Here is a 72,089-nt window from a genome sequence, read left to right on the forward strand (position 1 = left end):
TCTTGTTGAATTCAGGCAGAGCTGAGTAAATATTTTAGTATAGAATTCTCATCCAACACTGCCATAGTAATGACATCATTCCCCCTGATTCCACCATTTATTGCACTTCCTCACTTGAAACACTTGGATTTTGAATCTGATTAAACTTGCAATACATCACTATCAAATTGGACTCACCAAAAGGGAAGGAATAGGAATGAGGTTGAGGAGGCCAAAAGAAAGCAGGAGATGAGCTCTTCAGCCTAGACAGACAGAACGTGAAGCTGTAGGAATGATTTTAGACAACTAATCCATTGAGCCCAGCATTATACCAGCCTGGCATTTACTAGGAGATTGTGGGGGATGACACTCGTGGTGGAAAGGCAGGTGCACTGGGAGAGTCCTCCCTGCACAGTGCTGTGTTACACAGCACACAGCTTCTCTGCAGAGCCCAGCCACATCCTTATCTCTGGGATATAGACAGAAGGAGTCCCTGTGCTCTTTAACTCAGACACTCTTTGGCTTTTATATTGTCTATCAGCTGCTTGGGAAGAGGGGAATTTGTCCTTCAACATTCCTGTCAAATTCCTTAAACCCCAAATTCCTGGAATTGCTTTTAGATAATCAAGGGATTATCCAACATCAATAGAAAGCTGAGAGGAACCCTAAATAAATACTCACTCACAAAGCCTTTTATCTCACAGAGAGTTAGTAGCAATACTCCATGGACGTTCCCTTATGGTTGTCTCTCATACAGTCCAAATTATTAGTTAGAGAAAAAGATTTTTTTTAAAGGATCTCTTGGTTAATTTCCCCAAAATATCAACCCAGATTAAATGAGTCAATATGACTATTATGGTGATCCCAAGAGGTAGAATTGCTCAAAGATACTATATCTCCATTTCTTTATATATACTAACCTTTCTGGAGGCATTTTTATTGCATATTCAGTATTTTTTAATAATTTTTTGGTATAATTTTTGCCTTATATTCTGATGGTATATTTTAGGAGAAGCTGACACTTGTGTTGTCTCATCCTCACTTTTTTTGTGATTAATCACTCTGATTTCCATGCCAGCACACATAGTACTTTTAAGCGTGTTTCCTATTTGATTTTTTCATCAACAAAATATTCTAAGGGTTATATCTTTAAGTTTCTCATGAAGACACAGAGAGTTTTGTCCATCTGAGAATCACAATTACTGTTTGAGAATATCTAAATCACATTTTCTTCTGTATAGTTATTTAACAATTTTTAAAATTTAGTGATTGCTAGGTTTCTTTACTGTCTGTTATATACTCCTTTCCTCCTTACCTTGCAGTAAAAGCTTTAATAGATTAACAATAGATATTCTCAACATAATGAAATATAATTTGTCATTGATTTCCCAATCACTGTATTTTTAGAAAGCTAATACACTATAAACTTAATTGCCAGATTTTACAGCCTGGAGGAGAAACTGTCTTTGGCAGGACCCAAAAGCAGATCCCAGTGTCTATGAGAAATATACATCAAGAAAGTGGAGACATACAATGGTGTGAGACAGGAAGGTGCAACACAGCATAACCTGAAACAGGAAAGCTTGTGCCTGGATATAAATGTAAGGATATGGGGAATTTAAGGGCGTTTGATTTGGGACTAGAGACTGGGGAGGTAATACATTAAACATCCAGACACATCTTCTAGGAACAGAAAATTACAACAAAAACAGAAAGGTCCAGAGCTCTCAAACTACTGATGAAACTATTGAAAGGCTTGAGGAGGTTCAAATGACTCTTTATAACTGGTAAAATGAGACAAGACGACCATGGCTCTCTTGTAAATTTACAAGTGTCTCATGGAACATTTGAGAGAACTTGTGTAATTGTGAAAATTACACAAGCCTGTAATGGGGATGTCTGGTGTATGCTTGTGCTGGTCTTACAGCTGGCCATATGTACACTTTGTGTGATTTTCTGTGGTTTTGTGCAGCAGGTTACCCAGAGAGGCTGACTGATCTCTTTTTTCAGAAGTTTTCAAGACCTGACTGGACAAGGCCTTGGCAACTTGCTCTATCCTTAAAGCTGACCCTGCTCTGAGTCACAGTTGGACTTAAGGTCTGCTGAAGTCTTTTCAGACCTGAATCATCCTATGATTTAGGATTAATGATCCTACAATTATTTTTCTGAGAGGAAAGCCTGTAGGAACTAAAATTGTGTCAGGTTAGCTTGACAGGTAGAGTTCCCCAAGTTCCTGAAGTATTTTCTGCACAAAAGGATATGTGTAGGCTGAAGGATATGCTGACGGGTTTAGACAATGACTCTTGATTAGTTACCAGTCATTTTATATCGTTTTATATACTATTAAAATATTTTTGGCAAACTTCCTTTCTTCTAACCTCAGCAATCCCCAGATCAAAAAAGTGGAAGAGAAAAAGGTAAAGGCTCTACACTTTCACAGTTTAGCTTTAAAATGTCCATTTATTTTTATTGTTACTTTAATTAAATGAATTTTTTTTCATGGTTATATTTTCTGAGCTGATGGGAGTATGCTCACTTTTACAAGATGCATCTCAGCCTGACTGCTGCCAGCAATATCTATGTTAACAGGATGAACAAAGACACATTAGTGGAAATTGGGTGTGAACAGGAACTTAGTTTTTCTTATAAAGAAGTTGAGAGGAATAAAAGGCTAAAAGTCAAGACACCTGCAATAAACTGGTGAAGAGGAAAACAGAGTGTTAGAGATTGCAGATTGAAAAGAAGAAAAAGTAATAGTACATCCTGCTTTAAAAAGTTAGGGAGTTGGATTTTCTTAGTATTGTGTTTTCCACCTAGAGCCGAATATTTATACTCCAATTCTGCAATAAGCAGAAGAAAGCCTAACTTCCAGTTAAAGTACAGGAAGCATATTCATACATTTTATGGAATAAAATTTTGTCTGAGACAAATTTCACAGAAGTAGCTCACTCCAGCTCAGCTTGCAGCAACGTTTTTGCAACCCCACGACTCATTCTTCTGCCTAAATACAGGTGGCCAAGACTGCTAGGAGTATTCAGATATATACTATATATAATCATGAAGGTTTTTACAAATAAATGTGTGACTTTTATTTACTTATTTTATGTTATAAAAATGTGTTGGGGTTTTTTTTTCTTCTTTGTTTATAAGATTCCAGCAGTAAAATCACTGTCCCTGACACAGAGATTGAAAAAAAAATTGTTTGCCTGTTCATTCTGTGCTTCAAAGTGTGCATGGCAAGCAAACATGAATATAACTTGACCTAGATAATTGGGACTAAATGATTACCATTTCAATTTTCAAATATGCAGCTTTTTCCTCCAGTGCTAAATTTGTATTCCTACTCCAACAATAGAAAACTCCATTTGTCTTGAGTAAATTCAGATATGAATTGCAGTGATTCAAGAATGTTGGATATGGACAAAGTTTTTGGCACCTGTCCTATGAAAGTACTGAGTTAAATCAATAGAGCCTTCTTATTTCTTAATAATAAACTATGCACCACTAGTCATTCTAGAACAATTGCTACATGTTAAATTATCAGACAAATTACAGAATACCTTTCCTAGTTATTCTTTGTAAGTCTTTGTAACAATGTCTGTAGCTCTTAATCTAAAAAACAAAGGGGTTATGAAATCTTCCTCAGTGCTGAGCCTACATATTTGTAATGACAATGATTTCCTTTCACTAAGAGGGTCCCAACACCCAGCTGGAGTAATTTGGCACGGCTCTGGTAAAGTCACTGGAGCAATACAATATTGTATGAGCTGAGGTTATGGTTCCTGAGAACAATGGGGAAAGCCCAGCTGTGTTATCGACAGAGTTTTGAATACAGTTAAGAAGAAAATCCTTTACACATGCACAAAAAATAACCACCCACTGTAAAAACACATTTTCAAGACTGAATTGATTTGTGAATACCATGTGTTACCAATCATAACAATTACGTATGTTAGGTAAACTTAATGAGAAAACTCATTTTTTTTATTCATTGACAAAACACTCCTTTCACAAAGCACTTTCTTGTTGTTATTCGCAATTATAGTCTTTATAGTTTTCGTTAATTTGCAGTGTTTCCTGTTGATTTTCTTCCAGGTGTTTACTATAAAACAGCAGAGAAAGTAAGAGGCAAATAAAATATTAAATAAATATCATAAAACCTTACTTTTTAAATACTACTCACAATTCATTTTGGAGGATTAAAAAAAAAATTGACTCTAGATCAAGATGCGGATCAAGACTTGAAGATCTTTTCTAAATTATTTATTTCATTATAATGATATGCTTTGAGGTAACCAGACTGGAAAATTTGTTTAAGGGCAAAATATTATTTTTCTTCCTGTACATGAAAAGGTTTGTTCATACCTGTTACATTGCATATAATGGCAGTATAAAAGATTGATTTTTTTTCTACTCAAACATTATATTACAGCCATGACCTGAGGCTTAACACAATATTTTTAGTCATCATAATCATCTCAACAAATTCTAATTTATAGGTGTCCAGACCTCAGAGTCTCTTGACATCTTAGCAGAATTAAGAAAATATGAAGTTTCCATCAAAAAAAAAAACCCAAGTGGTTTTAAACAACACCCCTAATCCCACCTAGTCACAAACCATATCTATAAAATATTAAAATCCCAAATAAATTTAAATTCACAGAAAAGAGTATTGGGAATTGGACCTAAAGAGTACACAGTAATGGCTCAATATGTAATCTATTTTCATCCAAAAATCTCCTTTCATCATGGTTTTGACTTTTTTGTTTTCTTTTCATTTTTCTTATTCACTTTAATAATTGATTTTTATATGGCATGTGAGTCTGAGCAAGGAACTCCATAGCTAGTATTTAAGAAGATTTGTATCTTGAGTTCTGCCTGAAACCAAAAGTTTATATCATTTTCTAATATAATTTCAAATAACCAATGGCTGAAAAATTACTAAGTATGAACCATGATACTCAGAGAAGTCCTCCATGTTCCTCTGTATGACATGTAAAATTAATAGACTTTTTCTGTTTGTGTCACATTTGATGGACACATCATAAGGACAGGTGAGCACACCATAAAGCAACACAGACGTCACACATGATTTTATTAGCAACATAGGGATTGTAGTGAAAGGGCTGGAGCTCAAGCTAGACTTTGAAAAGCATGACTGTCTCTAAAAACTAGTCAGTGTTAGGCTGCACTTGCTCACTGTTAAAGCTTAAGCCCAGACTCGGTTTGTGCATGACTGTGTCAATATTTGTGAAGGGAAAAATTTGAATTAATTTAAAGTCCAACCCCCAACATATAATGCATTCTAATGTCTCTCTATTTTTTACTCTACAATATTGTGTAGCTATTTTGGGTAGTTGTCACAAAGTTTGCAGAAGGTGACATAAAATTAGGATGTGGGAGGGAATGGTGTAAGCTGGTGAAGGCTGAGAATCACATTGTGTAGGTTAGACCAGAGAGAAAAATACTGCCATAATAATGTCATGATAAAGATTGAAGTCAAGAAATTAAGATTTTAGATATGATCAAAAAATAGCAACTTGTAGTAGAAGTACATAGAATCAATTTCCATATGTTTAATCTCACCATGCTTCTAAATCACTGTTTGCCTGTACCCATGTACAATAATTGAGTGTGAGTTTTATTCATTTTGTAGTGAAACAAAAATAATTTTGGAAAAATGTGTTGAATTGAGAAACCTTTTATAAGCAACACATTTATTTTGAAATTAACTGTCTGCTCTACAGTTTGCAAAATATACCATTTTACCTATTCCAAGATAAAAAAGAAATAATACAAAATACCAAAGCTGATGGAAAGAATCATTCTTGCTCTTCTGAAGAATCAGTTCAGATTTGATTCTATTTTGTTCATCTAAGTAGAAAGGGCAAGGGCTACAAGGAAGAAAAGGAAAAAGTTTATGCAAAGTTTAGGTGTCCACTGGCAGGTGAACAATAGGAAAAACATTATGGTAAATCTTGGAATATCAATTAATTTGCTTTTGGCATTCTTAAAGTAGTACATTTATACAACTGGAGATAGATTTGTTCAAGACAGGATAAAATCAGTTAACAAACCCACACTGGAAGGGATGGGTTCAATTCTCTTTTCTATTGTGTCCCTATTAAAAAAAAAAATAAATCTCTCCACTATGCAAATCTTCTCTTACGAAACAATTCTGCATCAGACAAATGAAACCTTGCATTAAAATGAAAGAACCTGTGTACCAAAATAAAACTGAATCTACAGCACTAGAGGTTTTGCAGACTCCTAACCAGTTCTACGAACTGTTTAACATCTCAGACTGTGCCATTTGAAGGTATTTAGTCATTAAACTGTATGGTGACAACACAGAGATTATTTCTAGAAAAAGGACTGATAATTGCCTCTGTGGTAATATTAGCTGAATCGATTCTACCACGTAGCTTCCCACTGAAATTTGGGACGGATAATGTAAAATGAAAGGAGATTGCCTGCTGTGCTCAGCACTGATGAGGCCACCACTCATATGCTGCGTTCAGTTTTGGGCCCCTCACCAAAAGGACATTGAGATGCTGAGGTGTGACCAGAGAAGGGCAATGGAGAAGAGGAAGGGTCTGGAGCACAAATCTTATGAGGAGCAGCTAAAGGAGCTGGGGATGTTTAGTCTGGAGAAAAGGAGGCCCAGATGGTGTTTGTTTGCTCTCTACAACTGCCTGATAGGAGGGTGTAGCCAGATGAGGATTGGCCTCTTCTTTCAGGCAACCAGTGACAGGGCAGGAGGAAATGGCCCCAAGCTGTACCAGGGAAGGTTCCGTTTTTGCCATTAGGAAGAAGTTCTTCACAGGGAAAGAAGTCTTCACAGAAAGGGTGAATAGATATTGCAGCAGGCTGCCCAAGGAGGTGGAGGTGTACCATCCCTGGGGGTGAGAATTGGCCTCTTGAGTAACAAGTGATGGGACAAGAGAAATTATCTCAAGTGGCACAAGGCAAGGTTTAAATCCGATATTAGGAAAAGTTGCTTCAAAAAAGGGGGATCATCCACTGGAACAGGCATCTCAGGGAAGTGGAGTCACCATCCCTGGAGGTATTGAACAGACATGTAGATGTGGCACTTGGGGACATAGTTTAGGGACTTGGAGCATCTGGGTGAACAGCAGGATGAGAGGATGTTAAAGGCCTTCTTCAAGATGAACGGGTCTATGGTTCACTGAGATTATTTTTCCCTGGAGACGTTTTCTGCAATAAGTTTCTAGTAGGTAATGCTTTATTGCATTATCAGAATTATTGAATTATGAAAGGTGTTCTATTTTACATCTCTTAGCAATCATAACTTCCAAATAATGAGTGTGTGGATTTATTAAATCAGTGATCCCTGACACTACTGACAGTTCAGTGTCCTTTGAGCTGCAAATCTCACTTTGAAGAGCAACACTGTCTTTGAGAACTGATGGAGAAAATAGATTGATATTATGTTTAAATAACAGTTAATAACAATAAGATATCTTTTAGCTCATTACAGTCTTACACAACACTCTTTGACCTCCTTCAGCCTACTGACTATCAGTCTTTCTTGTGTCTGCAGAAGTCTCCTGTGATCACTCATTTGTCAATGAAAAGGATTTCTGAAAATGCCATCAGGCAATTAGGGAAAGCAAATGCAGAACTGACCAGAGCCTGCCAGGATTGTGAGGGTGGTAGTAGGAAATTAAGCAACAGGTATTCCTGCCAGACAGAACATGCTGTGAACATGTGGCTGCTTTGGATTGCTAACAATGGGGATAAACAAATGTGAAAGTGTGAGCTTTTAGAGAAATTCATACATTATATATTTCTTTTACTGGAAAATGAAACCTTATAAAAGAGGAGAAAAAAGAAAGCAGTAGAAACAGCTGGCACAGAACTACAGGAGCATTAGAGGAAAAGGAAAATAAATAAGAGGCTAAGGTCTTTCATTTACAAATGAAAGGAGGAAAAATACTGAAATTTGCCAACTGAACCTGCTGTTAATAATTAGACTGAGGTTGCTGAGAAAATGAAACACTATTTTTTTACTTCAAATTTTAATTCATAAAACAGGCACTAATCTTGTTCATTAGACCTGCCGGCTGGAGCCACGTGCCTGGCTGTTGGTTAGCAGTGCTGTGCTGTCTACATTGTGTCTGGGGACTTTTAAAAGTGTCTTCTGGTTTGTGTTCTTAACAGACATGGAACTTGGTCTCAAATCACAGGCCAAGGCATGTAACTTTAAAAAACTGGGTATGGTTCCTGCTCCAAGTATTGTAATTAAGTCCACTCCTACGGATAGACATTTATGTTTATTTGTTTGCTTGGCTTTTAGCTGGTTTTGTTTGTTTGTTTGTTTGTTTATTTGTTTTAATGGTGTGATGATTAAAGAATGAATATTACAAGAACAGCAGAGAATCCCACAGAGTTGGGCTTATCAGAGCAGTGGTGCAATTCATCCATGAGTTCATTTATGGATTTTATTTGTATCTCTGAGTACAAAACAGGGGAGTTCAGGAGTTCAGACTACTAATCTGGTGGATTTAAAACCACTGAGATACATCCTAGTCCCTGTTTCAGATAGAGTGCTGTTTCTAGCTGCCAAAGTTGCTGCCATGTATTACTGGCAAGGCAGTGAAGAGTAGGAATAACTAGTTAGATTCCCTTTGTATTATGAATGCTGTGGTAGTTTACAGCCACAATAATAGAATCAAGATTCTAGCTCGGAGAAGCCAGTAATTTACATTTTAACAAAATAAAGAGCCAGATGATCAGTTAACCCCAAAGTAATAGAGTTTCATATTGGGACATTTCTTTCTGTATAGAAATATACTGCCAACAAAACCAATAAAATTCCGATCAATCATTGCTGTCTGAAGTGCTGATTTGACATTTAAGTCAAGACTATGTATTTGAATCTTAATTTTGCTCAATATATTTTCTGGAGTCACTACAAAGAAGACATTTGGACGTATTAAAATACTTTAGATTTGGAACATCCAGAAAACAACAGCGTGCCCTAAAATATTTGTTTAATTTGAAAAGCATTCAAACAGAAGAAAATAGAGGTCAAAGTAACCTTCTATTACACCTTTAAGTATGACTGGAATGGTGCACACTCTTGGTGCACACTCCTGAATCTTGCAATATATGCAATTTGCAAAGTATGCAATATGGGAGTGGAGAGAGAGAGCCCAGAAAGGTGGCAAATGCTCCATCCTCAGAACCATTTAAGGAGAATTTGGATAAAGCTCTGAGCAACATTTCAACTAAACTATAATTCTATAATTCTGTAATAATTCTATAATTCTGTAAAAATTCAATAATTCAATAATTCAGTAATAATTCTATAATTCTATGATTCTATATATGCAAAATCAACTTCTACTGTAAGCTCTTGTCTTGTGTTCCATTTTAAGGTGCAAAATCTTTACTCTTGACTTGACTGATATTTACTGAGGAGTTATGAACAGTCAGTAGGAGTGAGAGTAATCGTTCCTAAATTTAGCCATCTAAAGGTGTAAGCTATTTACCAAGACTCCGTTTATAGTCACTGAATAAATTTAGACACATCCAGATTCTTTCTTCTCTTTCTTAAGGTCCTGACTAATTAGTCACTTTCTTCAGGAGCCTGTCTTTCTTTTCCAGTATAGAGACCCATTTCAGGCAGCTTATAACTGAAGCTTAAAGCTTAGTGGTTACAGGTAAGTAACAAGATTTGCATCTTACAGTCCAAAGTTTTTTTTTTGGATATCTATATTAGGTCTCTTACATATTAGAGATCTGTAACTGCAAAGGCTATACTAAATCCAAATCAATGCCATGATAGCTTAATAAAGATATAGATAGTTAACAGTACACAGGAAGTGTGGAAAATGTCTGTAATTTGGTAGTATCACAGGCTGGTTTCAAAACAAGGATTAAAATCACGTGGGTGAATTGCAGTTTAGATCTTCCACATCAACCTGTCCATAATAAGAATTTGACATTTTGTATTTCAAAAGTCTGGCAGGGGCTAAGATGGCTGAGTCTAGAGACATTTTCTACTATCACTTACTGAAGGGTAAGAAATCCAGAACATTTAGTGACCTTGCTTCTCACATCATAAGTTGGAAAATACTTAGATGCTCATTGTCCTGGGATTTTTGCCTCCATAGAACAAAGAACAGTTCTTTGAGGACTTGTTTTTTAATAAAATCAATAAAATCCATCATCATTAATCACCTTGTGCTTTTGGCTTTCTGCTTTCCAGAGAGCACATTTGGCTCTCTGGAAAGAGGTGACAGTTTCAGTTATTGTTTGAATATACAACACATATGCATGTGTGTGTATGTGCCTGCATCTCTCTATATATGAATTTCACAATATGTTGACTGGGGGATGGATTAATAATATTCTTAAAGGTATAGACCATAATATCAGCTGCTAAATGATTTTCTCAATGTTAAGATTATGCAAATATTTGATGATATTGCACTTAAAAGCACTAAGGCCAGAGACTGGAGTTTACATAAATTCATTGTTAAAAACATCTCTTTTTTTCAAAGGACAGAAAAATTTCACTTCCAGGGATGAGTAATCTGTTCTGTTTCTATAATATCAGGGAGGAGAGGAATCGTCTTCTCCAAGTACCTGTCTCTGTCCACTGACTGTAGAGGGAAATAAAACAGCTTCCTGCAGTTATTTTAGCTGATGTTGTACTTGATTCTTAATTAGCAACTAGCAACACTATGTCTTTGTTGTGATTTTCTTTTTGAGCTCCCTTCTGACACCTTAGTCTACTTACTCAGAATGGAAACATGGTCATGGACTTTAATAGAATGGGATCCAACTTCTGTGAGCACTGCTGGCATTTCAGGAAAATAACAGTGGCAAATCTGGACCAAAAGTCCTTGACCTTACAGTCAACAGTTGGTCACAAAGTAATTCTGCTGCAGGCTGGTTTTGAAATTTTGGGGCAATGGTTCACTGTTGACTCAAAGGGAGTAGTGAGACCTGCAGGATGACTAACACCTGGTGTTTTGTTTGGGAACCTGCCATTTAAGTACTTGAGCATAGACCAAACCTTATTCTGATTAGCTCCTCTGAGGTGGCACTACAGTAACGCCATACGCAAAACCAATACTGTTGTCAGATATAACGAACTCATGTACTCCTAGGTAAAGTCTTCCAATGCTGATAACAAAGAGCTCTATTGCTTTACCCAATGTAGACTCTTTGTGGTAGTGGGTCTGTCAGACTAGTCAGTTATTAGAAAACAATCTAGTTTTATGCAGACAGAATAATCATTCTGGATAGGGTTTCAAACAGGTCTCAGGAAGTGAGTCACTCACCCCCTTGAAAAGTGAATGGTAGCTGGAGACCTGTTTCCTGAGACACCTTCGAATCTTAGCTTATGTTACAGTATGGCTGTTATCCAACCTTAACTTGGGACATTGAAAGGGTTTTCTTTCTCTTTTCTTTCCTTTTTTTTATGCCAAATTAAAAGTAAGAGGGCCTAAAGTGCATTTACACCAAAGCAACTTTCCACTGACTTAGCCATATAAAGAAGCCTTGTAGTAGGTATAAATATGATTTATACTCAATTTAAGACTCATTTCCACCACCTGAGTGGTGTGAAGCAACCTTTGTTGAAATCAGATTCAGGTCTACACATTCCAGAACGCAGCCAGGTTGTGTTGCCCAGACCTGCTGCAGAAGCAGAAAGTTTTCTGCTCCAGTTGGCAGCAGGGCAACAGGGTTGCCTCGCTATCCAAACAAATTGTTCAGACTCTCTGTGTCTTTCCAGTGTTCATTCTACTTGAGAAAATTACATCACTATCCAGGAAGACCTTTTCAGTCTTTGATAGACTTCTTTTGATTTTGCGGAATAGAAAGACAGAGAGAGGAAAGAGAGAGCAGATTAGATACTTGGGTACTCTTTCTTAAGAAGTCATATAAACGATAGGGAAGTGTAACTCAGCTAACAGTTTCTTAATTTTCTAATAGAGGATTTACAGTTGGGAGTAGATCTCTTTAGAAAAATATCCTTAATTCCCACATAGTATTTTTTTTAAGAATGCAGAGTGTCTTAGGAAGCAAAAAATATCCAAATTGAATCCAAGTTACCTATTCTGGAGGAATACCATCTGGGTTAAGGGACCAAAGTAAGGTTTTAGCTTTGTTTTGAAAGGGAAATTACTTTATGTTATGACTCATCAGAACAAGTTAATTTTCCTATTAGCATGTTTTACCTTAAAGCTATAATTTTATTTTAAAATCCATGACAATACATCTGGATTGCATTTTGGAAATTAAGTTGATCTGTAAATATGACCTGAAGCTTTAAAAAAAAAACAAATTAAAAAAATCCTTTTCCTTCATATTTGAAAGGAATGAACATCAATGAAGTGCTTTGGCGTGCATTATTATTACTGAGTGCCTATAAGCGATTTCAATAACATTATCTAATTAATCTTCCCGAATTTCTGAGATGTAGATGGAGTTATTTATTTAACTTCTTTTGCAATTGAATGACAATTAGAAACAGCTTGAATGACTTTCCCAAAATATTGCCAAACATCATTTGCAGAGGCAGATTTAAAAAAAAAATCTTAGGTTCTAACATAATCATAAATTCCTCTTGTCACTTTTATAATTATGAAGGAATACGTCCTTTCAACTGACCTTCTTTTACACATAAAAATAAACTCTGCTATGTTCTCATGTCTCTGTATTGTGCAGCTCTTGAAAGTTCTTTGACGATTGTTGTATCTCCTCAAAATTTTTAAAAGATATCTGTCATGAGAGTGCTTGACCTTTGCCAGTAACCCAGGTACTCAATGCATCACCTCACTGCCTTCCCGACACGCATATAAAACAGTGTGACTTTATATTTCCTTTTCCAGTTACTCACAATCTAATTTAAGCTGTGTTTTGCAAGCACTTTTTTATTTTCCCAAATGACAAGTGTATTAGCTAAGACTGTCAGCCTAGCTGCCAGCTCCCCCAAGCAAGCCCAGCAGGCTGTGACCTCATGCATGCAGCACGCAGGACTGACTAGGGGCTCCTAGGAAATAGATGTGAAGCCTGAGCCCTGTCTTAGCTGCCTTGGTAAGCATGTTTTATGATAAACTTTATCTCATTATGGGAGGGAAGGGGGAAATTTTGGTCAAAGTCCAACTCTAGAGCTTATGTTGAGGCTGAACTTTTCTGCTCTCCAAGTCTGCCATATCAAATTAGGGAGAATAAAACCGGCTGCTTGCCCGATTATTTATAACATCACAGGAAACTTGGAATGACTTATTAAGGATGGAAATAGTTCTCTTTCCTCAGAAACGGATCTTACTTTGCCAAGATACACAGTGACTGACTGTGTGTAAGAGTGGTACACAAATACCTTCCACGTTGAAGGTTATTAAAATATACCTGGCCTCGTTTATCAGCACTTACATGATATGCATTTATCCACCCAAAATACTTTAGAAAAGGCTCCAGGGAGCCCTGCTCAATGTCTTTAGGGATATAGCAGTAAAAAGAATCCAACAAATCCAACCCACAAATCAGTAAGCTTTTTGTATCTTTAGCATGGACCTTGACAAATATTTTTGTACAATACCTACTGACCACATTGGCTGTTCATTAAAAATGAAGTTGTTAAGTCTGTCCCTTGAATATTACAAAAATAGATCTTGGAAATGCAGGGCACCCTTAGGAGCAGGAAAGTTTAGTCTGAGGGTCATAAAAGGAAATTTTGTGTTGGATTTAACTTCTAACTCACTCAGTGACTATATGAGTAATTGTCCCACCTCATTATTCCAGCACCCTTAACACAGGGCACCAAGACTGACATATAGGTGCTGTGAACCACCCTTTATCAAGAGCTTTGATTCATAAAATGTGAATATCTTATTTATGAAGAGGACTTAAAATGGGAAAATAGCACATAGTATTTTGAAAGGGAGTTGCGTAGGATGAGTGGTGTAAATTAGAACTCATGTCTTCATAGCCCAGTAATTCTGGCTTGATACTTATTGATAGATAATTCACAGGGAAATCTGAGAGAGAAAGTTGGGAGAATCTAAATTTCATGGATGAAATTAAATTTCTCTAACCCATTCAAAAAATGTCTCAATACTGCAACTGCCTGCATTTCCAAAACAGTTTTCAAAGAGCACAGATTTGGGCATCTACATGACTGTGATAGTAGTCCAAGTTAGACTACAAAAAAAATTGCAATATAAGTGCAAGCCTGTAGGGTTATAAGGAAGTGAAAGAAAGCAGACATGGAGTTAGATGTAAAGAAAATTGTATTAATTACAGATTTTATTTTTTCTTGTTATATGTAACTGTTACTTCCTGAACTATCTGTACAAATTAAATGACTTTTGGTTTGTCTTATCACTTCATCCTATACTTCATTTGCTGGTAGCTTTGCAAAACAGAAATCTTTATCAGAGATGTCGAGCTCATGGTCATCTTTGTGAATGAAATGAACAAAACAGACTATTTGTGCTTTGACTTTTCTGTTCCTGATGAAGCTGATAGAGGAAGAGAGCTCTCACAGAGTTTAGAGTAGAAGAGGTCTGATTCTTTATTTCTACATTTGCACTACTAAATAGAGCTCTTTCTAGGACTACTGATGTCCTTTAATTTCTGACCAGGAGTTCTTTGAAAAGGCTCTGAAAAAGCAGTTTCTTTCTACATTTTTCAAATTATTTGGTGACCATTTCACAACAGTAAGATCTAACTTCCTTTTTTTAGGTATTCAGAACAGAAAGGCACTGTGCACACCCTGATCCATAGAGCAATACACTTTATCTTGAACTTTCAAATATGTGGTTAAGGGTTCAAATCTTAAGAAAAGTACTGGAGGACTACTCAATGCTCAGTGCCTCAAAATTAGATGCAAGCCTGAGGAGTGAAATTCATAGTGCAACATTGGACATCTAAACTTTCCAGTACAATCCTCAAACATAATTCATATCAGCCAATACATTTGATGGTGGATATCTAATCTACACATTTGAAAATGTCAGGGAGGGAAGCCTCTAAAATTTTGTTTCTTCTGAATTTAGGCCTTTATCCATAGTCCAAATTAGGTTCTGTAGAACTAGGATTTGCAAATGCTTTGCCTGTGGTTCTAGATGTAAGTCATATGAGGTGTCAGCAGACAGCTCTCTCCCGCTTCTCTTTCAGAAGATAGCCAGTGAGAAGAAGGAGGAGGAGGAGGAGGAGGAGGTGATATTACTAAAGAGGTTTTGCATAACTGTCTTGCTATGCCAGTACTTTCCGCCTTCTCCTGACCTATTTTTGAATGGAAGTGGCTGTGGGAGCTCTGCAATGTTCTGCCACTGCTGCTGTCACCATGCGTGAAGTGAGCTCGGAGCACACCTACGGAGCTGGGCCACTTGGCAAATTGAGCACGACACATTGCTTTGCATCCCAGATAGACTAGGTGTGGAGGATGTGCACTTCATTCAGCTGAGAAGGTAACATATTTAATGTGTGCAGAGACACACCAAGTTAGAAAACTTAGATGCCTTAGACATGTGAGTACATAGAGTTTTTTAGATCACCCTATGTTTAAATTACAGTTTGACTGTATGGTAGGTGCATAAGTGCTGTTTTGGATATTGTCTCTGCAGAAGAGTTTTGGTAATTTTACTTTTTGAGCATCTAACTAGCATTGTGTGACCATGTGGTGTAGAAGAGAAACAATAAAAAGTCTGATTTGAGAAAATTATTTTTTCTCTGTCTTCCGGAACATGATCAAAGTTTTAAGTCAGTTTAGATTTTACCCAAAATAGCAAGATATACAGAAAATTTAAGGAAAAAAACCCCATAATTTTTTAATCCCTGAGCTGCAAAAGTTCTGCCTATTCAATTTTGAGATATTTCTGTACAACTTATTTGTGATTTTCTTGTTTGCTTCTTTGTTTTGTTTGTGGCTTGGTTTTTTGTTGTCTGCTTTTCTTTCAGATGTTGTAGATCATTCTCTTAATGTTTGTCACTGTCTAAATGGGTAAATGGTATAATTTTATTTTTCTGAGCTATCTCACAAATATATATTGCCAAGAAGAAAGACTTGAGACAAAAGAGTGTCTGGAAAAAGTATAGAGATATGTCTGTCTTTCCCCATGGCTTAAGAATGGTTTTAAAGAGGTTCTTATGAATATTATAACTTTTTAAAAGGCTGTAAGTACAAAGGGTAGATCCTTAAAGGCTAAATAGATGGATACTGATGTAGTAAAAAAACATGCAGATGTACTTGTAAACCTTCTTACCAGCAAAGGAAACAACTTAATCTCTCTACTGCCTCAGTCTAATTGCTTCCCAAAAAACTGAACCTCCTCATTCAACACATAAAATCTCAGGCATTTTTTCTTTTTACTTTTTCCCTTTTCCTATTTTATTTTTTCTTTACAAACTTCTTAAGACTAAGCTGAAGACATGCAATTTCATTACGTGCAATTAGAGTGCCTTGAGTGGTTTGTCATGCAGAACTCTCAAGTGTGCAGATCTCAAAGACCTCAATTGTCTCAGGTCCCTCAGTTCATAGTCATGGTGTCCAGCAGACAGAATACAACAGATGTTGAGACAAAAAGGGCAAGAATATGTGATTGCAAGCAATTGAGCTATCCCTGTTAAATGAGTTCCCACAAGCAGTAGTTGTGACTTTCTACCTCCATCATAATGATGTTTAATACTAACTACGCAGATACATGAAGAAAATAGAAGTCTGATCACTATCGGATCTGTTCTCCCTGTTCCTTGTTTTAGACACATAATAAACACAAGGATCAACTCTGACCCCATTTTTGGTGAGGTTCTTTTTCATGCCTCTATTGATGTCTGGTCAAATTTGTAGCATGTGGACAATAATCTATTAATCTGCAGAGACAGTGGTGTAGATGGACTCCTTTTGATGAAACAAGAATGTGTTTAAACTACCTCAGTCTTGAAGTGAAGCCAGTCCCAAATTTTCCTGGAGTTTTAAAGACAGTTTTTAACTGTTAAAAAATTATATATAGAGAGAAATTTATATGCATGTGAATAAATACATATTCATACTCACTTTTATTTTTGCATTTTTGAGTTCCAACTGGCCTTTTTCTTCATATATCTTATCCAAACAGTAGAAGGAAGTTTCAAAAAGTTTTCAGAAAAGCCAGCTGCCGCTGCATTTCCTGAGCATCTCCACTGTGATCTTTTGGGTCTCTGGAATACTGCTCGGGTCACAGGGGGACATTCCATACAGGACCCTGCACTTCCTGCACAGACTATCAGCAATCTTTATATTGAGTCTTATTTAGAGATATTTTTAGATATCCATAAGATTAGAAGATGGGAGTGAACCATATTTTCTTTTCTCTTATACTACATATATGCATTTCTGTAGCTTGAATATAGGAAACTGTAGCTAAGCTGAGGAAAACTGAATTAAGCAGTCCAAATTTTGATGTAAAGGAATATAGTGACTCTTCTAAGAGGATTTTAGTTTTGGTCTTGTTCCCATATTTCTAAAAAAAAATTAGTATGCATATGATTTTTTTGTCCAGAAATATTTATTGCAAAGAAAAATATACCTTTAAATACTATAGTTAATGACTCCCACCCTATTTCTTTTCAGATTTTTCCACCTTCTGTTGCAGTCATCGCTCTTAGGTTATGTGTAGAGAGAGAAAAAGATACACAAGAGGAGTTGGAGATCTGCTGATGCTGTATGATGACACATTCACACTTATACAAGTGTCACAGACCTTCTTTCTTACTGTGACATTTTTCTTAATAAAGGCAGCGGTTTTGTTGGAAACTGTGTTCATGCTTACACCAGGGCTAAATTTGTTTCTAATTATCTGGCACAATTGCCATAGCAGAGCATGCTGTGTATACCAGCACTACATAGATAGGGAGTTTGTGAGAAGAAACATGCTCTGGATTTAGAATGTGAAAACCAGATGAGGAGTTCACCACAAGGCAGGGGTGTGAAAACTTTACTTAGAAGTTGTTTTTTTCCCCACTGTGTCTTCCCTGCAGCTGATGGAGTAATAGAGTTGTAATGGTTTGCTTACAGGCAGTCAATTAGGCACCTACAGTTACTCCACAGGGTGTAGATTTTACGAGCGGCTTATTCATAAATAAAAAGAATTACTGCACATTTTGCACTAATGTTCTCCATTTCTAAACATCAATGCATTATTTATTCCAAATCTTGTCACACTCTTATGCAAGGTCTTTGTTTCCTTTTCTGCCCTCTTTACTATCAGGGTAGATTGACATCGACTGATTTGTGATATCCCACTCTAACACACAGCATTAATTGTACTAGGATTCACAGGTAAAGGGTCAGTTTGAATTGAGCAACTTATAGGAAGACTATGAATCTGAAAGAATTAGTAATGTTGAATTTGTATCATGAATCCTGAAGCTGATATTGCACTGTGTGGTTTTGAAAGGACAGCACTGCTGGAGATGGTTTTAAAAAGAGATCAGTCTAACCTTCTGGCAGTTCTTGAAATCTGAAAGTCAAATATTATGTCTTTTCCATGTGAACAAGGAGAGAAATGTATAGTGCATATGTACAAATTATTGAAAACAAGGAATGATGGTTACTATCCTTACTTTCTCCAAGCATTTGAACACAATTCATACAGTTGCAAGTACATTTATACATGGCCCATTCTGGAAACAATTTAATCTCTTTTCTGCTCTATGTAAATGTATACACATATATGTATGTATATACAAAAAGATCGCAACATAGAGATAAAGAATACATAATATTTTATAATATTTTTATTATTAAAGTATAAAATAGCATAGGCAATCATAGATAAAATCAGTATTGTCCCATACATCAAGTCTTAACTCAGTTTCTCCTGTCCCCCACATCCAATTTATACATTCCAGTCATTGTAATCTCTTATCAACAATTTTCCCTCTTATCCCCACCCCCATTATCCTTCCTCTTCTTTCTCTTGTCCTTCTCCCACTGTGGTCTTTAGAGTGGAATGTGGGTGGGATTAAGTTTAGGCAGCCGGCAGGCGGCCGGCAGGAAAAGGCTGTATATACAAATGTGTCCCAGGTGTCCTAGCATGTCCTTGCCACACAAATGGTCACACTTGCTGCTGACAGGATGACAAACTTCAGCCCAGAATCAGTGCCTGTAATAAGACAATGATGTCACTGGCTCTACAGACTATTGTGGAAGAGGGAGTGGAGCTATGATGTGAATACAAACAGCTGTAAGTATTTTATTTCATAGGAAGATAATTTCACGTGAGAGATATTTTCTCTGTCTCTTCTGTCCCATTTTCAATATTTAATATATCTTCTTTTTGCTATTAATTAATTTACAAATAATGTCATTCATATCTATAACTCAAAGTAAATAAACATGTATAAATACAATACATCTGTTCACAGTCTCTGAGGAGTCTTTTTAAAGAGTAATAACTATCTCCAGCTTACAAAAGATTTATTGTCTGGCCAAAAAACTTTGCATGTTGACTTATGGATGTTGGCACATCTATTGTTATTACACCTACATTTGCCAGGTTCCATAAAACACTGCCATTCTCTACAAACTTGCCATGCATTCAATTCTCTCTTCAGGGAGAGGTGGGATTTTATAGCATCTATTATGCAGCAAGGAACACATATGAGAACTTTGACAGACAGATATATAAAAATATATATGTTTATACACATACAGACAAAAATATATTTACTTTGGTCATTTATTCATTAAAAATAAGACTTCATAAGGGAGTAATATAGAAAACATGCTTTCTAGACTAATTGTCCTTTTGGAGTTCATTATTTAACACGTTTGTTTGTTTCAGAATGGAGTGTATCTACAGAAATATAGTTGTTATTTAACTTGAATATTGCCCCATACAGTAATTTTTTTTATAAAGATACCCACTCATTAACTGATTTCCTATGAATGCTGCAACAAGGGAGTTCAGAAAAAAAAACGTGAAGGGGAGAAAGACAATAGTCCCACACTCCAGTCCAGAAAAAATATATTGGATGTAGGAGTTAACATGTGCTGCACATTATTAATGTTCTCCAAGTTGCTTTTGTCTAAGTTCAAAGCAGGAGCTGCATTTCAAAGCTACTATACAGGATACAGAGCATAAACCTATAATGCATGTCCATGAAATGATGGCTTGGATAGAATCCCCATGCCGTGGCTGTCTGGAATAGTAGGATTGCATTTCCACAGATTTATCTGTCAAAAATATTTGCATTTTCTTATAAATATACTTTAAGGCTTTGATTTCTAGGACAGATCAGCATCCTTTTGACCCTTGTAAGGTGCTGCCAGTCACAGGGACACTGGATTCAGGCCTGCTTAAAGATGGAATTTCTGCAGCACTTTAGGCCTTTTCCAGGAAAATATGTGTACCAGTATCATAGGAGTGGCATTTATATAAATGCAGACACAGCTAGAACCTAGCAGAGTAAATAGGACTAGCAGGAAGAGAGAAATGTATGGAAAAATGCTTTGCTAGTCTATAGCCCAGCAGCATGTAGGGAGACTGAGAACAGCTCTAAATGCAGTTGCTTACAGCTCACCATCTCAGCTGTCAGAGCTATGGGTTCAGAGCTGCTGTATGAGGAGTTACATCTTGAAGGTCAGAGGTGAAGATGATGATTGCAGTATATTGGAAGTATATTTGTCCCAAAAGTAAAAAATATGGAAAAAAAACACAGTCACTTTTTTCTTTTCTTCCTAATAGTGTACACTCTCTAAATTCCTAACATATATAGCTTTAATATATAATAATTTTATTTTACAACATATTTAAGCATCTGTGCTTGAAGATTACTCTGCATCTCAACAGCCTTCTTAGCAACTCAGTCCAGTTTGCAGAATCCACAAGAATAAATACAGTTTCATTAGAGAGCTACAGTCCTTCTGGTGTGTTTGAAATTAACTGCCAGAACTATTTCAGTGTATGAAACTGAGTTTGTAATCAGCTTTCTTAACTGTTCTGAGAAATGCTAACATTTTCTACATGATGTATTTTATCCAGTTCAAAGAGAATCTTTGGAACCAAATATCCAAAACTCCCAAGTTTTCAGCTAAAATGCAATGCCAGCTCAATTTTTTTTTTAATTTAGATAAGAGAACAGAATTTACCAAAGTGTTTTGATTTTAAGTTTTTAACTGAAAATGGAAGATGTATTTGGAAAGCACCACCTAGACCACCTCTGTCTTCCAGAGACATTCTACATTGTCATCCACTAAAGAAATTATAAGGTAAGATACTCCTGAACACTCTGGTCCAAAGTTTTTACACACATAGGATTTTCTATTAATGCATAAGAGGCACACAGCTGTGAATTTTAAGTTGAAACACCCAATGACACTGATTTTCCATAAACTATTTTCTAGTCTATTGTGTTCTGATAGAAGGAATCAAACCAGATATCCTTTCTGGACAAAAGCCCAACCAGAACCAGATTGGCTGACAATAATTTGCAGGTTTCCAGTGTACACTGAATCTCCTACACACCAGTTTCACTAACAACTTGGCATGCATTCAGTGGTGGCATCCTTTGAAGGGGCAGAGACTCATAGGAAAATTTATGTGCTAGATTCTGTTTCCTGAAACTGCTTTGCTTAAGGGATCAGTGCACAGGCTTCCTGGAGTTTCCTTTAATTGTTTGTGGAGATCTGTGTTGCAGCTACTGAACAAAACCACTATGAAACAGATAACTTTAGTGGGCTTTGATTTATTTTGACAATTTATTTTATAATTTATATGTGTAACCAACCAATTATATTTAACTCTGTTGTGACTAGTTTGTTTGTAGTGACTTCCTAGACCAAATATGACAGGCTGTCACCACAGACAGCTACCAATCAGTTCTTTGGCAGATCAGCCAGTTGCACTTCTGAGATTATGATTCTAGGCATTATATCTGCACTGCAGTCATGGGTGAGTTCTGTTTTGTGCATAGTCTGGAGGGAAATCTACTGAGCTGTCAGTGTTGTAATCTAAATATACCATATTAACGTCAGCTCTGTTAGGTGGGACTGATGTTTAGAAAGAGCTATAATTTTTTGAAAAGCCTAACTTGCATAGTCAATATGCCATCAGAACAAGATGCTACTACAGCATTCTTCTTCAATGAGTTTAGAAAACAGTTTGCAACAATCATACTAAGCAATAAGAGAAATCTTTGCTCTTGTTTGCTTAATCCCACTCTTGGTGCAATGATCCTTTGGGTCTTGTGCACAGGGACCAAAATCCATGCTAAATAGCAGTGTAGAAGTGAAATAAAGGAGGAGCATTCATATTTAGCCAGATGTAGGGAGGGATACAATACAAAGATTTATGTAACTAATACTTACACATCTCCTCAGTTGACCATTTAATTATTCTTCTGCCAAGGCTTTAAGCTGCTGACATACAGCTGGATATTTTATTTATTTAAGTGTCTAAATGTTTGAGATTATGTTTCAAACTGCAGCTTTGCAACCTTTTTGCAACGTTTTTCAGCTGCCTTCTCTCATTGCAATATTGGTGCAATAAGTATGTCATCCACCTTTAAAATTGCTTAAAAAGAAAAGATAAAAAAAAAAAAAAACAACACAAAAAGAGGTAAAGGTTTCATCTCTTCAAAGAGCAGATAATTTCTGACTCATACCATCATGTCCCACTAATAGTACTTCAATTGTTTGGAGACGGTTTGGCCAGCCTTCTAAACAATGATAACCTACCTTTACTAGCATTGAGTAGGCCAGATGTGAATTGAAGTACCCACTAGAGATTACTGCCCTAATCTTTTTTCCTCTTGGATGATCTGCTATTAAAGCACTTAAGAATGTTTCTAGTCACCATAACTCACTGGCTTACTCTCAAGGACCTGTCATCGTTCCAAAGCTTCCAACCAACTTTCCTCTTGAAAGAGAAAAATTGACGGAAATGCCTGATTGAAGTTTAAATTCAGTGTGAAAGAGATGACATAAATGTTATTTTTGTTTAGTTTTAAGAATTGCCTACTTAAAGAAAAGAATATATCCCATAACTTTAAGCTCTTGCGAATGTGAGCAAAATTATGTTCAGGGCAAAATATGGTTAACTGTGTCTTATAAAACATATAAACAAAAGGTTACCATTTACTTTAATGTCATAGGATTAAGTTTTATTTCTCATTGACCACCACTGATTTAAAGATAAATTCTGCCAACTTGACTAACAAGGAATTCACCCCTATGAAAAGTCAAACAAGTTTTTTATAAGCTGCTAAGATAGAGCAGGTAGGTAGCAATAAACTCAATATTGCTGTTCATTACAAGATCTAAAGAAGTTCTCCATGTTCTTATCACAGGACAATGCCTGCTTGGATGATTATTCCTATGCAGCATAATAGACTGTGCTGCAAAGATCCCTGAAGTGATGCCATCCTGATCATATGTGCATAAGAGACACATTTCTGCTAGTAATTTATATCTGTCTCTAAGCAAGTGTTTTTTCAACAATCTTTCAACAAGAATACACTCTCTCTGATTCTTTTATATATGTAGAGAGAGGTGGAAATGTTATTAAATCTACGAGTTTGGGTTAGTTCTCCAACATATTATATGGCTGGTATATTAAAACCACCTGTGCCTGATTAAAGAGTGGGAGAATTGGTGACTATCATCCTGGCCAAAACCATACATAGAGGACTAAAGATAACAAATATATATATACTTTTTGTGATGAGAAAGGGATAGAGAAATCCAGACAGTAAATATACAAATGAAAGTATTTAAACAAAAAAGCATCTATTCAAAAGTGATTACATAAATTGTTTGCAAACTGTTACACTCATAATTGAATACCAAAATGTTAAAGTAGGAAATGTATTTGTGGTACTCTATTAGCTAATTCAGAAACAGAAAAAGTGGATAAATTTAAAATATTTAGTAAAAGTGGCTTATTAATCTGTCATGATTTTGCTAATGCTTTTACAAGCATATTTCCAGTTCTCCTTTGTTATAGGGAGAAATCTTGCTCTGACAGGCTCAAGTATAAAATGATCAGGATTTTCCTCCATTATTATTGATGGTATTGAGTACTTTAAATTTTACCTATTAATGGAGACTTACTATGGATTTTTATTTCTAGCTTCATGGTGTCATTACAGTGTAATGGCTTAAGGGGAAGAAAGTTAACATTTGAAAAAAAAGGTTTGTTTCACACACAGAATGACTAGGGTAGAAGAGACCTTAAAGATTATCAAGTCCAACACATGCCTTAACACCTCAATTAATCCATGGCACTGAGTGCCATATCCAGTCTTTTCTTAAACACATCCAAGGATGGTAACCACCATCTCCCTGGGCAGCCCATTCCAGAATGTTTGGTTGTGAATTTTTTCCGGCAGATAAAAAAAATAAAGGTCGAAAAAAGTGGACAAGATTTAATGATCTTGCTGAAAGAATATGTAATCAGAAATACTGTTCATTTTCTCTTCCCGTAGACATTTATTCTATTGGTTTTGAGGTCCACAAGTAGCCAAATGACTGAGAATGTAGAGGACCAGACTTTCCAAACAGTTATCACCTTTCCAAACAGTTTTGAAAATTGGTAAGTGTCCTGAAATGGTTATATTCAGTGCATCAGTTCAGTGACAGTGTTTTGATGCTTCATCTTTGATATTTCATGACAAGTTTAGAGATATATATATATGTAATGTATATATGTATATATATGTGTGTATCATAAAGACTTGTTTTCTCTACCATAGATCCAGATATGAAAGCCTTTTGAGCAAGAACTGAAGAATACAGAAGTTTCCAGTAGCAACAGGAGCAATTCCTTCTGTGCTGAAAACTTGTCTTTTCACTAGAACTGAATGTATCTTCTTCATACTCAATATCAAGAACATCAAAAAAAGCCCAAATTTACATCACTAGAAAATTGTGTGAAGCTGAATTTAAGTAGAACTAGTCCTTTTAAGAATAAAAGAAAACAAGATGTTAAAAGCTAATTTTAATTTGTGACATGCAGCTAAACTGTCTGTTTCTACTTGTTCTCTGATATTTGGAGTTGGCTTCCTTGGACATAGGACATCTGTGTTGATATGTAGCCATAATGATTGCTAAAAGAATCCTAATCTTTATGTCTAATTTCTCAGTTATGTCATTTGAGACTTAGACATTTCTTATATTATTCATCACAGGTATTGAAAATAATTGAAGTATTTCCAAGGAAGTCTTGAGGACCAAATGCCAAATCTTGAGGACAAGGGAGAGTTTGCAAATTGCAGGGATGCAGCATCAAGCTAACGAACAAGGGATTAACCATTTTAGTGTGCAGTACACCAGAGAGGGCAAGAAGTACAGGAGAAAGCAAAAGTCATTGCATGTTAAGTACTGAACTAGTGAAAGTTGTCATATAATTTCTGAGAGGGATGGTTGACTTCTACTTTGTATCTGTCATATGGTTCAATCTGTGCGCTACTGTACTTTACTCATGCAAATCTAAGTGGAAATAAATAAAATTCCAAATACTTTGTAAGACTCATTTCAAAGAGTTCTTTTTTTCCTAAGCTAAAGAAGTCGTATATTCCATTTATCTCCTGTCATTACTGATTACTTCAGCACTCTGGATAACATGTAAAACCAGGCAGTTTATAAAATAGAGGTGGAATTACCTCTTATATGGGGATGAAAAAAACTCCACCTATAATTAATTAAAAAACAAAAAAAAGGTAAATGGGTAAACAATGCAAATACAATTATTTTACCCCAAGAAAATTCAACCAAGTGGAGAGAACTAATTGCGTAGAAATTATTCATATTTATATTGCTGTATGCCAGGTATTCTCTAAAATCCTGAATCACATTTTCTATTATGTTTTTGTGTTAGACCAGCCCTGAAAAAACCTATTTCAATTTTCCATGCTATATTCAAGTTTCATATTGAAAACAAATGTGAACCCTCTTTAGAATAACAACCTTATGTTACTTTTTCCATAAGTATTTTTTTTCCTTTCCCCTTTTAAGTCTGTAATTCTTTCTGTCTGACTTTATTACGTGTGTGAAAAGGTAGGCAGGCTGCCCAGCTCTTGGAAATTAAAGTTCCCTAAGTATCTCAGGTGCCTGCATGAAATTCAGAAGCATGGCAGTTAAGAAAGAAACAACATATGACAAGATGATCCCACGTACAGAGAAAAACTGAGGACATCCGCATCTACTGTTATATCTGCACACTGGGTTCTGAAGCTTTATCATGATGGTAAAACGAGGGAAATTAATCTTAAAATCTGGGCATTCTATTCTGCATACTGTGGAGAAAGGAAAAGTCTCACAATCCCTTTTATGGTACACACTCAGACCCTCAGCCTTTTTAGTTCAATGCAAACTGTTGAAAAGCAAGTGATTTTATTTTATTTTATTTTATTTTATTTTAATTTATTTTATTTTATTTTATTATCTTTCTTTGCCTTATTTGTCTTAAATAATTCTTACAATAATGTTCACAGAAGTAAACACTTACAAAACTGTATTTTATGAAAAACAAAAACACCAATATGCAACAATTTAATAAATAAACAAGATCAAAAACATGTTTAAAAAAATGAACCAGCTTCAAGAAAAAGTAAATTTCTTATACTTTTCTCTCTGACTTCTAAAAGTATTATTAGATCTTTCTCTCCATGTGATTCCCCACTTCCAGCCGGTATGGATTTTCATTTTCAGATTGAGTCATTCTGGCCTGAGACTGATTTGAATTGCAACCTTCTGTACAGACTTATTTACTTTTTTCACCATTATGTTTGATAAATGAAAGTGATTGAAATAATTCAGTTTCAAGTTATGTAAAACTTAGTCTGATGATTTACTTGACCTCCCAGTGTCCTCTAAAGTCCCACATGTCATTTGTTTCCAGTAATTGCACTTGAACATACATACAAACACACAAGATTGATTCAAAATCACCAAATACAGCAAAGAGATAGAGGTGCATTTTAGATGGCCTATGACCAGGGCCACAGGCCTGTTTGTGCTGGGATTCCAGAAAGGCTCATACCCTTATGTGCATGAATCCCTTTTTCATTTAATTGAAAATTCATACTGATTAACCATGATTTATGATACCAAGTTCACAGCATGATCTGGACTGTAGACAACAAATCTCTGAAGTATGAATTCTGATTTAGCATTTGCGTCTATTTGTATCTGTATACACACACACACACAATTTCTGTAAAGAAACTGTCTATAAATACAGAACTAAAACCACTTAGTGATAGCAATAGAGACATAATAATGAAAAATGGCAACTTTCTCAATGTATATTTCTGGGTTACTCTGATTATATCTGTTTTCTCTGCTTTAGTGGCCGGGCAATTTATATGTTCATCCCTAGTTTACAATCTCAAACCTCTCATACAGTGGATTTCATTGTCATTAACTTTTGAATATTAAATTCTAATATTTATGGGTTCCATCACTGAATTGTAGAATTGTCACACATTTAATTATAATTTCTTTCACATATTCAGCTAATGAGACTTATTAATGGTATTGAGAATTAAGATAATGTTAAGTAAAATAGTAATGCAACTATTTCATATGCCATTGTTCATCCCACTAGAGCTTAGATATCTGAGATATTTCTTATTCAAAGAGGCTAAAGTGAGTTAGACGAATATCGACTACCTCCTCATCATAATCTTCTTTCTTGATTAAAATAAAGGTTAGCACCATCATCTTTCTTTCTGTTTTTATCTAGGTGGACACGTTCTGAGGAATAGAGCACACCATCTTCACTCAATCTTAATTTACATTATAGGACAATGAAGATGTGTTAGATTCTCAGAATTACAGGAAATTGTTCTTGTAACAGCAAGTGATTAATCCTCTGGTTTCCATTACAGTCTCTTACAGAAACAGAATTAAGTTTTATACATAATCATAAGAACAGCTGCAGAATTGCCCCAAAGCTTATCTGAAGTGCCATTATAAAAAATTTCCTACAAAGTGGTGTCTGATTCCATTATGAAAGAAACATCACCAAAACTTTAATGATACGGTTTAAAGACAAGTTTTCTACAGTAAGGAGTGAATAGGACTCAATGTGTTTGTTCTTATGCATTATGTATTGTTCCATAAGGCTTATGCATAATGCATAAAGACATACCTATTCATATAGTTACATACTAGTTTGAGTAAAGTGAAAAACAATAAAACTGTAAACACAGATGTTTTTCAAAAAACTTATCCAGATGCACTAACAAAAATTATTTAAATAAAAAGTAGAGAATAAACACTTTAGTGATAAATACATCTCCACAAGACTTAGGCAGTCCACAGATTATGAATTTTTGAGGCACTTAACAAAGGGAAAACTTTATGTCTAGATGTTTAGGAATCAAATGAAAACTTCATTAACTAATGATGAGGCTAACAACAATCATAAAATCAGTTTCTCAATAACTAGGAACTTCATCAAGGTTTCTAAAGAAACTTTTCTAAAAGCTGGTAAAAATGTGAAAGTCACAAGTGGAATTGAGCAATGCACCTCTGGCAGGATAGTTATAATTTTCATTGAATTTGTAATTACTTTTGTCTGAATCCAAATATTTATGTTAGGGAAATGTAAAACCAGTTCATTTCAGCATTTACACAAAAAACTCTATCGACATTTTTGAGACATTATATTTTTAGTCATGTCAAGACAGACAGGGACAAGCAAAAGAAATATTCACATACCAGCTGGAGGAATGAGCCCCTTTCCTGCCTGAAAATCCATTCAAGGCATGAGGGGGGCAGGCTTAAATCTCCCCTTTGCTTCAGAGGTTAATTTCCCTTTATTAAGATGATCTTCAATTTGGGATTAAATATTCCAGAACTGAGAGCTGACAACATCTCCTGATATTACTAATCTTTTTTTTTCAGTGAATGCACAAAATTTTTGGAGGAAGAGAGAAAGAGTGAACAGCTTCATGGCCTAATAGCTGACATCTTTGCCTTGAAGTCCATTTACTTTCTGTTAAATTTGCTAGATTCCAATCTTTTTTTTTTTTTTTTCCAATGGCATGTAGAGATATCAAGAAGTTAAGTGATCTGTACAGGCAGACACAGAGCTAGTGATAAACTCAAAGCTAATAACAAGCAATCTCATTCCTACACATTAAGTAATGTCAATGGTTTCACTTCTTTGGTGTGGCTTGCCGACAGTCGTGTTCCATTTGGGCTAGAAAGATGAACATATTTGTACACAAAGCCAATGTCTGTGAAATGAAACATTATTCACAGAATCTGGTGAACCCCAAGACTGTTAAGAGTTTTGAGTTTGCCAGAATTCTTTGCAGTATCATGGATCACAGCAGTGATGTTTTCAGTATTTTTCAAGTCTCTCATTCATGGAAATTAAATTTACACAAGATCCCAGAGTGTAAATCAGGCTGCAAAAGTTCTTATTTTTGCTTTTGAAGTTAAATGTGAAGTTAAATTTTCTGTCACAGTGCAGAAGCTCCAAAGTGCAGGTATAAGAACAGCCAAATTGTTTAGACAAATATTAAATAAAAGTCTCATGCACTTTAGCCCAAAGCACTTATTAGAGAAAGACACAGAACAATTTTTTTTTCCTTTACAAAAATGAAGATGTTATTGACAATAGAGACAATTTTGAGTCAGGCTTTAAAAACATTTGATGTTTGCCATTATGTCCTGCAGCAATTAAAAAAAAAATCATAGCAGCTCAGAACAAAAATTTGTGAGTGTAAGATAAATCACTGCCACTTAAAGGTTTTAAATTGGGTCAGAAATTTAGCAACTTTAATATCGACTGGATGTTTCCCCACTGATTTTAAAGTGACTATAATCACTCACATATCTGTATCATAGTGTTCTCTATATGGACTTGGAATTTCCATTGAGTTAACTGTTGTACAAAACAAACATTTAAAAAAATCCAAATATTGATCCATGAAATTTGCTTGCCAAAGTGTGCTACTAAGGTGATGATCGTGAGATGGCACACATGATTGGCACCAGTCTTGCTGACAGACCACTGGTTAGCACACCAGCTGCTGGAGAAGTTCTCTGGAGGGAGTCCATAATGATGAGGTGGCTTGATGTATTCGTACAATATTCTCTCATCTATAAAGGAACATCAAGAACTAAAGTCCAAAAATATAGGATGAAAATATTTACTCCATAGTGATGCAGGAATCCGAAAAGAAACACACAGAGGAAAGCAACCTCGTCCTGAATGAGAGATAATACAGAGGTTAAGAATTGAGAAAAATAAAAGAACAAATTATCTGTGTTTGGTCTACTAGCAAAATGCTGCCAAGATAAAGAGAGACAAAGTAAGGTATAATAGTTAAAACAAGAAGCAAGGATACCTGTCATTTTAAATTTTAATTTAAAAAACCTGTCATATTAATCAAGGCCCACATTTTCTTTTCCTCAGTCTTTGAATAGCATAATTATCAATTTAAAAAACCTGTCATATTAATCAAGGCCCACATTTTCTGATTAAAAAACAGTTTGATGTGCACTGAAGAACTAGATACAATGCACGTGCAGAATGACTACATAATGAAGGTCACTATACTTTCCTCCACTTTCAGTGACAGAACACTTTTTCTTCTTCCCAGATCTTTAACTGCTTTAACTGTTCCCAGATTTTTAACTCCTGCAAAATAAATTTAATCTCTTCTTCATATGTAAAATTTACTTCCAGTTAAACTATGTGGAAGTGTATGGAAAAACTGGCAAAACATGCTATGTATGCTAAGTTTCAGTATCCATTTTCATTAGTAGCTGATGCACAGTGCAGTTGGAAAACAGGTTAGAATTACAAAATGGTGAAATTACATTTCTTCCAAGTCTGGAGTATTCAAACCTATTCATGTAGTGTGACCCATGAAAAATGGTAGTGGAATTATGAAAAATGATTAGTGATTTATGTGAAATGATAGCGAAATTGAGACATTAAATTTTGTCTAAAGTTAAATTCCCATCCTATATCTACTTTCCTTCCTTGGGATTAAGTTAGGCAGAAATTTCCATTTCAGCATCAACAGTGAAGTTAATATGATCAATTTATTCCATAAGAATATAGATTTTCTCCCCCAAGAAAAAAAAAATAAGCTTAACTTTTTTATTTTTATAGAGAAAACCTTGCATGGAACTTCACATACTGCTTTTGAGTTGGTTTAAATATGAAAGATTGAAGCCAAATTCTGAGATAAAATATAATATATTAATTAAAACAAAATGGAACTTTCATTCTGAAAATATTGTCTTTTTTGTTGTTATATCTGTATGGTCTCATTTTTTTTTTAACTTGTACCATGAACTGACAGTAGATAGAAAGATATAAAAGAGTGACAGCAGCAATAATTTTGAAAAATAATTTTTAAAAGGTATCATTTACTGAAAGAAATTTTTATAGTATTTCTCCAGCGTCAAGTAATAAGACAATTCTATAACAAATTTATCAAATCTGTAAATCTTTTTGTTTTAACTTAAAGCAAGTAAAAATAGTAAATTAGTGAAAAGAGGTAGCTTACTTGATTTGATTCAAGTAGATGAAAATAATAAAAAAAACCTTCCTCTTTATAAGAGAAATCGTCCATTATGAGAATATTTTTGTTGCCACTGTCACAATATAGAGTATGGATGGATAATTAAAAAAAAAAAAAAAAAACAAAAAAACAAAACCAAAAACAAAAACCAAAGCCTAAACGCAGGAAAATAAGGAAAAGTCACACTTATATGCACAAAATCCCATGAATGCATGCCTATTTAGTAGGTGAAGGCTCAGGTCTTCAGTAAAAAAAATCTTACAGAGCTCATTAATAATAAAAGAGAGAAAACAGCTGATGGATTCCCTCAAAGCCTTATTAGAACAGGTCAACTCACTCTCCTGAACAAGGCAAGAAAATAGTCACCAGCTGAGTAAAGCTGAAGGCTGACATAATGATGGATGGCCAGATGGTTTCACCACAAAGGGAAAAACTTGTCCCCAAACAGGAGAAGTAAGTTCTCAAGGATAAATATTCTCTTTTCAAGCAATATATTCTCTTGCCCAGCCTGCAAGAGAAAAGGAGAATAAGCCATTTTAAATTGAAGGCCCCACAATTACTTTTATTCTGTATTCTCTCAATGATTCTCTCCACTGAGGAATAGAGAATGTGAATAAAAATGAGACCCATGCAAGTTCTTTTGCAAATGTTATTTTCCTTTTTCCCGCCTAAATGCATCAATGACTATTTATATTTTATACAATTTTTTCTTATATGCAAAGTTTTCACAAAAAACCCATGTTCAAACATCCATCAACTTTTGAAATAGTTTAGCTCCAAATGTAGTTTTGAAGTCCATGTGTTTTCTTCTGTCAGGAATACAATCATTTTGGAGAAAAAGTTTTTAATTAAAACTATGTAGTTCCTATTATTTAGCACAATATTCCATTTGTGGGGAAGAGATAATTTATAGGTGACTATTTTCGTAGTTCCAGAGTATGTTTTTCCATCTATCGCTCCCACCTTAATAAGCTTTGAAACTTTTACTCAGTCCTCAACAAAAAGTACACTATGGCTTCCAGTGTCACGGATATCCTGTTCTTTTTCATACAAAAATGTTAAGATGGATACAGAAGATGAACTCTATTATTTGAGAAGAGTGTAGTCTAAGTTCTTAAGTTCTGATTGGAATTTTGGGTCACCAAAAGCAACAACAGTATGCCTTACCTCTTTCCCAGATGATGATCTAATGATACAAAAGGTAACTTTGGGATTTGCAGGTAGGGTTAATGGAGCTGTGATGGAAAGAATCAGAGAAATTACTGTAGAATAGTTAAAAGTAAGAAAAAAATATCAAGTCAACTCTTGAAGTTATGTTGAGAGACACAGATGCCTAGAAAATAAGATTTAATTTATTCCTCTGCTCATAGCACATTTTGCTCTTCATTTTATTTTTCAAAGCTAAAAAAAGAATAAAAGATAAGCCACAAAGTTTTTTGCAATCCTTTTTTTGTCATCGTTCTGAGAATTAGACTGACTTCAAAACAAAATCAAGATTTTGAAACCAAAACTTGAAATAAATTTGCAGTTAAAAAAGTCAACCTTATGTTTTTCTCTCACCTTTTTCTTTTTCTTTTCAAATATCTTTTCCAAATCTAACTGATTCTAGTTATTTGGACAGAATCCAGTCTGACCTTACAGGAATGGGACCTTAGAACTTTACCCATATAAAGCACTGCAAGGTGACTCCTTTATAGAAAATATTACTAAAAAGAGTAACAGCAGGCCTTAAGTGTTAAATACATGCATATGTTCGTATGGCATAAGCATGCATATAACTTACAGATGAATGCTTTAGGAAAAATTAATTGAATCATTTTTCATGGTTATATAACTATGTCTACATTATGGGGAAATTTGAACCTTTCTTGTATTATCTGGAATACATCTGTCATTGGAAGTTTTGCCAGGACTCGTGATGAAAGTTAAACAGAATCCTCCCACTTGTTTTACTGTATCAGACCAAAATATCTTTTTCTTTCAGTCTCCTTGAGCTCCTGATCTCTTTCTTCCCTCAGTCAGCTACCATTCCTTGTTACTTACTGACAGTTTTGACCACAGATTCCATTTTGTTTCTTCCTAATACTTATCTGCTTGACTTCATCTCGCTTGCAGCCTTTTTGATACACTGAAGAGAGATAGAAGCTGTGGCTCACCTGCATCTCAAAGGCTTCACTTGGAGCCATCATCAATATATATTCACAAAACAATGAAAAGAAAGTGAATCAGGGACTGCTGAGAGTAGGAATTGGCAGCCAGAAGAGAGGATAAAGAGACCAGAATAAATTGGGTTTTGGGGTTTCTGATTGTTTCGTTTTGTTGTTTTTGTCCTCTAAAAAAATCCCTCTGGCAGCCCTGAATGAGATAAATTTTCATTAATTAGCATAAATGTTGATTGCTTGTTTGTGAAGGGTGATTCTATGCCATTAAGGCAGGTTTTTGATTTTCCCTGCCTGAAGCTACAGCAGGGAATTTGGATTCATCAGTTATAACTTGTGATGGAATGAAGAAGAGCCTATTTTAAATGTTATGAAAGTATAAAGTAGAGAAGCTTTGTGGTACTTTAAAATCTGCTGAATATGTGTATTTTTTATTTTATTTTATGGGACACAAGGGGACAGAGTAATTATGATTGTAAGTATCAAATATATGGCAGCTTATCTGCAACAACATCTCAGTCACAGATTTACAGGTGGTTCTCAGATCATCCTGAGGCTCAGAATAGCTCTTTGTACTGTTAGAACCTTGAGATGTTGAAGGTTAATTCTCCAAAGTGAGGTAAAACTTTTAAAAAAAATAAGGGTATTTTTTCCTTGTTAAGAGTACTTTAAAAAAACACCTCAAAACACCATTTAAATATACTAGCCTGAAAAAATATTGAGTTTGCTCAAAACATTTTGTGAAATGTAATTAATATATAGACATACTCAGCTGAGATTAACATGTAGTGTGGATTTTAACTTTATCAACTTGAAGCTACTGTTTATACTACGCACAAAAGAGTTTTTGTCTTCATTCTTGAGCACATTCTGGCCTGAAAATCTTTCTTAGAATTATCTTCACATGTCTTAAATTACTGTGGAGGAGTTGAGTGCACTCAGCAAGATGTAGAACTCATATCCACTGCCCATGTTTTTAGTATGATACATATATTAAATCACATTAGCTTAGAAGCCAAAAGATACCTCTGATAGGTTTCTGCTAATGCAAGCTTGATTCCATGCCCATGTTTTTCTCCAGTGAAGCAGTAAGCCACTGAACTTTGCTTGAACTCAGATTCACAGAACAGTGCAGTACATATTTGATGCAACCCATCCTGTTCATATTCAATTTTTTTTTTCTTCATTAATAAAAAAGAGAATTCACTTACTACCCAGCTAAGCAAGAAAGACTGTGAAGACTGACTGTTATTTGCTCAAGAATTTGAACTCTATTGAGACATGTTCCAGGAAAAGCTATCTTACAAAATTCTACTCCAACCCTTAATATTTTTCCACAAACTCTGAAAACCAAGAAGACAAAGACCTCTGAAACAGAAATCTCATATTATAATCAATAATAATGTTATTTCAACAGCAAGATTCATAATATGGGCAAGGGCTAAAAAACCCCCATATTATTTTCTCAAGTATATTAAATTTGATCTCTACTTCTTTATGTTAAAAATATTTATTTCTATAGATATTCTTTTCCCCATAAAAAACTGGATTTTTTTTTTCTGCAGAAGATGAAAAATAATAAAAAAACGAGAAGTTGTTCTAATAAGTAGCAACCTTATTCTGGAATTAACCAGTGAAGTCATGTTCTAGTAGACTGTGCTGTGGGATGGACACAACAGACTTCTTATGCATGTTCAGATACCAATACCTTCTTTCAAGAGTTATAAGTAGTTCAGCTCATTGAAAACAGACTAAATATATATTTCAGCTTTAGTTAGTGTAATTTCTTTCTTCAGAAACTCATCTGCTTGAGTTGTACAGGATTTTCAAATGCCTGTTGTGTTTTGTTTTGGTGTTAATTTCAGTGAAATGGTCTCCAGAATAACTTTCTGCCCAAACACAGAAAATAATGTAGTCAAAAGCCACCCAGGATCACTTTAGTAAAAAAGATGAGACTTCCTGGATACTGGTCATCACTTTGGATCTTTACTTAAGAAACACAATTTCTTTACAGTTAGTTTACTGAGGAAATCCAAAGTTCAAAAAGAAATACAGTCTAGGGTCTCCTAGATACTTTAGATTATGTGAGTGGACAATAAAACAATGCAATTAAAAGAGGTAAATCCACAAAGGAAGATACTAAAAAAAGTCATTGCTGCACTCACACTCAAGGAAAGGCAAGGGAAGAAGGAAAGAAGGTAATTCAGAGCTGACTCACAGTCTCAAAGGCAGACAGCTCTGCTGGAAAAACAGCGTGCCTTCTGAAGTAAAGCTAAATAAGGACTTAACATATATTTGCAGTTATTTATACTTGTTGCAAAATTATGCTTTTTATCATAATTAACAGGATAAGAAGCCAGATTTTGCCCTCATGAGACAGAAGATTTTAGCAGAAACACACTAAGTAGAAAATTTCTTTCTGTTCTACAAATAATGAATTGGTTTTCATGAGCTTGTTGTAGTGGTGCTGAGGTTTTCTGATGAAGCTAAAAATGAATCTGTGTTAATATCTTTTTTATAGCTTTGTAAGTCAAATCTGAACAGAAAGCAAAATAATTCTTTTTATCCTACCTTATTTTTATCCTACCTTCTTAATTATATCTGTAAATACATTAATATAAAATACCCACAGTTTTCATCTCCTTTTCACTGTACTTTCAGATGAATTAGGTTATTATGTTTCTTTTTATTTGAGATATATGACTTATTCTGACTAATACGAACTGTTAAGCTTATTTGTTAGCAAACAGATCAGTGTAGAGTGAAATAAAAAGTAATTAGCTACTTAATATTGGTAGTATAATTCTAATTCAAATAAATTAGATTCATCATTATTTTGATTCAAACAATCCCCTATAATGATTATTTTTTCATATTTGTACAATCTACAGTGAGAAATGTAAATATTCTAAGCCATACATGAGATTCGAGGATATGTGCAAACCTTTAGTAAATACTTTTAGATTTTGAATGGAAAAAATTTATTTCTATTTTTTGGGGGTTTTCTGTTTTTTGGTTTTTTTTTTTTTTTTTTTTCTGATTCAGTATGGTTCAGAATATTTTCTAGAAGTCTTTTAAATACTATTAGTTTCAGACTTTTAAATACTATCAGTTTTGGACTTTTAAATACTATTAATTTTGGATAATTAGTTGTTTTGCTGATCAAATAGGAAGAGAATTGACCTAAAGGCAACACATAACAAAAAAAACAACACAATTTCCTTGTAGTGGAGAAGACAATACCTGTAGCTGCTATCACATTTTTACTTAAAGAAATGTCATGGGCAACTACAGCCAATTGGAAAAAAATCCTAGTTGTGTTTGTAAAATAAAGGTGCAAAACTTCCAATGACAACACTTTTTGTGGAGGCAGATATTCCCACAAATGTTTTCATTGCTGACTTTTGTACATAATAATATTTATAATGATAATGTTGTGAGATAATAGATGTTACCTCAGTATTGAAGATAGCTGTTACTGTGTAGCACATGACAATTACTTTTTTAAAGAAAAAAAAAGCAAAACAGCTATTCTCTTTTCTTTTTATTTGTTTGATCCCGTCCTTCTCATAATTTCTTTGGGTTTGATTTTTGTATTTCACCTACAGGTGAGCTGTTTTCAGCAGCAATTGTTGGAGGATGGTTTCAAGGCCTCTACATTCAGTTACTCCATAATTCTTTTGCAGTGAATGGTGAAAGCACATATTTGGATATGTAACGTTGATTTGGATGACAATGGAGAACTGGTAGTTTATCTTCACCCAGAGCTGATAAGCAGCTTAAGGTGTGTTAGCAGTTTGAACCAGAAGAATCACGAGACTTTGGTGAGGTTTTACTTGTATAGACTAATATGCAGTGGTAAGGTAGAGAAAGCATTGCACAACAGTTAAGCAGGAAACTGAGCTAAACTGAAGTGAAGCCACATCATCACTGTAAACTGCTGAATCATTCACTTTCTAAATTTCCAAACATCACATTTTAGAGAAGAAAAAGAAAATGTGAAATTTGAATAGAAGAAATTTTGGATTTATCTTTTCATATAGTCTCTTCTTCAGATGTGTCCACTCAGAAATTAATTATTACCTTATAGGCAATCAACAGCTTACACTGATTACTCAGACCCACTTTGCTCACAGAAACAGATTATACCAAAATGAATGTGAAACTTATTGAACATGAGAAAACAAAGGCTATGGCAAGGAATGCTATTGAAGTAGGAATTGGTCCTTTCATTGAAACAGGACAAACTATATTCCAGCTGAAAGAAGTGTGGCACTTCTCAAAATATAATTTGCTGTTTTAAGCATAAAAATAAGGTATGTCCTGACCACTGGGTGCCACTATTTTTGCATTTGATACTTTTATTTTGTGGAAATATTTCTAGCAAATTACACTCTTGGAATACAGCAGACAGTTTGAGTTGGAAAAATAATTCATGAAGATAAACACAATCTGGTCAATGTCTCTGATTTTTCCTTTGCTGTTCACAGAAACTGGGAGATATTAAGTATTTTCAGAGGCTTGAAACAATACAACAATCAGCTCTTCACCATTTATTGATTAGCGTTAAAGTATTGTCACAGAAATGAAAATAATTCCTTTCACCCATCAGTCTGTGTAATTCAGCATTTCTTTGTTATCACACTAACTTGATGTGAACCTATGAAATAGTGTCTCATATTCATTATTTTTTGCCATGCACTATGTGCTGCAAAAGTCAATGAAAGATACATACTTGTATTCATTGCTTGGGACTTTTAAATCCAGTGTGAAACAATCCAGTCAAAGATGGCAAAAGCTGTTAAAATCATAATTAGTCTGAGGGGATGAAAAAAATTTTGGAGATTTTTAAAAGTATAGGTAAAATCAATATTTGCCTCCTGACATGTCTTTAAGAGGGAGGAAAGAAAGTTTCTAATCTTTCCAAAGAGTATTCAATTTTTTGCCTGTATATAAAAATCTAGACAAGTCTCTACAGCTTAATGCACAGATCCATGGATTTTAAGGTCAAAAAGAACTACCATTATTATCTTATCTGACCCACAAAATAACTTAAGCTATTAAATTTCACCTTTCATTCCTGCAATGGGGTAATTATTCTTTCCTGCTATGTAAGCGAATGTTATTGAACCAAATGTGAATTGCTTGCTTTGTCCTTGGAAAGACCCTCCACAAGAGGTTCTACTATCCTGCTATAAACCAATTCAATTTATTAAACTCATCTGAGTTGCTTGCTTCCTCACAGTGAGATTGCTTCAGTCCTTTAGGTTTCTGCCACAGAGTATGAGCAAAAGGATTGCCTATATCCCTGAGGAGAAAGAAAGCCCATGCAAAGCTGGAAGTTATCTGATTCCATCTCCTATTTTCTTCAGACTATCAGCTTAGCATAGCAGAACTCTGAATCAGACCTGCAATGTTCGAATTTGTCTGCATCCATGTCTTGCCACAGTTCAATGATATTGGTTTATAAAAAAGTACATTTTCTATTACCACATGGCTACTTCTAGAATTTTAAGACCTCTGTAATTCCATACATACATTATATGTGCTTTCAGTCAAGCATATGAGTATACATTGCCCAAATGTTTTGTTATTGTTTTTATATAGCATAAAAGCCCTAAAATTTAAATATATAGAAAAGGGGACAGGAAGCCCTTGTTATTATGTTTTATCCTTCTGTTTTAAGATGATTAGTAAGGCAATTTTCCATGAGCTTGACATTTTTTCTAACAAAACTACGAACCTTGGGCTGCTAGACCACAGTGTTTATGAAGGTTGTTGATCTGACTTAGTGGACTTGGTAATTAATAAGGTTTTAATTTTTTCCTAAATATTTTAAATTTGGCATTTCTGGGATTACATTTGAATGTAAAAATGTAATTTATAGTGTTATCTCTTAGCTGCTTGTGCATATGTATAATTTCCAACATATGAAAGATAATAGCAAAGTCCATGTTTATGCACTTCAAGCACTTTAAATTACATCTATGCCACAATGCCTTGCAGAGCCAAAACTGAAGTCTAAATATTTAGGCACAGGATAAGCAGGTAGAGAATGATACAGACATTTGACAAGCAACAGATATAACAGGACCTTGTGTTCATTTGTTTAAAATATATAAAAACAAGCACAACCTCTGCTTAATACACAGACACAGGGAATCTCCTATATCTGCTGGCATGGGAAATCCTGATAAGAATTCCCTGCAGAAGTTTCTCAAGCAGGTTTCTCTAAAGCTGGATACTTGTGCCATTATCTAACTTGGTCCTGAACTTAGGCAGCCAAACACCCAGCACACACTCAGAATTCATCTTTGACTTTAAAAAAAGAAAAACAATGCCCTGAACATGTTATTTTTTGATAATTATTCAGTAGTATTGCAGGCAGATAGGTGAGCAATATCATAGCTACATCCCATTAATTTAGGGCAAATTGAATGAAAATAACTTGACCCATCCTGACTTAGGAATCATCTCTCTGTCCTGATTATCTATAGTCCTCATCTTTATCCTGTAGCTGGACCAGCCAACCCATTCACTCAATCAGACTTGGACAAATCTGTTCAAGTGTTGTCTTATACTTGTGCTCCACAACTTAAATTGTCTGTTATTGAGAGCATTAAATCATCTTTATGTGATATTGTTTTTTAGTGCACACCACCTGAATATTTCAAAATTAATGTGTGGCATCATATTGGCTTCTGTTTCAATTTTAGCTATCCATTTTATCAGTAATTCATGTAAAGATTTAAAGACATAAAGATGTAAAAGTGAAAAATGATATAACAGTGAATAACCTGCTGCAAAACCAAAAGACTTCTAATTCTTTTGGTAATTTTGAATATCAGTAGTCAAACAATCATTCTTCTTCATCTGGGAAATAAACTCTTTCACCCTGAATGACTAGAAAAAATCAGGTATGCCAATACAAAATAATTTTGGAATTGAAACTATTGGCTGAGGAAAATTAAACTCCCAGATTATTGTAATTTCTCCACCAAAATTTATCACAGCTGAAGAAACAGTAAACTAATTATCTTGTCACCAGTATATCAGATTTGCACTTTTAGGAGAAGGACAAATTAAATCATATTAGTAAAAACCTTGATTATAGTGAAAGATCAGGGCAGTAAAATAAATTCTAAAGTCAGAGGTATTTCTCTCATTAAATAGTATCCCCATTTTTTTGCATTATGTGATTAATATTGTTTAATGTTACTAAAACATTATGAAAAAAAGAGGCATTTAAAAAAATAATAATGCAGATGGATAATTTGACAACACCTTTTTAGTTATAAATAAAATTCAGTTACAAAGTTTCTTTATATATTGCTTGTAGTTAGTTATGGAAATTATTTTATATTGCAGTACAAATATTGGATTGTACAACGCAAATATAAAAAAATAAAAGGTGCTTTAATAATCTGGAATAAATAAAGTTAAGCTTAGTCCTTCAAAAGTACTGAGAGTGAGGATAAATTTTGCTGTTTGAAAAATCTTCAATACAGTGTTTTGGGTTTTATTTTTCATTTTCTCAATTTTCTTGCATATTTTTCAGGAACAGTGATCAAAATTGCCCAAAATAGAACAAGATCTCTTGTTGCATTTCTTGCTGATAAAGACTGTGTGGTATTAAGTAACATTCTTTAATGTGAAGGTTCAGGCTGAAGTCTAAAGAAAATTTTGAGTAAGTTAGGGGTGAATCAAAACCCTTATCTATAATTTCTACTGATGGATGTACATCTGTCCTACACATCTAGTTGTGAAACCCTGTGAGCTGGAGAACAAATTGCTGTAACTTTCCTTGTTCAAATAGTCATAATGGACATTACTAATCTTTTAATCGACCTTTTCAAGGGCTTCTGACAAGCTCACAAGAGGCTGAAACATAGACAATTGTCTGCAGTTTGGGCTATTACTGCAAATTTTTGCTGAATCTTTATGAAGCAAAGCCCTTAAAAATACTGGAAAATGCAAAGAAAATTTTTCCTCCATTTGGGAGCAAACCATGAGGCTGGTTAAGCATGCATCTATTTTTAGAGTTGAGTGTTCTCTGGAAACACTGGTAGGAAATTTTAGTAACAATTTAAGTTAATAAAATAAATACAAGTAAAGAAACACTACGAAACTTGACATCTTAATATTCTGAAAATTTTACTCTGTTTTTGTGGTTAGGTAAAACTATATGGACTGTAGAATTTGACTGGATGCATGCTATAAAGAGTTATTTTTGCCATTTTATCTGGCCATATCATTTATTGTAAAGAGAAGACAACTTTCCATTGTAATCCCATGTAATTCCAAAGTTGATTTCTATTAATTTGTTCCTTAACATAAACTTCTGTTTTAACTATAAGAAAGGAGTTAGATTTCTTTGTACATAATTTCTTTCCCTACAAATTAGCATAATAAAACTTCTTTTATTTATTTTACCTAAATGTTCCTCTCAAAGTAGAAAACATTTTTAACAGAGGAGCTTATCCACTTTATGAAAAGAGACATTTTTTTTACTTTAAGCCTCTATTTTCAACAAGAACAGTAATAATCATCGTCACCATCCAAGATCTATTATCTTGACCAGGAGTCAAACAAGAAAAACTTTTTAATTAGTTTGACTGTCTCAAATAAAGATTTCTCCCTGAAATTTTTTGTCTAAAAAAGGTAAAAAGGTTTTAATTTTTTTTCCAATACTTTTCCTCGGGGATTTTTCACCCTTATGAAAAATCTGTTGGGCATCTCCTGCCTCTATTTCCTCACGTTTTATTAAAAAAACCCAGCGGCTTCAGTATCTAGAGTTCCCCGTGACTACAGAGGGAAGAGATTATTCAGATTTTAGGATATGATTACTTGAGCAAACAATCATTCAGCCTGAAGTTTTCCTCTGCAATTTTTCCTTACTATAAACCCCTTTATGTGAACTACTTTTTTTTTTTTTTTTTTTTTTTTTTTCTTTTAATGATTTTGTACTTTATACCAGGTCTCTCTGCTTGGGGGGAGGAGGCATCTTGCAGAGGAGGGTGGGCATTTAAAGGACTTGCACTGTGGGTCCCCCACTCTGTGAAGAGGTGAAGAAGTGTCTGGCTCCAGGAAGGGTGTGAAGGTGTGCATGATGTACCTCCCGGAGAGCAGCAAAGTGTCCCAGTCCTCGGGGCATGGAGAGGATGGGACAGAGCCTCCTTCTGCAGGGGAGGGGGTGGTGGGTCTGGTTACAGGTGGGGGGCTCCTCGGAGTGCCTGGAGCCTCCAGGGCCAAGGAAACCATGGCAGATTTTCATATTGTATTTATAATGTTTGCTTGTGTATTTAATATTCACCTCTGATGCCTACTCATACAAGTGCTTGCACAAACTGCTGCAGGTAATGGAATGGGGTGATAAATACAAGAGCCAAGTTTTTTCACTTCCACATAGCACACAATGTTGTGCTGTGTTTTGCTTGGTTTACTACATTTTTCTTACTTGTAAGCTGTTTTTCCAGGCTGCTGACTGTTCATGCCTGCATCAATCTCAAGTAATTCCTGAAGTGAGGTTCTGCGGGTGACTGTGTATGTATGAAGGATGAAATATATTTAAACTTCAGTACAGCATTTCTTTTCCTTTCAGAGTCAGTAAAGTCCTCTAGGAGAAAAAGAAAAAAATAAAATACATCACAATTTTTGCGTTGCACTTTATTTCTTTTCTATATATGCTCTGGCTGTTCATAGTTCTGTTGTGTCAGTGAGGCTATGGAATAACAGCAGTGATATACTTCTAAGGAAGTATTTTACTTCTTTTTTATTATTACTATTATTGTTTTCTTTCTTTCCTCCTTCCTAGTTGTGCTAAAGTGAGCCATGCCTCAGCTTCTCTTTTAGATGCTCTTTCTGCTGCCACAATGTGTGTGTACTCCTGGTCTGCTGATGACAGAGTTTGCAGGGACTTCCTGCTGCTTAGCCAATGGAAGAGACTTGTTAACATATCTGTTTCTCAGAGAAACGCTGAGGATGAGTTACAGCCCATGAAATATACGCTGAACAGTCATATAATGCAAGAGGATTGTGGTTTTTGACAGATATGATGGTGTGCCATTGAGGTAACGGGAAATTTTGTTACTGATTGAAGAGAGAAAGACTTTCTTTTTTACATGAAACAGAGAAGTCATAACATAACTATTCACAGAATTTCACATTTACCATCTTTAGTATAATTGTATCGCTGTAAAGCAGTGTTCTCATTACTGTTTTTACTTTAATTCTTAAATAACATTTTTCTTAGGAAGAGTACTATTTTAAAAGCATTTATTTGGTCTAATTCATGATATACAGAAACAACATTCTAAAGGGGTCTGAATATACATATTAAATTATAAGTAAGGATAACTCATGTAGTACTTATTAAAATAGACTGCAATTTATAGTTGTATTAGCATTGTTTATACATCAAACACAATTTATCCTGATACCAGTACATGGATTAACAAAGATCCACTGAAGGCTGGGCAGTTGACTATATTTACATAATGTAGGTACCTACTTCTATGAATATCTGCGTTTGTATGCTTACAATATAGCTCTTTTCATTAAAAAGCCACAAACTAAACCCCACCTTTTTAAAATAACAGATTTCAAAATCTATATATCTAAATGAGGCATTTTGAGAAAAAAATAAGTGGAAAATTTTCATTTCATTTATTGTTTCTAGTGAATTAAATTGACTTGTTATTGTGGTATGTCTTTTAGCCTGAGGCTGTTTCTTTTTCTCTCAAGCCAAACCAATAGTAAAACCTTAAAGGACCATTTGTGTAGCTAAAATTTAAGCCACAGAGGGTCATGCAGAAATTAAATTAGTGCCACTGTTAACAAATCCTTTCAACAGAAACTTTGCTCCAGTGCTGTTAAAGACATTAATTAGGGAACTAGGTGTAGACAACTGTTTCCAAGGGAGAGATGCTTCTAATCATGTGCTTCTCTCTCTCTGCATCATATGGTGCAAGAATTTCAGATACCATTGCCTGCTTATTAGTTTGGAAGCTGATGACAAGACCTTATGACTATTTTTAGTTGTGCTCTGTTGTGAGGTTGTAAGAAATACAGAGAGAAGAATGTACTTAGTACTTCGTGTACTTGTATAATAACTGGAAGCAAAGAGAAAAAACAAGCTTACCTGCAGCTGTGAACCATTCACATTTCTTAGTATTTTGGGTAAAATCTTTTATGCCTTTCTGTCAAAAAGGATTGAAGATTTTTCCTGGGTGATTTGCAGGGGAATGAAGCAGTTTTCCTAAAGGATAACATAATAGAGCATGTGTTAGCAAGCAGTGGAATTAATGGGACATAATCAAAGAAACTAGATTTTCACAGAGCGGTGGATACTCTTCTTTCTCCTTAAAATAAAGGTCATTGTCAATATGGAGAGAAATGACCTTCGCAAAACAGGAAAACATTCTTGCAGAAAGTAGCATTTTATTATCACTTTGGTTTGTAATATCAGTAATCTGATTATGTATCCTTTGGCATGCAATACACTGAAAGGTAAAGGAGAGGTGATCTGTTCTATGGACACATCTAACTGTTTGGGGGTCAGGCATGTGTTCCCCCACCACTTGCTTTTGTGTTGAGTGCTGCCAAATTCATATGAGGTTTCCTGTCTTCAGGTCAATGAAATTAAGATGGCTGGGTTTGCACATAAACACAGGGAGATTTGTTTGTTGACTATTACATATTTGGTTTCCAAAGAACAAGTTAAAACCAGAAGTCAAAGAGAGAAAATAAATAATCAAAATTCAAATCATCATTTCCACTACCTCTCTATTACATGCAGTGCTGGGACGTCCTTGATCCTAGTTGCAAGAGATGAACATCAATGGAAGGAGTTCATAGGGCAGTGTGTTCATGTATTTCCTGAAGCTGACTCTTCAGGGCAAAAAGTAGGAAAAGATTTGAAGCACACTTTGGTCACTCTTTTATTTCAGCTGTATTACTGAAGATGGAATTCATATTTATTTTAATGAAGATATTTGTGGCTAGTAACTTAATAGTCAGTAGAGAGAAAGAAACCTCTTCAGATGGCATGGATTGCTGAATTTATAATACAGTTTGATGAAAAAATGTGAATAGGCTTGATTTCAGTAGAAGAAAAAACAAGCTTAGAAATGAAGTGAAAGGGGTGGGTGTGTATGTGTGGGAGACACAGGTTAACAGAGCTTCCTTTCACTCAGGAATTTCCACAGAAATAAACTCAGAAAAAGAACAATGAAAACAAAAATTAGTATAATTATATTTTTTATTAAAAGAGAAAAATGAAAGGTTAAGAGTAATGCTAGCTATTAGAGAAAGGGATTAGATTCAGTGTCTAGAATATTTTAAATGTCACCTAATTCTGTTGAAGAAGCAAAAAAATATCTTCCATCTGTTCATTGTTTAATTTACTGCTTCTTTCAAACATCAAGGCTATTGGTTTCTTTTTGCAATATTTATGTAAAATATATACACTCCTGGCTGCAAAGCTGTAAAAATCTGAAAACACAATATGAAACATTCCTCAACCTACTGTATCAGCTTGACGCAATATAGATGCACACATACAGCTGGCACTCTTTTGAAGCCAGATTAGTTCTTTGGCACTAGAGGCACGAGTAAGCGTTGTTGAAAACGAGTAAGGGCTTCTCCAGTGTATCCAGAATGACTACACCATCTGCATTCAGTAAAGTTCAAGGAAGATAAGCTTTGTCAAGTGTTAAATGCTGGAGAGAACGTGTTTCATTCATGTGACAGAGAGTAAGACACCACTCTGTCATTGTGTGGAAATGAGAAAACTAATAATTTATGTTAATTTGTTTACAATGGCTGGGAATGAACTCAGCTGAGAGAAAAACAAGACCATGGCAACAGAGCTGTTGCAACAGTACTCAGAAAACAGATATGAAGGAAATGCAGTAGATGAAGTTTAATACTGAGTTATGGTTCAGGGTTCTGGAACTTTCTTTTTGGCTCTGTCATTTTCTTGAAAATTTTCAGTGGCAAACTAAAAACAAATTTTTTTTTCTGTAAAAGCATTTTAACAGAAATTCACAGCATGTAGTAAAAAGTTGATTTAAGAAGGCTATTGTTTGAAAAGAAGGTAGAATCACAACAAAAAAGACTAAATAAGTGAAAACCAGTATGTGAGTATCATACTTATTTCCTCCCCCAAAAAATGGAGTATGAATCAAGCTAGATGCAAAAAGAATTTATGCTAAATTGAGTGCTTTATTTTAAATCTTCTCTGAATTTAATTAGAGAGTTCTTGATAAACCAAGAAACCCCTACTTGAATCAGATGGTGATGGGTTAAATAGCATCTGCAAACCCCAGAGTTAGTCCAGGTATGCCAGCCCAGGGATCCTATCTGGACTTTAACCAAGGCCTAAACCAATGGCATACACATTTCAATGATTTTGTTCTGTAACCAGCTCATCTGGGTCTAGCCTTCAAAATGCCATACAGTTATCTCACAAATTATTCTGAAAAGAATCCTAATGCTGCCAAATTCACTGAAACTAGCCCTGTGTTTTCTTCCAGACAAGGAAACTCTTCAGAGCAGAAGCATTATCTAAAACTCAATCATTTTTTACTGCTCTTTCCGGACTCATACTTGAATCACATTTTCAATCCAGCTTCACATTTCCTCTTACATAATATTTCATTCCTGTCCTATGTTTGTACTTTACCAAGTAGTTACTGTGAATATAAAACCTAAGTACAGGCAGCTTTGCAGGACCTTGCTTAAACACAAAATCACCAGCTATCCTCAACAATGATTCCAACCCTAAATATACTAATTTCTGCTGGTCCCAGACAAAACTTAATGAAGTAAAAACTGTGGACCAAGCCAATGGTAGAACAAAACCCTGATCTAGAAGTAGAATTATGCTTCCATTAGAAAAGGGGCAGGGTTATGCCTTGAATTTGGTTTCATAAACCAATGGTCTTGAGAGTGTTCAAAAAAGGAAAAAAATGTGGTGTTGTTTCTTGCTTACTTACCTTGTTATTTCCTCAACTGGTTATGCTATATTTTTATAGCTGATTTTATTCTTTCTTTCTCAAAATTTACATATTTCCTTTCCCTACTGAATTACTGTTATTTTATGCTGTGGGAAGCTCAGAGTCCATAAAGACCACATTCTATGCCAATTTTGAGAGGAAGAAAGATCAAAAATGAATTCCTCCTGGTTATTTTATCATTAGTTCTATTCTGGTGTAAGCATTTCACCCTCATTTTTATGCAGGTTTTTTCAGTCTTTACTTTTATCTTTTCTAGGTATCAGAAAATTCTGCCAACAGTTTGAGAATTTACATAGTGCAAGACTACTTTGCATCAAATGTTATGCAGAATCATGAATTAATGCTGCTTCAAAACTAACTAGAAACATTTTCCCGATGAGAAAACTGTCCTGTAGTGCTGTTACATGTTCCATTCCCTGACATACAGTATTAAAAAAAAGGGAGTAAAAAACCAGAAACCTCCTGCACAAGCCCCCGAAAAACCAAACCAAACCAAACAAACCAAAGCAACAACAACCATACCCCTCCCCCAAAATCCCCAAACATAATTAAAAAAAAAAAAAAAAAAAAAAAAAAAAAAAAAAACAAACCACCAAGCCCCAACAATAAAAAAATAAGCCTCCTGGCAATTTTTTATCTTCATAGTTGAATGAAGAGACTTCCATGCCAAACTGACAATTCTATGTTCTTTCTTCCAGTCAGGCAGTTCAAAGGCCAAGAAAGATCCCATGTGATGTGAACTTCAATTATTAATGCGATGAGAAAAGTGGATAAGGTGAATAAGACACGGCTAGTGGGTGGTGATAGAGCTGAGCAGTTATTTTACATTGTATATACATGTTTTATTGCAGGAGGGAAGTGGGTCAAAAGCCTGGTTTTGTCATTTTACAAATGTTCCCATAATTTTGATATTTGGGCATTTATTTGGAGTAATGCAATCAATTAAGAAAAAGAGAAACTAAAGTTCTGCTTAATCTCATTGTACATTGTGTATTTCAACCAATGGCAGGAGATATTTCAAAAGTCTGTGTGAATGTCAGACTTCTTGTGTTCCAATGAAAATTCTTATCCAAACCACAAAATAATAAAATTTTACAGAATTGTTTGAGAAATGTGTGTGTTCAAACGACTGGTCCTGGCTGGGAGTGGGGAGGAAGGGAAGAAAGGCTTTGGATGTGCACAGGAATTTAGAATAGTTTCACACACTCGATGTGAGCCAGAGTTGATAAGCAAGAGATCCTCCTATCAATGGCTCTTCCATCGTACCATGTTCGTTGCTTTTCTACAAAAATTTTTTTTACCCATGAAAATGTTTGAATACCACTGGATTCTCATACCAATACTGAGCTTTACAAACAAAGGTATTCATATTCTGGTCAGGATTAAAGGGAGGACAGAGGCAGGTGATTTTATTGTGTGGGTCTGCCCAGAAGGCCAAGACAATGAAGCCCCCTACAGAGAGGCACAGCCTTATGTTTTCAAGACCTAGCCCTCATGAGGAACTCCAACCACACCAACAGCTTTTGAACGGACTACAGGGCAGGACACAGGCAATCCAGGAGATTCCTAGAATGCATTGATAACAACTTTCTTCTCAAAGTTACTGAGGATCCAACCAGGAAAGGCTATGCTGGACCTTGTTCTCAACAACAAGGAGGGGTTAGTGGGGAATGTGAAGACAAAAGGTAGCCTGGGCTGCTCTGACAATTAAACAGTGAAGTTTGAGATCTGTGAGGCAACAAAGAGGATAAAAGCTCATTATCCTGAACTTCAGGAGAGCAGACTTCAATGATCTCTTTGATAGACTGCCATGGGATGGAGCCCTGGAGAGAAGAGGGGCCCAAGAGAGCTGGGTGATAGTCAAGGATTCTCTCCAGACTCAACAGCAATGCATCCCTACAAACAGCAAATAGGTAAAAAAGCTCTTGAACAAAGTTAAACACAAACAGGTAGCTTAAAGACAGTGGAAGTAGTGAAAGGTATCTTGGGAGAAACAAACAGAAATTGTCTGAGCAGCCAGGGAGCAGGTTAGGAAGGCTAAAACAGTGCAGAAGTAAATCTGGCCAAGAACATCAAGGGTAACATAATACGATTCTTTATGTAAATCAGTGAGAAGAGAAAGAATAAGAAAAATGTGGGTCCTGGATAGACGAGTCATGATTAGTCAGGAGAGGGAGAAAGCTCAGATACTCAACAGCTTTTTCCTCAAACCATTTTTATTCATGGCTAGGATACTGAAGAAATATAAAATTTGTCATATATTTTATCTGCATTGGTGACAACTACTAACAGATTATTTAACTAAATTTCACATTTTTAGGTGTCAAGCAGACATTTGTATGACTTGCATGGATGCTTTTATTAAGTAGCTTTGAATAAACTACAAATTATTTTTAAAAAGTAATTTGATTAACTATGTTAACAAAAAAATTCAACTCTAAAGCTTTCTTTCATCTTATGTTTGTGAAAGTTAGTAGATTGATTTTGAAAATGGTGTAAAGAAAAGGTTACAGCTACACAAATTTATACCCTTCGAGTCTGATGACTTTCTCATTTTTTTTCTGTATGTACACTTGGTTTCTGTTACTCTCACAAATTTCCAAATCCCTGGTGACCTGATATTTGTCCAGTACTTACTGGAGCAGTGATAATCTCTCTATTTTGTTCAGTGCTGTAGCTTTCCTTTTTTCAATTTTTTTTTTTAATTTCTTTTAACTTTTTAATGAGTAGTAACCCTCCATGGTTTATATTTACTGTTGTTCTCCTTCATGGTCATGCACAGTCTCCTAAGTCCAGGAAGCAGTTTTCTATATGAATGAAGTGTTTCTTAAATGTCTGCTGGGAAGTTTTTTTCTGTGCAGTATCTGGTACCTAAAGAAAAGGTATGAATCAAAGCTGACTGCTTTTCTACAATGGCACTGCAGTTCTTGTGGGGCTGTGTACTGAAGGGTAAAAGTTTGGATCTCAGATCTGTGAAGCATTATGTCCTGGTCCCCAGGCATTTACCCACTGAATATGTCTCAGAATTAGGGTCAAAGGTGTCTCAAAGAAGTTGTCTGATGAGCTGACCCTAGGGAACAGGACAGATTCTGAAAAAGTCTGTCTAGTGCAAAATGTTCTTAAAGGAAACATTTGAGCTCAAAGAATAGTCCTTTGTTTCAGTAGGAAGTTTCTAAGGACTCCTAACAGATACTGGTTGGTATGGGACCAAGAAAAAAAGAGCAGTGTTCCAGATGTGTGGTTTGTTTATTTTGTTAGGTTGAAGGTTTTGGTGGTTGTTTTTGGTTTTGTTCTGTTGGGGTTTTTTTGGTTTGTTGTTTTGGTTTTTTGCCTTCTTTTTTTTTGTTTGTTTTTTTTTGTTTGTTTGTTTTGTTTTGTTTTGTTTTGTTTTATGTTTGTTCTTTTTTTTCTTTTTTTTTTTTTTTAATCCACTAGCAATTTATCCAGTAATTAAGCATATTGATAATGGTTTTAAGTAGCTGAAAGGAAGATCAGTGGGGTAGACTCTGTGACACTATTTGTGTAACGGAGAGAGATACCTAAGACGTAGCTCCCTGTGCTTTAAAAAAAACTATTTAAAAGTGGAAGCTCAGATGGAAATGTCACTAGGAAATACTTCCTTACTCTATTTTTCTTCTTTGGGTTGAAACTTAGGGGCAAAGAACAGAGGAGTGAGCCAGTGCTCCCAGTGAGCCTGTGTAGAGAGGAGGTGTTACTCTGCTGGCAAGGGAACGTGCACAATACAGGTGCACCTGGATGTGGCCAGGTCAGGCTGAAGTGTGCTCAGCTGCCTGTGAAAGGTGAGCTGTAACACCAACTCTACCACCAAGAGTGCTAGTACAGTTCAAGATGCTTTCTGCAGGAGCAACAACAAAGTTTCTTAACTTTATACAGATGCCCTGCATATTTTTAGTCTGCTGTGGTAAGTCTGTGGTAAAATGTAACTTCTGAAAGCAGACATGCTTCACAGCTGCAATAGAAAACAGCGAATACTTGCCCCTTTTTCTCCCTTTCAATTAGCTATTTTTGCTTGTGTTACTTTGTGTTCTCTCCCTTCACTTCTACTTAAAGAAATGAAGAACTATGCTTTCTATGAATTTATTTATTTACTATTTATTTGTCAAGCTGGATTTTTTTTCACTGAAAGAGTGGCATAGCAGGCGCAAAGTACCTAGAAATCCATCAGCAGTAACTCTTCAAGCCATACAGATCTTTTGTTTGTTTTACTTGAGGTCTTACCATGGGACTATGTCTAAGGTTAAAAAATTAGTAGTTTTTTGTATTCTCGCCACTGCCTGTGTATGCAAAATATGATACCCTATTACACTCAGGAGAGAGCTCTGATTTTCTAAATTCTTTAATGCTGTGCTAGCTTTGATGTAGAAGGGTAAATCAAACTGACATACTCAGCAGAAGTTTATTACCATTTGTAAACCAAGTATTTTATTAATGTTAAAACTTTTTTTTTTTAATTTATTCTTTCCTCTTATCTGACTCAACTGGTCATTCCTCAGCAACGACGAACATTTCTAAGCAGAAGCACTGAAAGTCTCCTGTGGTGGCTCTGGGCGCACCCTGGGTATAATAATTTAAAAGATACCCAAAGCCCACAATATTGTAAAGGCAAGTAAAAAGAAACCAGTGTGAAGAGATGGAAAAATAAAGTTGAAAAATCTCTGAGTTGACATGTTTTCTCTTCATCTTTAACAGTACTGTGCTGTCTGTCAACTGGAGAAATCTCAAAGCCCTGGCAGTAGCACTAATGTAATCCGGTAGTAATTTATGTGCCACTCAAGAAGGGGTCTTTTTTTAACATGAAGAAATTACTCTGATTATATAATTGAATGGCAGGATTCATTACTGGGAAATGCCACCTGTAGAGAAAGATTTGCTCTAAATCCATTTCAACTATGGAGCAGCAGATTAGTGCAGCATAAGTCACTCAAGAAGCCATCATGAAAATTATAGATGGAATAGACCCAATAACTATGTAATCCAATGCCATCAGAGTATGATTGTTCTTTATAATGTATTTTATCTTGCAAGTGCAATATGAAATGGCTCAGACGATGAGTATTTACCTACTTTTATAGGAAATAAATGAAATGACAATATGCTAATGACAGATCCAGATTGTGGCTGCTAGCAAAGTATTATTATCATTAGGATTAGCTAGTGTGTTTTCAGTCAAGTTTAAGAAAATAAGTTTCAAATATTCTGTATAGTGCATTCTGAACCAAAAGGACAAGGAAATATTCACTGCTGACTCTTTCTATGATAAGCCCACAATTTGAAGGGTCTGATATATATGCAGAAAAGCATCTGTTTCTAGCTAAAATGATAATGCACTTTGACAAGAGAAAATAGTTACTTTAATATTTTGCATCCCTCTCTTTGCTACTGAAGGCACCCAATATTCTGGTTAATAGTCATCTCTTGGTGAAATTAGTCAGAGATTGTTTTTTACCCCGAAGTGAGGGTAAGAGTGTAGGATAATCTGAACAATTATTTCTTCTGTTTAGATTTGACACTTTTATTTATCTTGCAGGGTTAAGCAAAATAATCTTCATTACTGTTTAGCACCTTTATTAAAGATAGTATTGAAAAACAATTATTTGAGTGACATTTATGCATATTTTCTGTTAGCATGAAAAAAGGAGATGTAGAAATGTTGTTTTGACAGTTTTTAAATGAAGCATTTCAACCTTTTTTTACACAGGTTGTACTTTTCATTTGAATGCGACTGAAATTAAAAAGTAGTCTAGAAAAAAGCACTAACTAACCTGACATTAAAAAACCCACTACACTTTTGTTGAGCAAAATGCTTCATTCCATTTCAAATATTTTTCCCACTTGAAAGAACATAAAATTTCCCAAAATAGTTTTTTGTTAAGTTTTCACTTTGTGTAAATCGTCAGCTATTTCAGTTCAATGCAAAATGAGTTGATTTTTAGATCTCCAGTAATTTTAGCCAGACTGTAAAATCCATTGAGAGGCCAATGGTACAAGTAATTTTATTTTAACCTTTAACATGTTTCATAAAATTATTATCTCAAGTCATGCTGCTTGTCTCACTGTGAACTGAGGAAAAAATGTGATTTATTTTTCTACTGTAGAGCTTTTGTTGGAGTTTCCTAACTTTAAGGTAGTAATCATTCAAGTCCTGCTATTAGATTAATATTAACTTCACATTTTACGGTTGCAAAATGGAGTCAGAAGAAAGAATTAGTCCAGGAGAGATAAATTTATATCTTATCTTTGCATTGTGTGAATATTCCCCTTTATTTCTGCAGCTTCTCATTGCACATGTGAGAAGAAAGGGTATGAATCTAAAGTTACTAGCATAGAGCAAAGATAGTAATAGAGGTCAGGTCTCATAAGTCTTGTTGTTTTTAAATACTAGATCAAACTGGAAAATAAACTTGATTTTAAACTATGTCACAATGGACATCTTGAAAATATGAGTCATGAATAAAAGGTCACAGTAATTTTTTATAATTATCTGTTGGGAAACTTAAGTGTAGTTTGAATAAATTTGTTAAAATTATAAGGTATACAGCCTCAAAACTTGAGAAAAACTAAGTCATGGAAGCACAATAGTAATGAGATCCAGTACTGAAAAAAGTCTGCACTTCAAAGACAATTAGATTTTCTATATTTTTCGACCTACAGGCAACAAACAATACAGCTGTCACTCATAGAATGGCTTATAGCAACACTCATTTTGAAAACTCACTTTATTTTTCCCAATATTCATAAAATTTTAAAATTGAAGGAGAGAGAGTGAAGATAATTAATCTGAATAATTCTGCTGAAGTGTTTCTTAACTTTTTTTTTTATTTTTTTTTTTAATGAAGGGCTTTGAAGCAAATTTGAGGCTATGAAGTCCAAATACTGTCTCCAGTCTCCCAATGATTTGTTTACTACTAGAAAAATACTATTATTTTTTTGTTTTATGTGGTAAAAGCATATATTGCTACTCATGACTGCTTTAATGATTTAATGCAGATAACTTCAGCTATCAAGAATAATTGGTGCAATCTAAAATGTCAGCCTAGTGGAGATATTTATGATGAGGTGCTTCAAATGTAAAATAATGGGCCAAAATCAACTTCCCAGCCAAATGAACACCCCTCCCTGACATTACCCGAAAACTTCTTAATCATCTGCAAAGGAAGTTATTGACCTGCCTCCAAAACATTGCTAATTAGTCTAGAAAAGTGCTAGACTATCACACATCTCAAATGGGTTAGAATTAAGGTCATTGGCACTCCCCCAGATAAAACTGGTTCCTGGAATATATGGTTCAATACAGCAGTGGGCAGCACAGGTACCTGAATGAGGTGCTCTAAGAAACAGCATGGTTACCAACGAGGTGCTGGAGCTCTGGCAATACACACTTAAAAGGGATGCTTGAAGATTTAGGTGTCTTCACAGTAAAAAAAAATGATGCCTTGAAAAGAATGGTATTTACTTGGAACACACAGAAATACACTCAAACGTACAGAGGGGATGGGTGTATGCATGTGAAAAAAAAACAAAACATTAGTCCAAAGTGGGTTCATCTGGCAAATTTTTACAGTGTTGTTTTAGTTTGATAGGACCATCTTCCCATAGTAATTCTCATTATGCAAGATCATCACTTAAAAACTATAAATACATTTTAATGCTTCAGACACTTCCTAGACCTGAAAAACCTTGGTCTGATTATTAAACAGATGTGACATCAGCTCCAGATGCTGGAATCTAGGCTTGGCTCTATTTCCTACTTGAAAGGGCAATGGGAATGAAAGTCTGAGACAGGGAAAGAATAGGAAGGAAGTTTATCATAAATTGAAAAGACTGGCAAATTTCTCTGAGAATTTGTTCCCTTGCATTTATGAGCTTAAGCTAGTGGCATTATCAATTTAAATGACACTTTGATTAACTATCACTGGATCTCATTTTTTTTTTTTTTTTTTATTTAGGGTTTCTTATTATGCATTTTCTGGTAAAAACACATGAAAAAAAAATAGTCTGAGGATTCCTTGTGGAATATTGATTCCAGATTTTTAAAAATTGTGTTGCTGAAACAGCACATGCTGAAGTTTAAGCTGTAGAAATTACTCTTCAAAGTTGTTGTGTTTCACCTTTGAGCATAGTAATGGAATAGTCAGAATCATGTGAAAGCAGTGAAATAGAATCCAGATCTGGAAAGGACAGCTACCTCATAGAGATGATCTGAACACAGAGTAAGGCCTTTAGTGATTGTGGAGGAGCTACTTGCCTGCTGAGATTAGAGATAAAGCAGAACAAGACTGTTCAACAGCTCTAATGGAAAGTTTGCTGACTTGATCTAGTTCCAAATAACTATCTACCACTCACCCTGAATACAGCCTCTCCCAGCAAAATCAACAACAGCATTGCTTCCAAATATGACATCATTTTCTCTATTCAGAAATCCTATTTTTAGTTATTTGTTTGATGTGAATTGAGATAACGGAATTGTCTTTGCCTAGTAGATATCTTTGAAAAAAAAAAAACAAAAAACCCAAACCCACAATAAAGCAAAACATCAAAAAAAGGAAAGATTAGTTAAATATATCTCCAAAATGTTGCTCCACCTCATCATCATCCTGCATGTGTTTATTCTTTCTCCATTGTTTCTTAAGTATTAGTTTTCTAGCTCCTTAGAAAATGTTTCCTTGAGAAGTAAAAAATGCCCTTTGAGGAAAGTATAATATTTTTGTTTGTATTTAAAATTTATAAATATCTATGTACATTTATAAATATTTGTGTCTATCTGTGTCTGTCAAAGTGGAAAAAAATCCATAAAAGTTGTCTCAGATTACTATTTTTGTACTTTATTTGTTTTGCCCTACATTAGTATTACTTTATATATATATATATACATATACATATATACCTATTCGTATATACATTCATATAAAACTAGAATGCATTTCTAATTGTTTTAATTCTGAAAGAGATTCTTTGCTGCAGTATTGCCTCCTGCATAAGTTTCCCCACTTCTAATGTAATTAAGAATTTAATCTGTTATTTGTCAAGTTCAGCGTGGAGGCTGGTGTAGTTCTTAAATATTTTTAATTCTTTGTATTAATCTTTAGTAAGTTTGAAGGTTGTTTTTGAACTCTCTGGGAGTGGTCCCCAGATCAAAATGAAATACCTAGCAGTCACTTATCTAGGTCTACTGAGGGCTGCGTGGTTTGTCCAGTAGCAGAGGCCAGATTTGAGCAGAGGCTGTTAAGAAACTAGCAGTCGGTGGTGTTCCAGAATACTCTTTGGGTAAGATCCCAAAGACTGGCAGATTTGGAATCATTCAGAAAAGGTTCCCACCATTTTCCCCTAATACCTTTGTCGAATTTCTCCTAGGCACATTGACCTTTTCATCCACCACTTCAAGACACCTCATGGTTCAGTTATGTAAGCCTATCTCACTAAACTAATTCCTCAACATTACAGGGCTCTCACCACCCCACCTCTACTCTGCTGTCTGATATTGGCTGGAAACTATTTCAAATGCTGAAGGGAAAAAAACCTAAAACCTTTACTCCCTCTTTGCCCTGCAGATATTGTAAAACTTACTAAGAAATATTAGCTGCCCACTGTAAGCCTCACGAAACCTCACCCTGTTGCTCTAACACAGAGGTAAAACCATAATCAGTCCTACATAGACTAGGCATTTCCTTAATCAATGTATTCCTTAAGTAGAGCATTTTCCCTTGATCAGAAAGAGAAGGCTAAACATCTTTTTCTCCATAGGCATAACAACAATTAGAGATCCTCCTGTTCTATGGATCTTATTTTCCCATTACAAGGCTTTATTCTTTGAATCCCTTATCTCAGAACATGAGCAGGACATAACTGAAGGTGGAGACACAGAGAGCCTTCAATCAGTGGTGGCAACAAAATAAAACAACACCTTCCAAACTGCTTCAAAAATACACAGGAAATATCCTTCAAGATCTTTGCTCTTCTTCTGACTGATACAACGTACTAAGACAGGAACAGCAGGTCCTGTTAAACATATGCTTTCAAGGACGTTTAATGGAAACATTTCATTCTATCCACATAGTGTTAAGTGCGAACTTCCATGAAAAAGTAATGGGAACTAAAGCTGTAGTCAGCTCTAGGTCAGGGAGCAACCTCTGATGAGTGAGTCTCTGTAGGCTTTCACAAGCACTAGAAGACTAAAGTTCATTTATGTATTGGAATCAGGCAACTTTTATAGACAGATACTTGTTAAGGATGCAAAGGTGTACTGAATTGAAGCATAGTTTTAGGGATGAATTCACTGGGTGGTGATATGTTTTGAAAGTCTTGAACCTAATCTGCAGATTGCATATTTTCAGGTTTCATCCACTACTGAATATTCATCTGCAATCTAAATATTGAAGGACTGATCTACTTTTGTTTGCAATTGAAGAAGAAAAATATTGCAGGGGTCAGGGGTGGTTGATATGAGTTAAAAAAATAGTATGTGAAGCTCCTTATGGGAAAAAAAATTAAGAAAATGATTGTTGCTTTCTTGCCTCAGTTTCTGTTTATCAAAAGTTCTCTGCCTCAAAGTGATCCTGTTTCTTTGATCCATAGAAATCATCTGATAGGAGTCACCACTGTTTTCTGACTGCGCACTTGACCACATCTAAAGTGCAGAATTTAGACAGGCAGCAAGAATGTTTAAGTACAAACAAGACCCTACAGTGTGGGAGCCACGTGGAGCTGCCAAACCCATCTCCTTCTCCTGACCTTAAAAGGATGTCAAGAACTTCAAATAGATGAGATGTTGCTGCAGCCTTTTCAGCAAGAGAACTGGTTTCATATGCCCCCCAAGGGCAGGTATGAATCGTATCTTTGTAAAACTCAGGTGACTGTTCTGAAATGTGTGGCTTCACAGAACTACACTGAAAGCAAGTCATATCTTGGCATGTGCATATGTGGAATGTAAGCAGAGATGTGTCCTTCAATTTGCTGCTTGGCTTACATTCCTCAGGGCAGAATAAATATACAGGTACTGTGGTTTGTTCAGCCTTCATGAGGGACAGAAGGGGACAGTCAAAATACTGCTCTTTCATCTGCACTGAAATGACTTTAACTGATATTTGCATTAGGCCAAGGAAGGGGGTTGATTTCTAAAGTGCTAACCTCATCTCACAAATTAGCAGACTGTTTAGTCCCCCCGTTATTTGGCAAAGGATATGTATGCTAATGTAAAGTGCTGACTTGCTGACTGTCTTACACTGACCACAAGGATATGGTGTCAGATTCATACAAAAAGTAACAGATTTTAGCTTTTTGTGAAAGAGACTGTGGCATTTTGATGGATGAGGAAATCACAAGATAAGACAGGCAGAGGATAATGGCAGATTGTTAAAGATTTGTGTTTAAAAGCACAAAACTACAATTTTAGTATCAGATATGCTTTTTTTTTCTATGTATCCTACATCATATTGTTGCTCTATAGTAAATACTAAAGAATAGTTCATCTTAGGACTTTCAAGTTGGATGTAACTTGAAAGTTATTTCTTTTTAATATTTTATAATTCATGCCAGTTGAACTTGACTGCACAAATACCTACTGAAAACTGAAACAAAAAAAGAAGGCAAATTCTTAAGTGAATTTATATGCTGAAATATTTGTAGCATAATCTTTTTACTGTCACCTCCTTCAGATGATTTTTATCCATATCTAAAGCATCTCTAAATCTGCAGAAAGAATTTTGCTAATTCATCTTGGATTGCATCAGGGCTCTAGTTCTTATCCTGCAAACCTGTAAATAACTTACTTCTTAATTTGGAACATTGAAGTATTTTTGAAAAATTAGTTAGGATGTGTGTATATGCTTTTAACAAACCCTCTACTACAAATCTGCATACAGCAGCAGACTGATTTCCTGCCTCTCAGATTTAGGCCCTCAAACTGTCAGTGGCAGTAGTGAAATCACTGCTCAACAGCTGCTGGCAGGAAGTTCTGAATACCAACTTTAATTAAAAACTTTATAAATAAACAGTGTCAAGGTTATGCACTCAGTGAGCAATTCTCTGACATCTGGATTAAAAAAATAGAGCTTTTTTTTCACATTGAAATCTTAAGTAAAAGAACCTGAAATATATTTGACCCAAGTAGCAGTGCTAGTACTTTCCAAAGCGGTAAATTCCACCAAGACTCTTTCATTTATGACAATCACCAATACTTTGAGGAAGTACTTATGGAAGTTATTTCCAAGAGCACTATAAAATGCATTGCTGTCTATCAATGATGATCTAAGATGAAAAGGCTCAGAGGACAGAGGCTTAACAAGAGAAATAATCTATTGAAAGGACTAGAAAGCTCGGGGACTTCCATCATTGCAAGCAGCTGGTTTTTTCCCCCACGTGATTCATTCCCCAGGTACATTGCAGTCAATGGCTGTGCAAACAGCATGTGGATCTCTGAGCCTCAGTGTGAACCTACCTGAAGTGAGAGAACACCACCTGAGGAACCAACAGCAATGGTAGCTTTTGAAACTCTTCCCACTGCATATGACAGACATATAATTTCAGATGGAGGCCTTGCAGTAAAATAATCTGTAATTCTCACAATCTCATTATTCCTTTTCTGTGGTATTGAGGATTTTTGCAAGTGTAGTTACTGTCTCAGACTTTGTCTCCAGGTTTGAATCTAAGGGAAAAAATCCACAAATTCTACCTAACATAGGCACATATGGCTCAGAAGAGCCAAACTGATTAAAAACCAGCCAACCTTACAATACCATGTAAAGTATACAAAGGTTAGCTCCATCACAGATTGGTGCTGATCTGTGGAAACCTGGACGACCTGTAAGTCCATGTATCTCTATTTGTGTCTAATTCCTCATTTAAATTATTGCAGGGAACAGAAAAGCATAAGATAAAAATATTTGAAAATCTGTTTTGGTTGGGTTTTAATTTTTTTTCTTTTTTAGCGGTATGAGAAACTAGAGTACAAGAGAACATAGCAACAGATTTGAAAATATTGGGTAATCATCAATTTTTTGCATGATACCATTCATTTCAGAATGATCTGACTAGAAAATTAATGCCAATGTATTTAGTGACACAAAAAAGAAAGGTATCTGTCTGTATCAAATAATCTTTGTAAGTCAATGGAAATCCTATAAACCACACTAAAAGGAAATCCATCAATAATTAGATCCTAGGTTTCAAAACTGGTACTTTGTGGTTAGCATTTTTCTGGAAATTCAGTACAGGAATGGGGCTTGCATATAAAAACCTATCAAGCTGATATGGCCAGGATGATAGAATTGTTTGATTCCCACTGAAAGAGGCAGTCTCATCTATTTTCACTCTGCTTTGCCCACTGTCCTTTCTAAACCTTAGACGAGCAGTCATTTTGGCATGTATCTGATCTCTGCCAGGCCAATTCAACTCTCAGAAAATATTGACTTTTCATGTTTTTATGATACTCTGTCAAATTATGGAGTAGTGTCTGCTTAGTGAGAAGCCAGAGGAGTGATTGAGCTGGTGGGAATTGATGGTCAGGAGCTGGGGTGGGCTCTGCAGTTGAGAGACCCTTTGACAGCAGCTGGACATTAGGTCAGCACATCAATCCTGTTTAAATATGCTTGCAGGTGTAAATTTAGCATACTGGTTCTTTCTGCACAGTCTGTCTTTATTGAAAGACATGCATACTTTGATGCATTTTTCTGTCTTTTTGTTTGTAGCTTGAGATTTTATTGATTATTTTCTGCCACTTGCACCAAGAGCTCTCAGGCTCTTTGAGGTGTTCCAGATCTCCAGCGTGCACCAATCCACTGCTTGGTATTGCAAGGAATTATATCAACCTGAATGTTGGCCAGCATCAAGGAGTACATAGTTTTTAATGGTTTTAAGAGGTGCAGTCTTTTTTGCTTTGCTGTAAGGGCATTAATGAAGTATCAGAAATCTCTACTCTCCAGCAGGACAAAGGCCTCAGTAAAACACCAGCTGGAAATATATCGTTGCTTTGTGACTTCAGGACTGAGCCTCTGAGAGCTATAAATCAGCACTGTCAGTTTAGTAACAGCTGTAGGAGGTTGAGAGTCGAGAATTATGTTCTTCCCCAGGTCATATTCCTTCCGGGGCTATGAATAAAAATGGCCTTTGGTGCCAGTTTATGCTAGCAAATTAGTTCATCACCAAGTTGTTTTCACTCTCTAAGGACTGATTCTGGGGCCCAAAGTCCAAAGCAGTACATTTGCTCTGTCTGCTTCTAGTAAATGTACTCCAAACTCCACACATTTGAGGTGGGTACTTATTGAAAGCTTTCCCCCACCACAGAAACTAACACAAGTGACTCTTCAGTGGAACAGTGAACAGGATCCTACTGTATCTCACACATCTGCTGCAGATACACTCGCCTCTCCTCACAGCCCATCAGTGTACTCTGGTTAACACCTAATAAATCCTAAAGAAACCTTCCTTTGCACATTTTGTTTATAGTGTAATGGCCATGTCTTTGATAGTATTCTTTAGGCACACATCTGTATTCTCAGTGTCAGACAATGAATTGCTTTTCACACGTTTGTGAACGTTTTTCCTCTAGGTTAATATTGCATAAACACAGTTTCTTTTTTAGTTACCTGACAAGACTTTTTACTCAGCAGTGATCTTCATATCTATTTTTAACTTATTTTAAAACGAAATTCTATTCACTTGTCAACAGATGTCATATTGATCTTTTAATTGCATTTCACTTAACTACAAATAATCTCATAGTTTTCAGATGCTGGCTTTTGAATACTTTTCTTTTCCTCCTACATTGTCAAAACATTAAAAAAGTATTCTGAATCTTTAGCTTCAACTGTATTACTTTCTATATATTCCTCTGTCTGCTGAAAACATTATTGTCTCTTGGTATTTATCACCCTGAGAGCAGTGTTACACACAGATGTTCCATCTCTAAACCACACACATATATACACACAAAATCTGTGAAAGAAGGAAACTAAGATATATATCTTTGTATAAGGGGTAGAAGTGTAAGTACTTCTCATGCAGCTAATTTGGATGAGAAAGATGTGACTGGAACACAGGGACAAGCATCTAGAAAACTCAATACATTTTTAATGCAGATTTTTCAATCTTTTCAAAGACATTGTTATATAAACTCAGGGCATAAATCTGTTCTCATCCTTCCTAAGAAAATATCATTTTTCTGTGTCCAAACTTCTTTTGCCTTAACTGAAATACATGAAAAAAAATCAGATAAAGACCTATTTCACCAATGTTTTCAGTAGAAGATTTTGTTACTTTCATTCTTCATGCACCTTGTAGCCTGTAGAGATTGAGGTAAGATATTAGGCTGACAAAAGTCTTACCTCCTCTAGTATCCAGATATACTACTGATTTTGTGGAAAACAACTTTTATAAATCTGTGATAGGCTTTTCAAGACACTGAATATTTCAATGGAAAGATCAGTAGGAACTCTCTGTTGTTTGACTATGAACCTCTGCTCTTGAGGGTGAAAATGAGTGTTATCACTCATGAGTAAATCAGACATGCTGAATCAGTAGTACTGAGGCTTTTTATGTTTTTAAAGTTTGACAGGTTCTCAAGGAGTCGATTATTCGTGACATTAAGGTGTCACACACTCCCCTCTTCTTCTTGTCCAATGTAAAATGTCAGCATTCTCATCATATGTGTGAAAGGAAACACAAGGATGAAGAAGCTGTGGTGGGCTGGACTTCACCTGTGTACTTCAAAAACAAAACTCAGAATCCCACACTATCAGTCTTCAGAGACACAATGACATATCTTGTCCTCTCACAGTAGTTTTTATCATATTGCAATTAACATCAGTGGGAATTTTGCTGTAGACTCAAGGCAAGGTGTAGCCACATCCTCACAGGGCAGAGTGCATGTAGTGGCATTCATGGAATGCACACCTCATTGTGTGCTACATGGGCAGCAGCAGGGCTGCAGCTCTCTTCCCTTCTCCTCCTCCACATGCTTCTCCAAATTCAGTCTTACGGCCCATCGCAAAAGTCCCAGCATGAACACTTATGCAAATTATTTGTAAGGACAGTGTTGCAGTGGTGTTCTGAGCTGAAACAGGAAGTTTTCACACAAAACACAAAGTGGAGGGAGAACAGAGGAAGAAGGAAAAGGAAGAAAATTCAGGGAAAAATGTGAAAATGTTTTCGTTTGATTTTGGAAATAATTTTCTTTTCTGAGTTTTTGTGAACATCTCCTGTTCAATCTTTACTACTCATGTCACGAAATAATATAATACAAAATGTTAATACACATGATCTTAAATTTTTGTGAGAGTAATTTAACATTAAATTTGACCTTTTTTTTTTTATTTTCTTTTGCATTCATAACACCAGGTCTATCTTTAGCAAAAAATGATAATACACAACCTTAAAAATCACAGGAATTTTTTAAATTAATTTTAGCAGCTGGTGTGTTGTTAATTAGAAATATTATACTCTAATAAGCATTCATAATTTGAATGTCTCACAAATTAATTTGTGTATCAACTCAAACTTTATTTATAAGGTTTATATGAATTTTGAATTAATTTCATTACATGAACTATTGACTTCCTGAAGTCATTATTGAACAGTTCTGAAGGTCACAAATAATTTAGTAAGAAGTAAAAAAAAAATAATCTTAAGCAGCAGATTTTTTTTTATCTGCTTGGTAAAATTTACAAAAATAAAGTAGAGGAGAAAAATGTGATTATTGTATTTATTCAAAATTGTGTCATGCCATTTACCCAATTAGTGGATAAACTGGGTAGTGGCAACAGAGAAAAACAGATTTATGCATGTATGAAAGTACTGTTTAAGGTTTTTAAAAGAGAGTGAAAAGGGGAGAGCACAGATTATATAAAATATAATTTTGTAATAAAAACCAGGGAATTCAGTAGAAGATAATCTCATGTATGCTGTATTCAAATAACTGTAATCATTTTTACTGGTACCTGCTCATTCTTGGCATAGCAGTGAATCTGAACCTGGCTGTCTGCTTTGTATTCTGGATGGAAACATGAGACTTTCCATATTTTGATTAAGAGCTTGGATAGAGTACTAGATGACCTTGTCTGCATGAGCTATGGAAACACCTATCTAGAATTTATATTTTTGCCCTTCTTCAAGCAATTGAATTTTTGGGGAGATAGATAGGTTTTTATGCTTCAAAACAGAAAGATGCAGTAAGCTAATATGTACATTAAACAGCTAAAAAAACCCAAACCAACAAACCAAAAAACCAACAACAATAACAAAAAAAACCACAAAAAGCCAAAGCAAACCAAATAACTAATAACCAAGAAAAAAAAAAAAACCCACACAAAAGCCAAACCAAACACAAAAAGCCAAACCAAACCAAATAAATCCCAAAAAAAACCCCTAAAATTTCAGTATTGTGATTCCAATTTAATCTGTAATCACCTTATTACTTTGTCCATTACTTTTTCCTATTTGGTTGAATAAACCAACCAAACCAAATGTTGGTTGAATAAACCAACATTTTCCTTGCTATGTCTTCACTGAACAGTTGTTAGAAACCACTAGTACAAATTTGATTCTGCTTTTCTTAAAATAGACCTCAAATTCTGTAACAATACTTTGTGGTACATCCAATCAGGTGAGCAGGTCATTAACATTTAGATGAAGATGTTATTTCATTTTTCTAATGTATAGCAAAGGTGTATTTCTTGAGACTCCCACAAATTCTTGATCTTTTCCACAAGTTTCAGTTAACTTTTAAAGAGTAGACATATTAATTCACAGATTTGTTAGCTAGAAATGGTAACAGTACAATAAATAAATTTCAAAAGTACTCTTATCTCCTCTCCAAGTTATAATTTGTACATCTAGTATAGATATTACTAATTTAATTGCAGTTTTGCAGAGTACTTTTTTCTACCCAGAGTAATCCAGATACTTCAAGTCAGATATTAGTCTCCATCATACTTTTACCTACATTCAGCTGGAGACAGAGAGTATGTCCATTTTCTGGGACAATATCCTTTGCTGCTCCACTACTTGAATAGCATGTTATTTTAGAATACATGTATATGCTGGTCTTCCCTGAAATTTCTGTTGCACCACACTGCATTTTTCACAAACTATTAATTTTTCTTAAAGTCAGTTAGCTGCAGTATTGTGTTTACTTCAGCTAAACTTAGCATGTGGAACATATGGCAAATAAGAAGACGCCATGTAAAGTCTTTGGCAGCTTCTGTTCAAAATTCAGCTCTGCTTTCCATTCCAGTCTTGCTTTTCTCCACTCCTTTCTTATTCTGTGGAACTTTCTAAAACAACTTAAATGCTAAAAAAGATATAATCTTAAAAATAAATAATAATACAAAAACAATTGACAAGGTTGTATAAGGCCCAAGAAAGGAAAAGAAGAATGGAAAACTACAAGCAGATTAATGGCAGCAGGAGGAATGGGATTGTAATAGACGTAGTGAAACCCAGCATTAGTCATGTTTTCCTGTTGTGTAATATTTGCCTATTTTGTGTATGAACAGATGCCCTTGCTCTTCGCAGCAATGTTTCAAATATAAACCTCATCAGTTTGGATGGATTCTATCTGGACTTGCAAATTATGTTACTGGAGATCATTTTTCTGTTTCCCTTGGTTTCACTTTGCTGTTTGCTTTCTGAAAGATGCATAGAGACTCCCACGTGCAATCTTCCAGCTAAAATAGGAGACAGCCCAAAAGTTGCAATAAAGCTTTGCTGAGCAATTTCTGTTCTCGCAATTACAGTGCATTTTCATTAAATGGATCTCCTGAGACAACTTCTCCAGGTGCAAGATTGCTGTAGGTTTGTGGCTCTCAAAGGTGCTGAAATTCTATACCACTTTACTGTCCTCTACATCACGCTATTTCATGCAGCTCTTCTGTCTTGCATATTCCAACAAAACCTTACCAAGCGAGAAGCTGCCACTTTAGCAAGAATGCCAGCCACACACACAAAAATGTATAGCTTACAGTTCTGAGGCATTGAAATATTCTTATTATGAAAGTTCCAATACAAAAGTACTATCATTTTTGGGAAAACTTCTTTTCCTGCAGAAACAATGAGGTATCATACCTAGTATATACAACTAATTAAGAAGTTTTACTGATCTCTGAAAAAACCTAAACAAAACTCAAAACTTTTCTGAAAATATAGAGTTTGGAACACATCGTGAATAGTAAAATTAAAAGGTTTGCTTTATAAACAATTTTAAGATATGTGCAGAGATTAGCAATACCTATTTAAGAGCAAGAACATTAAGAAGGTGTAGACAATAATAATGAGTTTGTTGTGTTAGAGGAGAAAGAAAGGTTTTCTTATTAGTGAACACCAGAACAGTTCAAAACTAAGGCTGAGTAAGAATAAATGCTCATAATTTCATAACATTACTGTTAGGCAATGCAAGAGATATTAGACTGCAATGGCATCCTAAGATATTCAGTACTGGACATATATTTCTTTCTACACTGTTGAAAAGGAGTTCAACTTCTGTGGCTGAAAGATTCAGATTTTCATTCAGTACCTGTCTTAGGTATCACCACCTTTGACATGTAGCTGGGATTTTTTTAGTTAGTTAGTTTTATAATCATGAATCTTGCTTATCTTTTGGGTACATTAATGTTCCCATATTAGGCTCAGTGTTTTTGTGACAGCTCACCAAATATTTGACTTCCTTGTGTTGTCTTGATTTTGTGTCCTTTATAAAACTTTACATTCTCCCAAAGTGCACTATGCAGTTTTTTACACTGTGTTATGGAGGATAAGTTAATCTTCTTTATCAATGTACCATTGAAGTGCAATGTATAAACATACATTGACTTTTGTATATTATCTATTTATTTTATTTGCTTCACTTTTGTCCCAAGAAAAAGCATCAGAATTATTCTTCAGCAAATATTGATTATGAATAATATTAATATGATTAACATAATTAAGTAATAGAAATATGTATTCATATAAATATTAATTGTATGGATGTAAAAGGTTTAAATAAGGCTTGCAGTACATTTACGTAGAATTTTAGACCACTAAGGTTTTGCAGAGTTTCTTTAAAATAAGAATAAAAAGACATTGCAGGTGTCTATTCTCAATATAAGATAGTAATGTAAACTTACCACTAATTTTTTTAGATAGAAGGTTTTTAATTAGATAGCTGCTTTTGAAATGTGTTTAATGAGAATTATTTTCATAACTCCTCTTTACATAAATCACTGTATTGATTTTCCAGACATTTTCAGTAACAAAAATATATGTAGGAAAAAGGGATCTAACTAATTATATTCCTTTCTTCATTGTTAGACTCACTTTATGTATTACATCTTGCACCTCAATACAAATGTTTTGAGATAGTTCCATGCCTGACTTGAATTTAGAAAATAATTAGGGTTAGAGTGTAACCAATAACTCTGCAGTTAGCAATATAAGAAGTTTCTAATTTCTTTTATGCTTTTGTCTGGATTGAGCACCAAGCCATCACAGACCTACTAAATGCAAGATAAAATTAGATTTAGCTTCTTTTATGAAGAGGTTTATGCCTCTCAAAATCTGAAAAAATCTGTGATCCTAGAGCTAGCCAGATGCTGTGTCTAAGTAGAGACAAGGTAGACAAAATTTTTTTGAAGTATCCAATCAAAAATATAATTTTTTAATTAATAGAAAAATAAAAATTAATTAAAAATTGAAGAGATGCTTAGAATGGCTACTGCAATAATGATCTCAGGGGAAGTTTATGATTCTGGCTTAGTGCAGTGAAACGTAGGTTAATCAAGGATGATTCTCTATGAATGATCCTGCGTTAAAGAGATGCAAAGAACAACATAAAAGCACATTATCTGTTCATCAGTATCTGTAGACAGGATATTAGGAGGTCTCTGTCAATTAGAGTAACAGTCTGCTACTAGATACAGTGCTAACAAACAACTAATCTGACTTTAATGCCTACGATATCGGGGTGAACATGATGATATGGGAGATGCCTGCCTATGTTCTGTGTTAGAGGCCGTATTTTGGCCAGTACATCCTTGAGCTGAGCTGTGTTTATAACAAAAGCACAGTATACCCAAATTCGCATGACTGCTGTCAGCAAATGCAGCATCAAGTACAAAGGTATAATATCAGCAATGGTCTTTCTTTTGGACAATCTTAAACAGATTCAAAATCTGAAATTAAAAGAATACGACCCCTTCTGACAGCCTGTAATACCCTAAGGGTTGTAGCAGTTCCTTACAAATGCCCTAGTGATAATTAGGCTTCTTAAAAGAGCAAATAATCCAGCAAGAAGAGAGATATTGTTCTTACATCAGTTATCTGTTGCACGATACAAAAGAGAAGACAGGAAGAGATAGTTTGCAAAATAGCCTGTCAGAAACACAGTGAACTCTGCCCAATTCTAAAGGTGCACAACAGACACAACTTTAAAAGAACAGCCTCAGAAGAAGGGTCTATCCACATAAGGAATCAGAAGGAAATTAACTGAATGGTCTAAAAATGCAGATTTAAATTGCATTTGTTAAACCCCATAAACAATTATGTGAATAGCCTCCCTATACATTAAAGGGAACTAAATCTGATTTAACATAATCTACTTCCAAGGCAAAGTAAGGTAAAATGAACTAGGATTATTTTAATTTTGAAGTGAGGTGTTTGCACAGCCACATAATGAGGTAAATGCAATCTAGTTATTAGGATTCATATTCTGAATTACACTGATGTAAAAATCTTGAGAACCGAGTGTGTTTTGCAAGAAGTGCAACTCTACTTTTCTTGTTAACAATCTCTCAAAGCATCTATGTCGTATTCAGTACATGAGACTCAATACTTCAACAAAGGCAAAATAGACTAGGGCTGATATATTCTAGCTAACACATGGATTGCTTTGGGCTTTCTTCCTCATTTCTTTTAACATAGCTATTTGAAAACTGAGGTAGAAAAGAGAGTGGGAAAGGGACATTAGATTCCAGAACAGTCACAAAATGAAAACCAGATATTTATGAGAAAGAGTTGACAAAGGATTTGGCCAGCTAAATATTGTCAGTCTTTCTCTAGGCAGCTAGTTTTTCCCAAATAGTGTATGGAAAGATGGGCATGAATCCCATAGAACATGTCCTGTGGTGATCAATACAAACAGATACTTTCCATTCATCTTAGAAGCAGCTACATGCACTACTGAAGGATAGAGCAAATCCCTTAATCTCGTCCTGGTATTAATAACCTATTAAGATCACATCACAAAAGCCTAGCTGTTATCAAGGTCAGAAGGAAACTCTTAATAATGAATTGTTTTAAAACATTACAATAGGACTTTGAATCAAAAAGTTATGAATTTTTTCATGTAAGAGAACTTATTCTGATCTCTTCTAAACCTTCCTCTATTTCTAAATATTTTATTGTATCAATGAGAATAGGAGTCTCATATTATTTTTAAAGTTGAATTTGTGAGATTAGTGTTATATGTTCATATTATTCCTCCTCATGGCAGTCCATTATTTCTGATAAATTTTAATTAAGCCAGCAAATGGCCTTTTATCTCTGTACTTTCAGTAGCTGCTCCATGTTAACATTTGTTTGAGTTTACATTTAATAAATATCTTAACCCTTCAGCAGCAGCTTGAGCTGGAGTGCTGGTAATGAAGATGTATGGAAACAAGGACAGGAGAAAAGCATTAGAATGAAATGGATTAAGTTGGCTGAAAAGTCGGAAAGGCTCACATAACAAACGATGCTACAAGAATGTCAGGGCTGAATAAATACCAAATTGATTTAACTGAGTTCCTTCTTCAAGGTCACACCTAAGAGATTATATTTGTGGCTTTTTGCCACACAAATTCTGTTTGGATTAGTGAAGAGTAAAGCAGTGCCCTGGAGAAAAAGAAAATATACTGTTAATTTCTGTACAATGGCAGCAGTTCCTTTGATTAATATGCAATTCTTATGTTTTCCAAATAGAAGAGATTTTTGAAATCCCATGTAAAGTGACTAGCTCTTATAATTCTGCACAGAAATTACATATTACCTGCCATCTGTCCCCCACTTAGCCAACTGGAAAGAAGATATTAAATAAAATCTGGCTACTGATGATAGACTGTGCACTGTCTAGTATCCTCATTAGTTCCTAGAACCTGCATAGCGACTTGAAAGGAGAAAGAGTTTAATAATAACGACAGACTCTACTGAGAAAACCTGCTTAGTTTTGGTTGAAATTTTACATTTCTTGCAGTCAAGATTCTAATTCAAGAAAAGCCAATGCAGCCAATTTATACAGCTTTTGGTTATTGGATATTGAAAAATATAAATCTCAGAATTATGTAATTATTTCTTCAAAAATTCTCAACTGATAAGATTTTTTTATAACCAAAATTATTTTAATAATATGAAGTAATTTAATTTTAAAGAAGGATGGAAAAGCATGAGGTAACTTCGAGTTATATATAAGTGACTGATGCTTAAAACATGCATAAATTAAGAATATTTGATGTTTTATCTATGATTTTGGGTTGACTTTTATCTTCTATTTTTACTCTCTTTTTTCAGAATGTTTCATTCACAATTGGATAAAGGTGTTATGAAGCCCTGAAATTCACTGGGAGGTAGAAATTTTAAATCCTTTATTCTTTACCTTCAGACCATGCAGTTTCTCATACTGCATAAGGTAAGCAAATAATATCGTCCTGAGAGTGTGCTTTGTTTTTAAAAGGGATTGGCTTTGGTAACAAATGCACAATTTAACTATAAATCCAAGGTGTGGTTCATGTATGATACAATACCTTTTCTTGCCTTCATGTTACAGAAACCACTTAACAGGTTTTGCTCAAGAACTGTGCTTTAAAAGATACTAAAGAGACCTCACCTATCGATCGTTATGATAGATCTTAAAAGTAAAAGCAGATGATACGTCAGCTGAGCCCATTGACTGCCATCAGCTAAACTACAATCCCCACTAAAATTTCCTGTTTTCCTTCATCATTTTCAACATTTATGGAGGTCCTTTTACTTCACCAGATTGAAGTTCTAAATAATGATTAAGTTTCAGAAATCTTCTCCATAATGTTTAATTCGTATATTTTGAAAGTTCTGTTGCAAAAATTCTTGCAGATGTTCTGTGGAACTGCTGTAATGTTTCCATCTCTTCCTTACCCCCTCCTCTAAACTATACCTTTGCTAACGTGAGTACAGAAATATAGGGTTTAGGGGAAATTACTGAACTTCTGAACAACCTTTATTTTTTCCATATATTCTGTGTAACCAGAGAGAAAGAAAATATACCTGGAAATGGGTTCCTCTTAGGCAAAGGCAGATGATCATCCCTGTGAGTCTGGAAGGCAAACTATTTTTTGGTTGAATTAATGGAATACTACCACTGTGCTTGTACTCTGGAAAAGAGAAAAGAAACAAACCAAAACCTCTTCATAAACTT

General features: G+C 35.0%; 1 long non-coding RNA gene across 2 annotated transcripts; it reads right to left on the reverse strand.

The window, feature by feature from the left end:
* Positions 1–28,004: 28,004 nt before the first annotated feature.
* On the reverse strand, positions 28,005–44,918 carry LOC121356008. 2 transcript variants are annotated; one of them, XR_005955495.1, is made up of 4 exons: positions 44,800–44,918; positions 43,117–43,275; positions 32,668–32,735; positions 28,005–30,172 (listed from the first exon to the last, which is right to left on the reverse strand). It is a non-coding gene; the product is annotated as an uncharacterized LOC121356008 (long non-coding RNA). The 2 variants fall into 2 exon arrangements; XR_005955496.1 differs by lacking the exon at positions 28,005–30,172 and adding an exon at positions 31,904–32,008.
* Between the last annotated feature and the right edge of the window lie 27,171 nt (positions 44,919–72,089).

The sequence above is a fragment of the Pyrgilauda ruficollis genome, unplaced genomic scaffold (assembly GCF_017590135.1).
Source record: "Pyrgilauda ruficollis isolate IOZ18807 unplaced genomic scaffold, ASM1759013v1 scaffold28, whole genome shotgun sequence".
NCBI lineage: Eukaryota > Metazoa > Chordata > Aves > Passeriformes > Passeridae > Pyrgilauda > Pyrgilauda ruficollis.